The sequence below is a fragment of the Nicotiana tabacum genome, chromosome 21, assembly GCF_000715075.1.
Source record: "Nicotiana tabacum cultivar K326 chromosome 21, ASM71507v2, whole genome shotgun sequence".
In the NCBI taxonomy this organism is placed as follows: Eukaryota; Viridiplantae; Streptophyta; class Magnoliopsida; order Solanales; family Solanaceae; genus Nicotiana; species Nicotiana tabacum.
In genome coordinates this window covers 49,064,216-49,136,304 of record NC_134100.1, presented here as the reverse complement: position 1 = coordinate 49,136,304, position 72,089 = coordinate 49,064,216, and the positions used below count along the sequence as shown (strand labels likewise).

At 42.5% G+C, this 72,089-nt stretch overlaps 2 long non-coding RNA genes across 3 annotated transcripts; both read left to right on the top strand.

Moving 5' to 3' along the window:
• The first annotated feature begins 38,116 nt into the window (after nucleotides 1-38,116).
• LOC107826809 (uncharacterized) lies at nucleotides 38,117-66,320 on the top strand. Of its 2 annotated transcripts, none has more exons than XR_012704279.1 (3): nucleotides 38,117-39,668; nucleotides 41,151-41,232; nucleotides 66,050-66,320. It is a non-coding gene; the product is annotated as an uncharacterized LOC107826809 (long non-coding RNA). The 2 variants fall into 2 exon arrangements; XR_001657360.2 differs by having other exon boundaries at nucleotides 38,117-39,672.
• On the top strand, nucleotides 41,239-54,315 carry LOC107826808 (uncharacterized). The gene is made up of 2 exons (XR_012704280.1): nucleotides 41,239-43,545; nucleotides 43,628-54,315. It is a non-coding gene; the product is annotated as an uncharacterized LOC107826808 (long non-coding RNA).
• Nucleotides 66,321-72,089: the final 5,769 nt, after the last annotated feature.

The following is a 72,089-nucleotide window of genomic DNA, read 5'->3' as shown; positions in this document are numbered from 1 at the left end:
TATAATTGTTTTTGGAATCCGACCTCAAATTGAGGTCTAAATCCCCAAATTCCCGAAATCCCTAGTTTCTACCCTAACCCCTAATTTTACCATGAAAACTCTAGATTTTAGGTTGAAAATTCAAGAAATGTAATGGGTAATTGAAAGAAAATAGTTTAGAATCACTTACCAACACTTTGGGGAAGAAATCACTCTTGAAAAATCGCCTCACACCGTTTGGTTTTTGAGAAAAATAAATTTTTGGTTAAATCCCGTGTTTGGATTCTGTTAAGTGTTGGGCGACAGTGTTCATCGTGTTCGCGAGAGCACTGTCGCGTTCGCGAAGAGTATAGGCTGCCAAGCCTTCGCGTTCGCGAGACAGTGCTTGCGTTCGCGTAGGCTACCCTTTCCTGATCTTCGCGTTCGCGAAACAGTGTTCGCGTTCGCGATGAAGAAAAGGCTGACTCCCCCTCCCCAGTGCCTAACACTACGCGTTCGCAATGAGCTTGTCGCGTTCGCGAAGGGTAACGCCCCCATCGCTTCACGTTCGTAACCAAGCCTTCACGTTCGCGAAGAAGAAATCCCTGCCTCATCAGTTTACTCTTCGTGTTCGCGAGAGGACCTTCGCAAATGCGAAGAAGGACATGCCAGAATCCAGACTCTGCAGAAAAAACCAGATTTCCAAAGTCCAAAACATCCCGTGGCCTATCCGAAACTCACTCGAGCCCTCGGGGCTCCAAACGAAACATGCACACAAGTCTAAAAATATCATACGAATTTGCTCGCGCGATCGAATCGCCAAAATAACACTTAGAACTACGAATTTAGCACCAAATCAAATGAAATTCTCAAGAACACTTTAAAATTTCTATTTTCTCAACTGGACGTCCGAATCACGTCAAATCAACTCTGTTTCTTACCAAATTTCACAGACAGGCCTTAAATATCATAATGAACCTGTACAGGGCTCTGGAACTAAAATACGGACCCGATACTAACAATGCCAATTATCAATCAATTCTTAAAAACAAATAATTTTCAAACTTTTAATTTTCATCAAAAATCCATAACTCAAGCTAGGGAGCTCCGAATTCGATTCCGGGCATACGCCCAGGTCCCATAATTCGATATGGACCTACCGGGACCGTCAAAGCACGGATCCGGGTCCATTTATCAAAAATGTTGACCGAAGTCAACTAAAATCAACTTTTAAGGCAAAAATTCTTATTTTCATCAATTTTCAACATAAAAGCTTTCCGGAAACACGCTCGGACTGCGCACGCAAATCTAGGAGGGTAAAAATGAGATTTTTAAGGCTTAAGAGTGTAGAATCGAGTTCTAAAACATAAGATAACCTTTTGGGTCATCACATTCCCCACCTCTAAAACAACTGTTCGTCCTCGAACGGACATAGAAAAGTACTTGGGCTGGTGAAAAGGTGGGGATATCTACTCCGCATATCGGACTCGGACTCCCATGTAGCTGCCTCAACAGGTTGACCTCTCCACTGCACTCGAACTGAAGGGTAACTCTCTGATCTCAACTGGCAAACTTGCCGATCCAGAATAGCTACTGGCTCCTCCTCATAAGTCAAATCTTTGTCCAATTGAACTGAGCTGAAATCTAACACATGGGACGGATCACCATGATATTTCCGAAGCATGGATACATAAAACACCGGATGAACCGTTGATAAACTAGGTGGTAATGCAAACCTATAGGCTACTTCCCCTACCCTTTCAGGAATTTCAAAGGGTCCTATATACCTAAGGCTTAACTTGCTCTTCTTTCCGAACCTCATTACACCTTTCATAGGTGAAACCCGAAGAATTACTATTTCTCCAACCATGAATGCAATACCACGAACTTTACGGTTAGCATAACGCTTTTGCCTAGACTATGCTGTGCGAAGTCAATCTTGAAGAACCTTGACCTTATCCAAGGCATCTTGTACCTAATCGGTACCTAACAATCGAGCCTCTCCCGGTTCAAACCATCCAACTGGCAAACGATATCGCCTTCCGTATAATGCCTCATATGGAGCCATCTGAATGCTCGACTGGTAGCTATTATTATAATCAACCTCCGCAAGTGGCAAGAATTGATCCCAAGAACCTCCAAAGTCTATAACACAAGCGTGAAGCATATCTTCCAATATTCGAATAGTGCGTTCTGACTGTCCGTCTGTCTGTGGATGGAATGTTGCACTCAACTCAACCCACATGTCTAACTCACACTGTACAGCCCTCCAGAAGTGCAAAGTGAACTGCGTACCTCGATCAGAAATGATAGACATGGGCACACCGTGAAGGCGGACAATCTCACGAATGTAAATCTCAGCTAACCGCTCTGAAGAATAGGTAACTGCCACTGGAATGAAATGTGCTGACTTGGTCAACCTGTCCACAATGACCCAAACTGCGTCAAATTTTCTCTGAGTCCGTAGGAGCCCAACAACAAAGTCCATAGTGATACGCTCCCACTTTCATTAAGGAATTTCTATTTTCTGAAGCAAACTACCAGGTCTCTGATGCTCGTACTTAACTTGCTGACAATTCAGGCACCGAGCTACATATGCAACTATATCCTTCTTCATTTTCCTCTACCAATAATTTTGCCGCAAATCTTGATACATTTTGGCGGCACATGGATGAATAGAATACCTGGAACTGTGGGCCTCTTCCAGAATTAATTCATGAAGCTCATCCACATTAGGCACACATATATGACCCTGCATTCGCAGAACTCCATCCTCCCCCATAGCAACCTGTTTGGCATCACCGTGCCGCACTGTGTCCTTAAGGATAAGTAAATGAGGATCACCATACTGTCGCTCTCTGATGCGCTCATATAAAGAAGACTGAGCGACTGTGCAAGCTAGAACCCGACTGGGTTCTGAAACATCTAACCTCACAAACTGATTAGCCAAAGTTTGAACCTCTGCAGCTAACGTCCTCTCACCAACCGGATTATACACAAGGCTGCCCATACTCACAGCCTTTCTACTAAACGCATCAGCCACCACATTGGACTTTCCGGGGTGATACAAAAATGGTGATATCATAGTCTTTCATCAACTCCAATCATCTTCTCCGCCTCAAATTGAGATCTTTTGTTTGAACAGATACTGTAGGCTACGATGATCAATGAATACCTCACATGGTACGCCGTAAAGATAGTGCCTCCAAATCTTCAGCGCGTGAACAATGGCTGCCAGCTCTAGATCATGAACAGGGTAATTCTTCTCGTGAACCTTCAGCTGCCACGAAGCATATGCAATAACCTTGAACCCCTGCGTCAATACTGCACCCAAACCAATACGAGAAGCGTCACAATATACCGTATAAGATCCTAAATATGTGGGTAACACCAATACCGGTGTCGTAGTCAAAGCTGTCTTGAGCCTCTGGAAGCTCACCCCACACTCGTCTGACCACCTGAACGGGACACCTTTCTGGGTCAGTCTGGTCAATGGGCTTGCTATAGATGAAAACCCTTCCATGAACTGACGATAATAACCTGCTAAACCCAGGAAACTCCGGATCTCTGTAATTGAAGTAGGTCTATGTCAATTCTGAACATCCTCAATCTTCTTAGGATCCATATTTATGCCTTCTGCCAATACAACATGCCCCAAAAAGGCAACTGAGTCTAACCAAAACTCACATTTTGAAAAATTTGGCATATAATTGATTATTCTACAAAGTTTGAAGCACACTCCGAAGATGCTGCCCATGCTCCTCTCGACTGCTGAAGTAAATCAAGATATCATCAATGAATATAACCACAAAAGAACCCAAATAGGGCTTGAACTCCCGATTCATCAAATCCATAAGTGTTGCTGGGGCGTTGGTAAGCCCAAATAATATTACTAGGAATTCGTAATGCCCATACCGAGTCCGAAAAGCTGTCTTAGGGATATCAGATGCCCTAATCTTCAACTGATGGTAATCAGACCTCATAATTATTTACCCGAATTAACGAGTCACATTTAACACCACCTGGGCAGGCACCTATCTCGTAGGTTAAAACTCAATAATTACAACACGAATTTGGCAAGTATGCACAGAGAATTTCATACAAGAATTTTCAATTAGACCTAACAGGCATGACTCCCTATTATTTCTATAGTACGACTTTAATTTCACGAGGGAGAACTTAAACACAAGAATTTTGCTCACAAGGATCTCGTCCTTATATAACATCCACCGCAGCTCGTAGTTCGATTTGAACATATCAATTCATATTAAAGTGTGAGGATCTCGTTCTCAGTTCCGAATCACAAGTAATATGCACATCGTGCCAATTAAAAATTTCCATTTTCTTCTTTTAAAAAAAAAATTCTGTTACACCAAATCACAACGCATAATGAATCCCACACCGATAGGGCCTATAATTTATAATTTATAATTAATTATCCGTAAATTATATCAAAACTTACCGAAATGAGTAACAAAAGGCCACATTTAGCCTCACAGCTCTTATTAGTGACCAACATGTAATGATAGGCGTAGTTATCTTCATAGAATCTCCCAATAGGGGTAAACACATAAGTATATTATAGAATTATGAAGCTTTCTCATATGTGGAGCACAATAGGAGGACTCGTCTTGATACTCAAAACCGAATCAATTTAAGGAAATTATTCCTTTATTTTAAATTGAGGTTGTACCCATAACGACACCATCTGATGTAACAACCTCCGCCATACGATAAAACAAATATAACAACGGCTGGGTCTCCACCTCTAGTACGCCTTCTACCCGCCTGTCCTCCACCTCTAACGGTCTGACCTCCACCTCTAGGTACCTGACCCCTGCCATAAGTACCCTTGCCTCCATACAAGGCACCACCGAAACCACCAAACTGACGAGGCCTCTTATCAGACCTCTACCCTCTCTCCTATGCAAGAACCATCTCGATCCTCATCGCGACATTAGCAGCCGCCTGAAAAGAAACCTCACTTCCGGTCTCCTTGGCCATCTGAAGCCTGATAGGGTGAGTGAGTCCCTCCATAAACCTCCTCAGTCTCTCTCCCTTAGTAGGTAGTAAAAGGAGAGCATGACGGGCCAAATCCACAAAACGGGACTCATACTGAGTAACAATCATACTGCCATCTTCATAGGCTTGCCACAGACACCTGTGGAGAATCATATCTCCCAAGGCCAATTTCTTCTTTTGTTATGCTGACTCAACACTGTTGAGCTGACCCAATTCTTAACATAATCTTCGAATCTTCCTTAGGGTAACCCTTACCCCTATTTATACACAACGATTACAAAAGTAGAACTCCATACAGGCAAATCTTGGCACGAACCACATAGTCCAGAATCTTGTCAACCGCTGTACTTCCTCCGAAGCACTCCAAAATCCGCAACCATGACGTCCATGCTGAGTAGACATTCTATAGATTTAAAGTTGTTTCTCTAACTCCTTTGGTACTGAAGTATAGGATTATTAAGTAGGCAGACATACCGCAAGTCCCAACCTTATCCTCTACAAAATCTCAGGTCTTAAACATGTATAAATTTTGGAAATGTTTTGGGAACCTTTCAGTACCACATATATACATTTCAGGCCAAAATTGATATAACACATGACCCCGCAATCCATCCATTGATAGTGGACTCCCCCACTCGGTGCGAAGTCATAGTCCACCACACCCGATGATCCATAATATTAACCTTTACAGCTCGTATAAATCAACCAGATGCCAAGGTCCGTTACACCCCTCTACATGATTCACTGGGTGGTCTCTCAATACGTCCGCATCTTCAGTGGGAACCACAAATTAAGGCAATGTTTGAGCATCTATGGCTTTCTCGTAGTCCATCTGCGGCATCATGAACCGTTGATGCACAACTGATACCAAGTGCGCAATGTCATACACGAATGGATACAAAGGAATACTAGATATATGTTTCAAGCTAAATCAATGTCGCACGATAAGGAATGAAAGAAGTGATATTGTTCCTAAACTTCATAGCCTCTGAGAGATAAGTACAGACGTCTCTGTACCGATCCTTCAGACTCTACTAAGCTTGCTCGTGACTCGTGAGACCTAGGTAACCTAGTGCTCTGATACCAACTTGTCACGACCTGAAATTTCCCAATGACGGGACCGTGATGGCGCCTAACATTCCACTTGCTAGGCAAGCCAACGTTAGAGAATCATTAAACCAATTCCTTATTCCCATTCAGTAATTAACAATAATTAACTAAGATAAAATATAATAAGTGCAAAATATCATAAAACTGTATTAATTACTACCACCCGGATATGGAGTCACAATTCACGAGCATTCTAGAATTTACTACAAGTAATAGTCTGAAAGAAGTACAACTGTCTGAATGAAAGAAATAGTAGAATAGAAAAGATAGACGGGGACTTCAAGGTCTGTGAACGCCGACAGATCTACCTTGAGTCTCCGGACAGCGGACCAATAGCAAAATCTCGATCAACCCGAGCCGGTATCAAAATCTGCACAGAAAGTACAGAGTGCAGTATCAGTACAACCGACCCCATGTACTGGTAAGTGTCGAGCCTAACCTCGACGAAGTAGTGACGAGGCTAAGGCAAGGCACCTACAAATCACCCTGTACAATTTAACAGTGTATATACACATAACAAAAATGAAGAACTAAAAAGGAAATGCCGGGAGGGGAACATACTGAGGGGAATACAAGATAAAGAATTACAACAGAATGATCACCGGAGTGCTTTTACTCTCAATCTCACAATAAAATAAATAGAAACGGCACGGCATCACTCTTCGTGCATTAACTCTCATATCATGGCACGGCATCACCCTTCGTGTATTAACACTCACAATATGGCATGGCATCACCCTTCGTGCATTAACACTCACAATATGTCATGGCATCACTCTTCGTGCATTAACACTCACAATATGGCACGGCATTACCCTTCGTGCATTAACACTCTCCCTTACCATAATGCAATGCATAAATAACAACAGGGAGATAGAATAACAAGTACAAACCTTACTTCAACATTTGGTTCCATAATATCAATCTCAACTTTGAAATAAAAACTCAATTATCACCAAAAAAATTCGTAAACATGATAAGAACGATAAATTGAACAACACTAGTATAACACGTAGCAATTTGGCATAGGAAAGAGACAATATAAGAAAAACAGAGAAACATGGAAAATAGGTAAATTGACGCTGCATAAGTACTCGTCACCTCACATATACGCCGCGCACATGGATTTCACTTAGCAAGTAATCTAAGGTTCCCAATACCCTCAAGTCAGGGTTAGACATAACACTTACCTCGCTCTGAAGGCCACTTAATTCTCAATCACAGCTTTTCCTTTGGAATTCACCTCCAAACCACTCGTATCTATTCAAACATGACTCAATAATATCAAATATAGTTAAGGAATCAATTATATTGCATAAATTAAATTTCCCAAATTTTCCTCCAAAAAGTCGAAAAATCGACCCCGGGCCCGCTTGGTCAAAACCTGATGTTCGGACCAAAATCTATTTACCCATTCATCCCCGAGCCCGAATATATAATTGGTTTTGGAATCCGACCTCAAATTGAGGTCTAAATTCCGGAAATCCCTAATTTCTACCCTAACCCCTAATTCTACCATGCAAATTCTAGATTTTAGGTTGAAAATTCAAGAAATGTAATGGGTAATTGAAATAAAATAGTTTAGAATCACTTACCATCACTTTGGGGAAAAAATGGCTCTTGAAAAATTGCCTCACACCATTTGGTTTTTGAGAAAAATTAATTTATGGCTAATCCCGTGTTTGGATTCTATTAAGTGTTGGGCGACAGTGTTCATCACGTTCGCGAGAGCACTGTCGCGTTCGGGAAGAGTATAGGCTGCTAACCCTTCGCGTTCGCGAGACAGTGCTCGCATTCGTGTAGGCTACCCTTCTCTGGTCTTCGCATTCATGAGACAGTGTTCGCATTCGCGATGGGCTTGTCGTGTTCGCGAAAGGTAATGCCCCCATCGCTTCGCGTTCGTGAAGAAGAAATCCCTGCCTCATCACGCGAAGAAGGACATGCTAGAACCCAGACTCTGCAAAAAAAACCAGATTTCCAAAGTCCAAAACATCCTGTGGCCTATCCGAAACTCATCCGAGCCCTCGGGGCTCCAAACCAAACATGCACACAAGTCTAAAAAATATCATACGAACTTGCTCGCGTGATTAAATCGCCAAAATAACACCTAGAACTACGAATTTAGCACCAAATCAAATGAAATTCTCAAGAACACTTTAAAATTTCTATTTTCTCAACCGGACGTCTGAATCACGTCAAATCAACTCCGTTTCTCACCAAATTTCACAGACAGGTCTTAAATATCATAATGAACCTGTATCGGGCTCCGGAACCAAAATACGGACCCGATACTAATAATGCCAAATATCAATCAATTCTTAAAAACAAATAATTTTCAAACTTTTAATTTTCATCAAAAAATTTATAACTCAAGCTAGGGACCTCCGAATTCAATTCCAGGCATACGCCCAGGTCCCATAATTCGATACGGACCTACCAGGATCGTCAAAGTACGGATCCGGGCCCGTTTACCAAAAATATTGATCGAAGTCAACTAAAATCCGGGCCCATCAATTTTTAACATAAAAGCTTTCCGGAAACACGCCCGGACTGCGCACGCAAATCCAGGAGGGTAAAAATGAGATTTTGAAGGCTTAAGAGCACATAATCAAGTTCTAAAATATAAGATGACCTTTTGGGTAATCACAACAATAATCCCTAACTGCATGTTGAAAATTTTGCCATATTCTTTCTTTTTTATGTTGTTTTTCCCCCTATACACAGTAGTGACCTAAGTCAAAAATTTAGTTCCCAAATCTTTGCAATACTTTACTCGAAAACTATTTTTTTCCTTTTGCGAAGCAGTAGAGGCATTTCGAGAAGTTCATGTTCAATTTCCCACAGCCAAAAACCCAAAATCGATATGGAGATTGATGAAGAAGGCGCGGAGATGAACATGAAGAAAGAGACAGTCAAAGAAGAAGAGCAATTAAAGAAGAGCATAAAGCGTAAAACATTAATTGTATTGAAGAGTTTTGGTCGCTCTGACACCAAATCGGAGCGAGCATCATACACAAATGGATTCCATCTCAAAAAGCACCAAAAAAATACTGCAATGCACCAAAAACTTTATGAGATTTTCGTTCCTAAAAGAAAAAAGAAAAATTTAGGGATTTGAACACTTACAGAGGAGGGGAAAAAACCTGTCAAGCTTCGATCTGTTATCTTCTCCATTAAGCAGCGAAATCGTTATTGGGCAAGAAGTAGAAACCGATTGAGATTCACATTTTTGGAAAATTTTAGCATAGAGTGATTTTAGAGAGAGGGGGAGGGGTTTCTAGAGAGAGGAGGTTTGGGTGTTCTGATTTCGCTTCTTTTAGTTAATTAGTATATGTGAGGATTTTTTAATTTTATTTTTTATTTTAAATTAAAATTTCTAAGGTATAATAGCGACCCAGTCGCTCCAAATTATCTTTAGCGGCGACAAGTTAAAAGTTGCCACAAATAATATGGAGCTAATTTTTTTTAGCGGGACCGAAAATTTCACCAACATTAGAGGCGACCTCAAAAAAGTCGCTGCTAAATATGTATCTTTTGTAGCGACCTTTAATGTCACTGCTAATGCTATAAATGTTGTAGCAACCTATAGGGTCGCCGCTATATGTTGCCACCAAAAATCCAAATTCTTGTAGTGCAAGAATGAATGATTGTACTTTGAGAAGAATTGTGGCTATGAATGAGAATTCTTGTGTGGGTGGGTGAAGACTGGTAACCTTTGAATAATAGATAGATGGTAGCATAGCTCATGGATCTGTCTCAAATGATGGAAGTCAGTGGAAGTGTGAGATGTATGATTGAGAAGAATACGTCAAGTCAGCGTAAGATGTGTCAAGCTAGATTGACGTATCTTTGAAACGATGGTAGAGTCCAAATGATGGTATGATTATGGGAATGGTCATGAGGACCGAAATGGGAATGTGTATTTGAAAGGTCAAGGTTCAACACAAGTCAACCAGAGTTTAGTGAGACAGAGAGAACCTAACAGTGGATAACAAATAGAATGTACATGCAACAGATAAAGGATACATAATAATGGGAAGTAAAGAATATATAACAAATTTACGTAGAATATGTAGCAAGTAAAGGATATGCAAGGAATAATTCAGCTAAAGCAAGCTGCAAGACCATATGTCTAGTAACCTAGGAGTTCTAAGAGTAGATTTACCTAGATTCGAGCATGAGTTAAGGACAACTGCGATATGGTACGTAGTTAACCTTGTACGTAATTAACCTCGTATGCCAATCTTTGAAGCTAGAGAGTTTTGAAAGAAAGTTCGGAGGGGTGAAAAGACAACCCTCGCATGACTTGTATGTGATTGTGTACGACTAAGAGTTGATAGAAAAGTGACGACAATTTGATAAGGCAGCACCAAAAGCATGTGACAAAGAATCTACAACACAGTCATGTGTAACAGAATTGTATACGGTTGAAACCGGACCAATGAGACAGCCCGATTTCCAATAAAATAAATCGAGTGAGGGACGTGATGATAAGGATCCGGAATCCAGGTAAGGGACTCATCGAGACAGGTTCCAGGGGCACGATGCCCGCCCTCGAGAATATCGGGGTCGTGCCGGTATTGGTCCGAATCTTAAATGACTTCAAAGAGCATTATCGGGGAACCGAACATGATTAACGGGAGGCTGTGATATCTGTGACCGGCCGGGTATCGTGGCATGGAGCTTGGCATATACCGGCGGATATCCGGTGATTAGTTCAACAAAATATTTTTTACCTTTTATAGAATTGTACCTAGAGTAGGACTCCCCTACTATATAAAGGCGGGTTTGATTATTGAGGCATCCCTCGAGTCCAGAATCATCCCCCTCCTTATTTTCAAGTGGTTTGATAATTTATTACATCTCTTATCTGTTTATTCTAGCAACCTTTACCGTTTGTATTGAATAAATTCACATATCCTTAAAACCACTTACAAATTTAATTATTATCCATTTTTTAGGGTAAACATTTTGGCGCCCACCATGGGGCAAAGGATAATAGTGGCAATTTGATACAAATTTCCATAACACACCCTATTTTACACTTATTCTTTGAAGTGTCTTTAATTTCAGGTCAAAGTTTAAAATGTCGAACTCCCAATCTGCCCCTCTAAATATGGATGTTGAGTCCAGTCACCATGGCAAGAACAACAATATGGTACCCAGTAACGAGGTGCCCCCTATCGATCCCAATGAAGTTCCGGCCATGGACCCAATCGATGCCAACTCACATGTGGCCATCAATGCGAATTTGCCTACCGACCCTGAGAACAGCGTCCGTGGGGGAGTCCGATCGGTAGTCCAAAATACATACGATGGTGAAGGAGATGGGATCAACTTGCGAGTGATATTCGAAATGCTGCAGGCTCAACAAGCAGCGATAGCCCAGCTACGGAACCAAAGCCACACCCCTAGTAGAGTTGAGCCCGAGTCGTCCCGGGATATCACTCGTAGAAACGAACCAGTAACGGAGAGACCGAGTGAAACTGAACCCGGGACTAACCCCAAGATCATAAAAATGCTCGAGGAACTGACAAAACGGGTAGAATCAGGAGAAAAGAAAATCGAAGCCAATGACAAAAAGGTGGAAACCTACAATTCCAGGGTCGACAAAATCCCAGGAGCACCACCGATATTGAAGAGCCTGGATTCCAAAAAGTTTGTTCATAAACCTTTTCCTCCGACCGCAGCTCCGAAGCTAATCCCAAAGAAGTTCTACATGCCCGAGATTCCTAAGTACAATAGAACAACTGATCCAAATGAGCATGTGACCTCCTACACGTGCGCCATCAAAGGGAACGATGCGCCATCAAAGGGAACGACTTGGAGGATGATGAGATAAAGTTCGTCCTGCTGAAAAAGTTCGGGGAAGCTTTGTCAAAGGGAGCTATGATATGGTATCACAACTTACCTCTAATTCTATTGACTCATTTTCTATGCTTGCGGACTCCTTCGTGAAAGCATACGCCGGGGCCATCAAGGTCGAGACCAGGAAGTCACACCTTTTCAAAGTGAAACAGAGAGATAATGAGATGCTCATGGAATTTGTGTCCCAGTTTCAAATGGAATGAATGGACCTACCTCCGGTCGCAGATGATTGGGCCATTCAAGCCTTCACCCAAGGACTTAATACTCGAAGCTCATTGGCTTCACAGCAGTTGAAGCAAAATCTGATAGAATATCCAGCTGTTACTTGGGCCGACGTACATAACCGGTATCAATCAAAAATTAGGGTCGAAGATGATCATCTTGGGGCCCCTATAGATCCAAAAGAGACATTGATCGTGAACCAAGATCAAATAGGGACCGGTATCAACCATACAATGGAGACCGAAGAGGTAATGGGTCTGGGCGAAACGCTGTGAGAAGTGAAAGGAGAAGCGATCGAGGTCAAAATAACAGGGGACTCATGAGCAAAAGCGGTTTCGACAGGCCCATTGGGCCTAAGGAAGCGCCGAAGTTATCGGAGTACAACTTCAATGTCGATGCTGCTGCCATCGTATCTGCCATTGGACGAATCAAAAACACCAAGTGGCCTTGACCTTTACAGTCCAATCCAGCCCAAAGGGACCCTAACCTAATGTGTTAATACCATGGCACTAATAGCCACAGAACTGAAGATTGCCGACAACCGAGAGAGGAAGTAGCCCAGTTATTCAACAACGGACATCTCCGAGAGTTCCTGAGCGATCGAGCCAAAAACCATTTCAAAAATAGGGACTCTAATAAGCAAATCGAGCAGGAGGAATCTCAGCACATCATTAACATGATCATCGATGGGGTCGACGTCCCCAGGGGTCGATGGTAAAGCGCACCAAAGTATCCATCACAAGGGAAAAATGGACTCGAGATTACGTACTAGAAGGAACCTTATCTTTCAATGATGAGGATGCTGAAGGCATCATGCAGCCACACAATAATGCACTGGTAATATCTGTACTCATAAGTAAATCTCGAGTTAAGTGTGGGTTAATTGATCCAGGTAGCTCGGCCAACATCATCATATCGAGAGTCGTAGAGCAGCTGGCTCTACAAGACCAAATTGTGCATAGAACGAGTTCTAAATAGATTCAACATGGCATGTGAGACCAGTAAAGGGGAGATAACACTACCGATGAACACCACCGAAACCATTCACGAAGCAGAGTTCTACGTGATCAAAGGAGATATGATATATAATGCTCTATACGGGAGGTCGTGGATTCACAACATGATGGCAGTGCCCTTGATACTGCACCAGGTGTTGAAATTACCAATGCAAGGAGGGATTAAAATAATTTATGGAGAACAATCGGCCGCAAAGGAGATGTTTGCGGTTGACGAGGTGGTCCCGATATCCGCACTTTTGACACCAAAGGATTCAAGTTTGGTCACCAAGTAAGAGACCAAATAGCAATCACTGATGGTAGCCCCGACCGCACCCGAAAGATAGGGGAAAGTTGAGGATGACGACTATGGAGTTCCCAGGTCTTTCATAGCCCCCCACGATTCCGTCACCACCAAATCAACGGTCGAGGAGCTGGAGCAAGTCATATTGATCGAGCACCTGCCCGATCGCAAGGTATACCTGGGCACAGAGTTAAGTCCCGAGCTCAGGAAAAAACTCATTAAGTTCTTTATAGTTAACATAGAGTGTTTCGCTTTGTCCCACCTTGACATGACAGGGATCCCGCCGGAAATAACTACTCACAAGATGAGCTTGGATCCGAAGTTCCACCCGGTCAAACAAAAAATGAGGCCTCAGTCCGAAGTCAAGACTGGATTCATCAAAGACGAGGTATCGAAACTCCTTAAAATAGGATACATTCGGGAGGTTAAGTACCCGAATTGGTAGTCCCTAAAAAGGGAAATAAATTAAGAATGTGTGTAGACTACAAAGACTTGAATAAAGCATGCCCCAAGGACTCTTTCCCTTTGCCCAACATTGATCGCATGATCGATGCACGGCTAGCCACGAGATCCTCAGTTTTCTCGATGCCTATTCCGGGTACAAACAAATTTGGATGGACCCGGGCGACTAGGAAAAAAAGCCCTTCGTCACTAAATTCAGCACCTACTGTTATAACGTAATGCCATTCGGACTAAAAAACACTGGTGTCACTTACCAACGCCTAGTAAATCGGATGTTCGAAGAGCAAATAGGAAAATCAATGGAGATTTACATTGACGATATGTTAGTTAAGTCCCTGCGAGCAGAGGACCATTTAAAACATTTATAGGAAACCTTCAACATATTGAAGAAATATAATATGAAGCTGAACCTTGAGAAATACGCATTCAGAGTCGGGTCCGGGAGATTTCTCGGGTTCATGGTGTCTAACCGGAGAATCGAGATCAATCCCGATAAAATCAAGGCCATAGAGGACATTACTGTGGTGGACAATGTCAAGGCCGTTCAAAGGTTAATCGAGCACATAGCCGCTTTGGGCCGATTCATTTTAAGGTCATTCAATAAGAGCCATCGGTTCTTCTCGTTATTAAGGAAGAAGAATAATTTCTCATGTACCCCGGAGTGTCAACAAGCCTTGGAAGAACACTTTTCTTCATACTCCGAAGGCAGATGAACAGTTGTACCTGTACTTAGCGGTATCCGAGATAGCGGTAAGTGGAGTCCTAGTATGGGAAGAGGAAGGTACACAATTTCCTATCTACTATGTTAGCAGGACTCTAGGCGAGGCCAAAACTAGGTATCCTCACCTGGAAAAATTGGCGCTCGCCTTGCTAAGCGCCTCTAGAAAGTTAAAATCGTATTTTCAATGCCACCCCATATGTGTCGTGACTACTTACCCATTGAGGAACATAATGCATAAGCAATAGATCTCGGGACGATTGGCCAAATGGGATGTGGAAATCAGCGGGTGCGATATCGAATATTGACCCCGAACCGCCATAAAATCTCAAATTTTTGCGGACTTCGTGCCTGATTTCACGCCGGCCCTAATACCCGAGGTCGAGAAGGAATTGTTGTTGAACTCGAGGACTTCCTACGGAATTTGGACTCTCTTTACGAATGGTTCCTTAAATGCAAAGGGGTCCGAACTTGGCATCGTGTTAAAGCCACTGACGGGTAAGGTAGTTAGGCAATCTATTGATACTGTAAAATTGACTAACAACGAGACCGAGTATGAGGCCATGATTGCAGGTCTCAAACTGGCTAAAAGCCTGGGGCCCAAGGTGATTGAAGCTAAGTGTGATTCCCTCCTTGTGGTAAACCAAGTCAATGGAATGTTTGAAGTAAAAAAAGAACGAATGCAAAGGTACCTGGATAAACTACATGTGATGTTACATCGGTTCAAGGAATGGACTTTCCAACATGTACCTCGGGATCAAAACAGCGAAGCCGATGCTCTTGCTAACTTAGGATCGTCTGTTGATGACGATGAATTTAACTTGAGAACGGTCGTACAACTCATGAAATCGGTAGTGGAAGAAGCACACACCGAGATAAACTCGACAAGCTTAACCTAGGACTATAGAAACAAGTATATAGATTACCTAAAGACCGAAAATTGTCCTCGAATCCTAAAGAATCGAGAGCTTTGCGCACAAAGGCGACCAAGTTTAGCTTGTCTGAAGACAACACTCTATTCAGGAGAACGTTCGATGACCCGCTCACCATATATCTGGGACCGGGAGATACCGAATATGTTTTGAGGGAAGTTCACGAAGGCACCTGCGGGAACCATTCGGGTGCTAAATCGTTGGTTCGTAAGATAATCAGAGCCGGGTACTACTGGATCGACATGGAGAAAGATGCAAAGGAGTTCGTGCAAAAATGCGATGGATGCCAGAGGCATGCACCGATGATTCATCAGCTCAGGGAGCTACTACATTCGGTCTTGTCAACCTGGCCATTCATGAAATGGGGAATGGACATCATTGGTCCCCTGCCATGGGCACCCAGTAAGGCTCAATTTATATTATTTATGACTGACTATTTTTCTAAATGGGTGGAAGCCTAGGCATTTGAGAAAGTTAGGGAGAAAGAAATTATTGACTTCATTTCGGACCACATAATATGCCGGTACGGAATGCCGGCCGAGATCATGTGTGACAATGGGAAGCAGTTCATCGGCAGTAAAGTGAGTAAATATTTTTAGGACCATAAGATTAAAAGGATCCTATTGACACCCTATCACCCTAGTGGGAACAGGCAGGCGGAATCTATGAACAAAACAATACTCCAAATCTTAAGAAGAGGTTGACCGACGCCAAAGAAAAATGGAAAGAAATTTTGCCCAAAGTCTTGTGGGCATATCGTATGACCTCAAAATCTAGTACTGGGTCCACCCCGTTCTCATTGGTCTATGGTGCTGAAGCGCTAATACCGGTCGAAGTATGAGAACCAAGTCTCAGGTTCCGATATGCAGCCAAAGAGTCAAACAATGAGGCCATGAGCACGAGCCCGGAACTGTTGGATGAGAGGTACGAGGCCGCCCTTGTCTGATTGGTCGCCCAAAAACAATGGATCGAAAGGTATTACAACCGAAGAGACAACCTCCGACATTTCAATATTGGGGACTTGGTGTTAAAAAGAGTGACGCTAAACATCTGTAATCCGAACGAAGGTAAGCTGGGACCGAATTGGGAAGGTCTGTATCTAGTTATCGAGATCACCAGCAAAGGATCATACAAACTTGAAGCAAGGAATGGAGAGCGACTACTGAAAAACTGGAACGTGACCTACTTAAAATGGTACTACTGCTAAGGTACGACCCCATTCATTCTTTTCTTTACATATATTACGAATTGAACTAACACTTGCAGGCAAGGGCCAAAGAATGATGCAGTTATTAGGCCTGAAAACATGCGTTGCACTCTTTTTTTCTTGAACCAGTTTTGTCGCAAATGGGTTTTCCGGCAAGGTTTTTAACGAGGTAACAGTAGATCGTGCTAACTTAGAATTGAAGACCATCTGTGAACCAAAATTGAGGGTCACATCAACAATATCCGAGCCCTCTCTACCATCGGCCTCAAAAACTGGGGGCCATCACCCTCGGATAATGATTTTAGCAAGGAAAGAAACTTTGTGCTCAAACAGTCTGGGCTCGGTGGATAGGATTTATTGTAAGGGCCAAACGGTCAAACGAACAGTGTCCACATAGACCACTTATGCTATAACACGAAGCTTGTACATATTTTCAATCTTGTATGTTGCGCACAGAAAAGAAAGAAAGTTTCTACCTTGCAGATACATATTTTGTCTCCTAAAAACTACTACATTTTGTTCCTTAAGGACATCGAGCCTAAGGGCCACCTTTATCCGGATCCAAGAGATCACCCCCACTCGGGGACTGTCGTCCAAGGTAAAATTGGATGGCTCGAGCTGTCGAAGTCCAGGGGCACAAAAACCTATTAGGCAGTGCCCGAACTTTAAAGGCTACATCCACCCCCACTCGGGCACTATCGTCCTGGGCAAGCCCGGACGGCTCGGGTATCGAAGCCCGGGGTAATAAGCCTATTAGGCAATACCCGAACTTAAAAGGCTATGGCCATCCTAGAAACGACTTGGAGAAGTCCGAAACCTGTAACAAAAACATAAGGCCTTGAAAACATCCAAACGGGTTCAAAGGCTACCCTCGACAATATTATAATCTAAAAACTTCTAAGTAAGCACTTTGGGGAAAGCTTCCGGTCATACCAAACCCCCACGAGTTTTAAGAAATATTACATCAAGAACAAGCCTTGTTCGAACCTCCAAACAAGACCTTATTACTACGTGTTAAGGCATTTGAAATCTTTGCAATCATAAAAAAAAGCCAAAAGAAACAAACTTGAAAATTGCCAAAAGGAAAAAAGAAAAGCCTTGTATATATATAAAGATCTTTACAAAGGCCAAACGGCCTCAACAAAATATACAAAAATACAAAAACAAAGAAAATCTACAAGGCACCTAAGCCTGATCTTCACTAGAGCCCGCCTCGTCACCGGGACCAACGGGGTCTTCTCCGCCCTTGGATTCGCCAAAACCCTCGGAGCCTTCCTCTTCCTCGGGATCTGCCAACTTCTTGGCCTTGGCCTCGAGCCTCTTAGCGTTTTCGATCTCGGCCGAAAGGTCAAAACCCCGGGCATGAACGTCCTCGATAGCCTCTCTTAGGGACAACCACTTCACGTATTTGATGATAATGTTCAGGCAGTCCCGGGCTGCCTCAGCGTCAGCTTTATACTGGTCACCATCTCCTCGATAGCCTCTCTTAAGCTCCTTGCCAAGAGTATCCCGTTCAGCAACGGCTGAACCCAGTTGAGACTGGAGGTCTTTGATTTTTTGGGACCGAGCCTCATATTTCTCCCTTGCCGCTCAAAGTTGGACCTCCGCCAAGGCTAGCTGCTCCCGGGCAGTCTCCTTTACCAAAGTCAATCGGTCTATTTTGCTCTTCCACTCTTTGGCTATGGCCTTGACCTCGTCCATCTCGACTCAAAGCTGGTCGATCCGATCAAGCTTCTGCTGGACCTGCGGGTTTTGACCGTTAGTCGCCAAGCATAACTCACCATCACTAACTTTGAAGATCTTTACCTGTTCCACCAGGTCGGCATGTTCTTCCTGAGCCGCGTCCAACTCAGCCAGGAGATTCTTGACTTCTCCTTCATGTTGCTCGTTGAGAAGCTTATACATGCACCTCTTCTTAGTAAGCTCTTTGACCTCAGCCTCGAGTTGGCTAAGCTCATCCCGGTACCGGAGAAAGGTTTCATGGTGGAGCACCGAGGCCTGCAAATTATGAAAATGAAAAGGCATTAGAGTCATAAAAAACTGAATTCAAAGACAAAAGAGTGTGATAACACCTTACCCGGTTCAACACCTGTTGTGCTTCGTTGAACAAGCATGGCGCATCCACCTCGTTCATTTTTACCTGGTCTTCTTCGGTTGCCAGGCACCGGAGGTAGCTAGCTACCCTGATAGGGGCGGAAAGAACGCGGGCATCCTCTGGGACGGTGATAACAACTGATCGCTTCTGGCCAGGATCCGTTCTCAAAGCAGGGAACCGATTGATCAACCTCGGCTCGAGTTCGGCCCACCGACCTTTGAGGATGCCTAGATCATCCTCCCCTAATTGCCGACCTACCACTACCACCACTTGAAGAACCACCAAAGTTGCCCGCGGACTCGGCCTTGCTACTACCCGCACGCTCCATTCTATTTTTCAGTTTACGGTTCTCTGTAGCTTGATCAAATGCCACCATCTTTCCATAGTTCATATCAGAATTCAAGGCAGCTGTAGTGGCCTCATTAATAACCAAGGGGCTACAGCCCTGCATAAATCGGCGCACTCTAGCCTCCATAGTGGGCAACATGTGAATAGCATACTTGGACAGGAGCGCAAACTCATATGGTACTCCCACACACTCATGCTACCCTGCTTCAGGCTCTCAAACTCAGCGGCACGGGCCGCCTTAGTCTCGACAGGCAAGAAATGATCCATAAAGGCATCTGTGAACTCACTCCACCTCGCCGGAGGGCTCCCCTCCTCACGAGACTCCTCCCATATCTCAAACCAAGAATAGGCCACCCCTTTCAGGCGGTAGGAGGCTAACTCCACTCCCTCTGTCTCAGTAGCACGCATAACTCGGAGAATCTTGTGCATCTTATCAATAAAGTCCTAAGTGTCCTTCTCAGTATCAGTACATGTGAATACTGGAGGATCCAACTGGAGAAACTTGTTCACCATGGAACTAGCGGAATCCTCTGGCTGACTAGAAGAAGTGGGTGCAACATTTGATCTCTGGGCCTGGGAGGCCACTATCTAAGTCAACATCTTTATGGCTCCCCTAAGATCCCTATCAGAAGCACCGAGACCGGAAGTTGGAACTGGAGGTGGAACTGGAATATTAGTTAGAGGGACCGTTGCACCCTCAGTAGGTGTAGGAACTGGTGCAGTCTGAGCAGGAATAGTAGATTCAAGCGGTGAAGTAATTGGGGGAATATCCTCACCCCTCCCCCCCAGGTGCTCACCCGCATCATCAAATATAGAATCAACTGCCACTCCTAGGGTGACATTGGCTCCCTGGCTAGTTCTTTCCTTCTTCCTAGGCGCCATGCATAGAAAGCTAGAGCAAAGCACGAATTAAAGGAAGAACAATCTTACAATCAGCTTTATCGCACGATCGAGAACATCAAAGACGGGTATTATTCCTAAATGCCCAAGTAGCCTCCTAATTATAGATGTCGTCAACAACACACCGATAAGAAGGACTCTACTAGACATGGCTCCAAGACATCCTAGGACACTTTAAAACCTTACGCTCTGATACCAAGTTTGTCACGCCCAGACCTCGGGGGGGCGCAACCGGCACTCAACCGAGATAACACGGCCGAGCAAGCCGACTAGATTTACTTCTACCCAATTCACCGATAAATAAAGAGAAGATAAACTTCATTAATTAACACCAAGAGGGTTCATGAACAACAATAATTCCATCACCATTAGTTACATCATTTATAAAGTCTCAAAATACATACACTTTCATAGTTTGGAGTGGAACATGTAAAACACATACGACATTACTATCTTGACTTTCCCAATACCAATACACAACCCACACCATGTCTATGGAGCCTCTAATAGATACAAAAGAGTACAATGATAGTGTCGGCAACAAGGCTCCGGCTATACCTCAAAATATAATACACACAGAACAAAATATGCATGACCCCGAAATGAAGTAGGGCTCACCAAGTCAACTGGGAAGAGAGTGTACCGCTATCACTGGCCAATGCCTTCCACTGCGGAACCACCTGCATCCATTAAAGATGCAGCGTCCCCGGAAAAAGGGACGTTAGTACATCTCGAATAGTACTAGTATGAAAACCAAACACCAACGCAAGGACTTGGAAATACAACATGAATATGATGAATCATGGTAACAATAAAAGGCTTAGATAGCCATTAAAGCTATAGCAAGTTTATTAAGAGCTTTCAATAACATTTATAATTTTTTTAAAGTCGGGGATCCTATGCAACTACCTTTACACAAAATAGCCCTGCCGCCTCAACCCCAATGTATGCGGGTGGAGGTGCAATCACAATACCAGAAACTCTACACAAAGCGGTCCTACCGCTTCACCCCAATGTATGCGGGTGGAGGTGTATTCACAATACCACAAACTCTACACAAATTGGCCCTGCCGCCTCACCCCAATGTATACGGGTGGAGGTGTATTCATAATACCACAACTCTACACAAAGCGGACCTACCGCCTCACCCCAATATATGCGGGTGGAGGTGTATTCACAATACCACAACTATACACAAAGCGGCCCTGCCGCCTCACCCCAATGTATGCAGGTGGAGGTGTATTCACAATGCCACACTTCGGATTCCCAAAAATGATAATAGTTTGTACAAAAGAGTTCCCTTTCAAATCTACCATTTGGCACCATTGGTCTTAGCAAGTGTAAGTTTATAAGGTTTCATCATAAGAGAAATAAGTGTTTAATCACATTGATTTCATACAAGATCTTCTTTCCAAAAGAGGTATAACATAATTAAGTAAAAAATAGAGAATCATTAACACACGAGGGTGGGTTCTAACACGTTATGCCAATCGGGAATTAATTTTACTAGTTTGAATACCCCATGTCAATAGCGTTCCATGTTGTAACTTCACACGATGGAGTTTTGTAAGAACACGGGAATTCCAATACTAGAAAAAAAAAGTTTAGCCTTCATACCTCTAAAGAGCTTTTCGTAGTGCCAAAATAATGTCCCAACACTCCTAACGATGCCAATCTATCAATGAGGAGAGAATTATAAGCAGGATTAGAGGAATTCGCATGGCAAGGGCTATTACAAGTATGACCCGACCTTTCCCTCAACTAATTCAACAACAAAACCACCCAAGATTGTTCAACAACTTTCCCGCAGTGTCTATTAGCTCATGCATGTGATAAAACGTACCCTCGTCACCCACAATCAACCCAAACCCGAAATTGAAGAATTGGGGGAAGAAATTCTTACCTTTTTGAAGCCCTAGCAAGTTCCTTTTGATGGAATTCCAAGGTTTGATCAAAGCAGAGTAGTAAAATCCTTAGTCCTCCCTTTCCTCTCTCTAGAATAGCTTTCTCCTCTCTCTAAAATATCGGGTAATCCCCTAAAAATGAACCCTTAGGCTAGATAAATGAAATGGGGGTCGGGTTATAATATTGGAAAAATGGAGCCCCAATGCAGATCTATGATCACATATGCAACCGCATAACACTTCTACGATTCGCAACATGGACCGCATAATGGCCCTCCAGAACTAGGCGTTTCTGCTTCACTATGAGATAGGTCTGCGGTCCGCAGGCCAATTATGCGGTCGCATAATGGACCACAAAACCTACTTCAAACATTTTTCATGCTGGATCTGCGATGGGATCTGCGACCCGCAAAATGGTTCTGCGACCGCATAATGGGCCGCATAATGTTCCTCAAAATTGGCAAATTTATCTGCTTCAATCCACGGTCGATCTGCGGTCCGCAAACTAGTTCTGTGGATGCATAGTGGACCGCAGAACTGCCATATTCTGCAAACTCTTTCCTTCAACTCCTCGACGCACTGAGCAACCCCAAAAGTCCGTACCGCGTCGAGCTTGCTCGCAGCGAAGAATTTCTACAATCTTCAAACACATTAGCTTACCTCGGCACCACAAAAACTGGGTTTTAGGTAAAATTTTATGGGGCCTTACATCCTCCCCTGCTTAGGATCATTCGTCCTCGAATGAGGATCAAAATTCATCATTAGCACCCAATGTGACTCAGCTGCTATAACACACACCAGCAGTTCCAAAATTTTGACTAACTCCCTAAATTTTCAAAAAATTCGCTAGAGTCTCTCCTGTAATTGGGGCCTATCCACCTGCCAGAGAATCCAAAAACCAGTCCTAACAACATAACCACAACACAATGATATAAAATAACAGGAAAACAACACCGGCCACAATGCCATTAAACATTACATTACCAAGGAGGAGCAACCACAACATAAGTCGTACAGGGGAAACATAATTTATAGAAAGTTAGCTTTCAACATCATGGACACAATTACATAGCTACTCAAATAAATTAGGATACTTCTTCTTCATCTCTTCCTCGGCCCCCCAGGTGGCCTCTTCGACTTAGGTTTTGCCACGACACTTTCACGGAGGCCATCTCTTTATTCCTCAACTTTTGAACTTGCCTATCAAGAATTGCAACTGGAATTTCTTCATTAACCTCAATTATATCAACCGGAATAATGAGCGACGGATCTCCAACCACCTTCTTCAACATGGGTACGTGGAACACCGAGTGCACTAAAGACATCTCTGGAGGTAGTTCAAGCTTGTATGCCACCCGACCAATCCTCTGAATGATTCTGTATGGTCCGACATACCTCGGACTCAACTTCCCTTTCTTACAAAACCGCATTATGCCATTCATGGGGGAAACCTTCAAGAATACCCTATCATCCTCTTTGAACTCCAAATCATTGCGACGCATATCCGAATAGGACTTTTGATGACCTTGAGAAGTTTTTAACCGATCCTTAATGATCTTAACCTTCTCCATAGCCTGATGCATGAGGTCTGGTCCTATAAATTCCTCTTCCCCAATCTCAAACCACCCAATGGGAGACCTACATCTCCTACTATATAAAGCCTCGAATGGTGCCATCTGAATACTAGCATGATAACTGTTGTTGTAGGCAAATTCTACGAGTGGCAAATGATCATCCCAGGTACCCTTGAAGTCAAGAACACAAGCATGCACTATATCCTCAAGCGTGTGAATAGTCTGCTCTGCCTGCCCGTCAGTCTGTGGGTGAAAGGCTATACTAAGATTCACCTGAATACCCAAACCTTGCTGAAATTTCTTCCAAAAGTTAGTTGTGAACTATGCCCCTCGATCCGAGATAATAGAAACTGGAGTGCCATGCAACCTGACTATTTTCTTGAAATACAACTGAGCATACTGTTTGCTGTGTCAGTAGCCTTAACAGGTAAGAAGTGAGCTGATTTTGTGAGTCGATCCACAATCACCCAAATCGAGTCATACTTACGAGGTGTGCGAGGTAGTCCCACCAAAAAGTACATATTGATCATTTTCCACTTCCACATTGGAATTTCTATGTTCTTGTTATACCCCATATTTTCGTACGTGAAAGTAGGCCATAAGTAAATTGATGAAAGCTCGGAAAATGAGATGTTACATCCCGCATTTGCGTACGTTAAAGTTTCGTCGTAAGTTAATCGACGTAAGTTCGGGGATGAGGTTATTTTGAGATTATAAGCATTATGCTATTTCCAACAAGTGATGAGTAAATTCGTGAAGGAGAGAGGGTAAGCAAATCGAAGAAAATGAGTTTTGTCAAAGTTTGGCAATTTGGGATAAAATACGGTCCAAGCTATAATACCCCGTATTTATGGACTAGTACCTTACAAGGTACCATATGAACATGATAGTAAGGTGTATAAGGTGTGTCAAAAGTGAGTAGTATTTTAAGTAATTTGAGATAATTCTTAATTATGTGGGTAATTTATTAATTGTTGGTTTAGTGGAGAATTACCAAGTTAATTAAGAAAATTGGTAATTAATTAAGACATTTTGGATAAAATTCTTGAAGCCCAATGTGGCAGCCCACTATGCCTATATAATGACTCTTGAATTATGTGGTAAGGTGGCCTAATTAGAGGCCTTTAGGCAAGGATGAGTCATTCAAGTGGGGCCCACTCAATAAGATAAAAATTCAATCTTCCTAATTCATTAAAGGGAGATGGATTAAGAGATTCAACAAAGAGTTTATATGAAATCTTCAACAAGGTAACAGGTGGAGCTCCTAACTTTGAGAGATCTTCTAATCTGATTTAAAGTATGATGCTAAGCTTAATAAGATATTTGTTTGGTGATGTTAAGATTACGGATGGAGTTCAAGGAATTTGATTGAAACTTCATGATACGATAAAGCGTGAGATTGGCGATTCTAAGGGATTACGGTGCAATCTTTCTCAAGAATATCATACGGATTTTTCTCTACTTCGATCCGCCGTTATGTGATTTGTCGCAATTGACGTGTGTTATAGGGATTGTCAAGAGATTCAGCTCAGGTATGTTAAGACTAAGCCCTTCCTTCATTTTGGAATGATCTCGTAACTAAATGTGTTTGATAACGAGGCATAAAGAGAAGTTCATACTCCCGAATTTATATACATTATCCTAGTCTCATAAGTTATAGTATTCTCCCTTATCAGGACTTTATATTCAATTGAGTATTATCTTCTTCCAGTCAAGAGAATAGAGGGTCTATATACATACAGTACTACAGTATTTTCACCACCATCGAGCTATAATCGATGGGCAGGACCCTATTGGGCAACCTTTGATCATATGGTAAGTTATATACCGAGCCTACTGTGGCCGAGCGCCTATGAGCGAGCCCAGAATGGCCGAGATACAGAGCCTAGTATGGCCGAGCGCCTATGAGCGAGCCTACTACGGCATAGCAGTTATATATACCGAGCCCTATAAGGCCGGACAGCTATTTTACTTACGATATTGAGAGAGTTGAGTCAGTATCAGTAGGTAAGCATATCTTTAGATTATCTTTGAGTCCTAGTTACTTTTAGTTATTATATTATCAGTTCAGTTTCAGCTTTCAGTTATTTTGTTGCCTTATATACTCGGTACATTATTTGGTACTGATGTCCCTTTTGCCGGGGACGCTGCATTTCATACGTGCAAGTTCAGACAGACAGACGAGTAGACCTCCTCAGTAGGTGCTGCCCGAGTTCAGCTTTATCAGTAAGCTTCGCATCCTTCGGAGTTGCTGGGTCTAGAGTTTTACGTACATCTTGTGTATATATGTATATATATGTTATGGATAGGTTGGGGACCTGTTCCGATCACAGTACATCCAGCAGTAGAGGCTTGTAGATATATCCTGTCAGTTAGTGCAGTATGTTAGGCTTGTAAGCCTTGTATGTATATTTTATTGGTTTGCCAGCTGTAGTAGTTATGACGGCCTTGTCGGCCCAACTTTAAATTGATGTTTAGTCAGCGTTCGCAAATTGTCTTGCAATGTGGCCCATGGCCAAAGTATGACATTATATGTTTAGAGTCCCTTAGTCGCAAGTTGGTATGCAAGGATAGGTGAGGCACCGGGTGCCGGTCTCTCCCCCCAGGTTCGAGGTGTGACAGTTCTGTGCCAACCCACCGGGCCGTTGGTGTTTGACCTTTACTTGTTGACAATGTGGGCATCTTGCCACAAAGTCCGCTACACTCCTCTTCATATTATTCCACCAGTAGACATCCTTAAGATCATGATACATCTTTGTAGATCCCGGGTGCACGGAATACCTAGAAGTGTGAGCCTCGATCATGATTCTTTCCCGGAGACCATCCACATTTGGAACACATAGTCGCCCTTGGTACCTTAGTGTACCATTATCCATGCCAAGAGAAAAGGCCATGGTCTTATGTTTATGAATCCCCTCCTTCAATTGTACCAACAATGGGTCGTTGTACTACTATTCCTTGACTTCCATAACAAGCGATGATTTAGCCCTATTTTGAACAATCACTCCTCCTTCACTAGAACCCGCAAGGCGAACTCCCAAACTAGCCAACCAATGAACCTCCTTGGCCAACAGCCTTTGATATGCCTCCAAGTGAGCCAAACTACCCATAGATTTCCGGCTAAGAGCATCCGCTACAACATTAGCCTTCCCCGGATGATACAGAATATCGATGTCATAATCCTTGAGTAACTCAAGTCATCTTCTCTGCCTCAGATTCAATTCCTTCTATTTGAAATGTATTGGAGGCTCTTATGGTCCGTGAATATATCCACATGGACCCCATACAGATAATGATGCCAAATCTTCAATGCAAATACCACTGCCGCAAGCTCTAAGTTATGTGTTGGATAGTTCTTTTCATGATTCTTGATTTGCCTAGAAGCATAAACTATCACCTTGCCATGTTGCATTAATAGAAACCCACGTCCTATTCTTGAAGCATCATAATATACCACAAACCTATATGTACCCTCTGGTAGGGTCAACACCGGTGTCGTAGTTAATCTTGATTTCAACTCTTGGAAGCTCCTTTTACAAGCATCTGACCATTGGAACTTAACCGTCTTCTGCGTCAATTTAGTCAACGGAGAGGCAAAAGTGGAGAACTCCTCCACAAATTTCCTGTAATACCAGGCTAAGCCCAAGAAACCGTGAATCTCTGTTGGAGTTGTAGGTCTAGGCCAATTCTTCACAGCTGCAATCTTCTGGGATCAACCTTAATTCCTTCTCTGGAGATGACATGACCCAAGAATGTAATAGATTCAAGCCAAAATGCACATTTCGAAAACTTCGCATACAACTTGTGTTGATATAGAGTCTGTAGAACTGCCTTGAGATGATCGACATGGTCCTTTCGACTTCATGAATATACCAGAATATCGTCAATGAACACCATCACAAAGGAGTCAAGAAAAGGCTTGAAGACTCGATTCATAAGGTCCATGAAAGGTGCCAGGGCATTTGTTAGCCCAAAAATTCATAGTGCCCATACCGGGTCCTGGAAGCAATTCTCGGAATATCCTGCTCCATGATCTTCAATTAGTCATACCCGGATCTTAAATCAATCTTGGAGAAATACTTAGCACCCTGCAATTGGTCAAACAAACCATCTATCCTTAGTAGTGGGTACTTATTCTTGATCGTGACCTTGTTGAGCTGACGATAGTCAATACACAGCCTTAATGACCCATCTTTCTTTCTTACAAAGAGGACTGGTGTGCCCCAAGGCGACACACTCGACCAGATGAAACCCTTCTCTAACAAATCCTTCAATTGTTCTTTTAGCTCCTTCAATTCTGCTAGTGCCATTCTGTAGGGTGTAATAGATATAGGCTGCGTGCCCGACATCACATCAATCCCGAAATCAATCTCCCTATCTGGTGAGATCCTAGGGAGCTCATCCGGAATGACCTCCGGAAATTCATTCACATAAGGCACAGACTCAAGTGTAGGTGCCTCAGCATTGGTGTCCGTAACCCGAACCAACTAGTAGATACACCCCTTGTTAATCATCTTCGTGGCCTTAAGGTAAGAAATAAACCTACCCTTAGGCACCACATCATCCCCCTTCCATTCAATCACTGACTCATTTGGAAATTCAAAACTAACGATCCTGGTTTGACAATCAAGCTTAGCGAAACATGAATAAAGCCAGTCCATCCCCATTATTACATCAAAATCAACCATCCCCAATTCAATGAGATCGGCCAGGGTGTCCCGGCCACGCACTGTGACAACACAATCCCTATAAACCCTCACAGCCACAATAGACTCGCTAACCGGAGTAGATACAGAGAACGGCTAATGAAGTTGTTCCGGTTCTATCCTAAATTCCATAGCAACATAAGGAGTGACATAGGACAATGTGGAACCGAGATCAATAAGAGCATATACATCATGGGATTGGATAGTCAATATACCTGTGACAATATCTGGAGAAGCCTTTGAATCCCGACACCTCCGCATAGCATAAAATATGTTGGGTCCTCCTGAACTCTGTGCACCACCCCTAGCTGCACCACGCCCTGCGGGTGCTGGGATGCCTCGAGCTGGACGAGGTGTTGTGGATGTAGTAGCTGCAGAACTAGCTGGCTGCGCCGCACCTTTGCCCATGATCGGGCAGGATGAGCAGCAATCCCTCTGAATGTGACCCTTCATACTGCACCTGTAGCATATAGGTAGGTCCATGAAGTAGACCCCAAATTGCATCCTTCCACACTTAGAGCATGGGGTCTCCGCTGCTGCTGGAATCTCTCTCCAGGCCGACCCTGCTGGTGGGGTCCCATATTGCCCTGACTGGGCCCAAATGGTTGTGCACTTATCAAAGACTGAGCGAATGACTGAGACGGCCTTGATGACCATCCCCTAAATGCCGACCTACCACCACCACCACTAGAAGAACCACCAAAGTTGCTCGCGGACCAGGCCTTGCTGCTACCCGCCCGCTCCATTCTATTTTTCAGTTTACGGTTATTTGAATCCTGTGAACGGTCTATGAAACGCATAGGTGTATTGTGTAAGTAAACATTGTGAACGGTCTACGAAACACACATGTGTATTATTTAAGGCCCCGTTAAAAATTTCCTAATGATTTAAGATTTTAAAGTGCGCCAGCGGTATTTGAGGATAATGTATTCGAGTATTAAAGGAGACCTATGGGATAGGACCACATTACTTTGAAATGAAAATATATGTTTAAGGTGTGTTGGAACATACTAAGGAGTTTTGTGAATGGCAAGAGTTTATGTGGAACAAGTTGGATACATTAAGTGGAAAGGATGTCTCAATTCGCACAATATCCTACTTCAAACACATTATGCTACCAAACTATAACGACTTATGAGGTGATCTACCTATCAAATTAAAGCCCTTTGCGTCTAGTTTTCAACGCATCAAACTGTTCATCATTTGGATATTTCTATAGAAAGTTATGGCCATTTTAACGGACCTATTCCATATGCGCGACCAGATGCGCGGCCGCGCATATTAGAGGGTATTCTGCCTCAGGTGCGCGACCAGGTGCGCAATCGCATACGTAAGAGCCCATTAAATACCCCCAAGGCCGGATAGAGAGAGGGGTTAAGTCATTTCTTGCGCTAAAATCTGATATTTTTAGAGTGAGAGTGTGCCTTAGAGTGGGAAAGTGTTCCTCAACAATTGTTCTTCAATTCTTGCTCAAAGCTTGCAAGATTAACAAGAAAAACCCACAAGGTCTTCATCCTAAAGGTAAGATTCTACACCTCAACCCTCAATCTCGAATTTTATCTAGAATTTGGTAATTAGTAAGATAAATTTTGGGCATGAGAGTTGTTCATCTTGCATGCATGTGTTATCAAAGAGTGTAAGAAGATTGTTGAGCTAAGAATGGTAGATAATGGGTTTGGGATGATGGAATCCACCATAGGAGGACCTTGAAACCTTAATGCACACCTAGTGTTTGATAAAATTCTCAAATGAACTAGAACCATGATCATCCTCCTAATTTTGGTTCAATTTGTTATATTTCTAAAATAGATTGAAGTTTCTAGAAGTCCGGAACATTTTAGAGTTTAAGGAAGCTCAATTGAGTTATGTTGGCTAAACTACTCTCTTAAAATTAAATTCCATGATGTTCCCGTAAGTTTCAAGTATGGTTGTTTCAAGTTCCTTATTCTATGTTCCGAGTTGTTCCCAATAAATTCAATTGTCCCGAATAAGCAAAGTGTCGAGAATTATGTATTCAAAATGTGTTCCGAATGTTCCTATCACATTATGTTATCCTTTGGGAATATGTTCAAGAATGATATGTATATTAAAATGCTATATCTTTGAGTCCTGTTTCAAATGAAGGTTATGATGTCAAATTATGTGTGGAAATCTCAATATGCTTAAGACTCTTAATTGCTCATATGTGTACCTAAAGTCTTGATTGGAAATGTCTTATTGTTGATAATCTATAAAGATGGTTGGAAGTAAAATAAGTGAATTGGGGATAAAAAGTGTGGACAGCGTGCCAAGGGTGAAAGTTATACTTGTGACCAATGGTGCCAATGAAATGAGGTGATGTGAGAAAGATTATGAAATGAGCTTTCATTCAACTGTTCCAAAATTGACTTCGAAAATAGAATTGCCTAAGAGCTTATGAACTCAAGTGATGCCCGTATGTGACTGTTTTAACTAATGTTATGCCTTGTAAGTAGTTTTGATGTGTTTTGCATTCTACATATTCTTGAGTGGAAATTGTGTATCGCCCTTTTTGTGGAAAAGTGTTTCAAGAATAAATGATGTGTTACTCATTTATGATTTTAACTTGTACTTCGATTGCCAACCATTTTACTCCATTTCTTGGAAAGAAATCCATTGTGTTTAAAGACTTCATTACTAATGAACTTAAAGTTGTGATTTTTGAAATATTATATATGTTGATATTTATGATGACGATACATGAGAGGGATGATATGAAAGTGTGGAATATCAAATACGGCCACCGTGCCTTGAATGATGAATCATATGTATGGCCAAGAGAGCCAATGAAGTAATGATGTTGAAAGTGGTTGAAATTTCCAATGAGGCTATATACGGTATGAAAGGTTATAAGGTAAATGCATTTGTATTGTTGTTTTCTTTGTAAGCAAATCAAAAATATTTTTGGGAGTATCGATAGTCACCGAGGAAGGGTAGGTTGAAATAACCTAACCCCGAAACTACACGTGCCAGTGTAGAAGTGGATTGTGATCATTCCCCTTATTTGGGATGAGATTGATGTGATAAAATTATTCCCCTTATTTAGGATGAGATTGATGTGATAACATTATTCCCCTTAATTGGGATGAGATGATTGATAGAAAAGGATCATGTCGATCCACACGGCATTGTGGTGAGATGGCCTAGCCGATCGAGTCATTATCGGACGCCATGCCGCACACACAGTGGTGATTGTGCTGGAAATTGTGATTGTGGTTTATGTCTCTAATGAGATAGCCTAGCCGATCGGGTCATGATCGGACTCCGTGGTCAAAGTACGGTGGTATTGCTATTGAGAGTGACTATGGTTGATGTCTCTAATGAGATGGCCTAGCCGATCGAGTCGTGATTGGACTCCGTGCTAAAAGTATGGTGGTATTGGTATTGTGAATATTGGTACTGTGAACGGTGGTATTGGTAGTGTGAATATTGGTATTGTGAACAGTGGTATATCGCTGCTAAAGATTTCCCAACCAAAAATAATATTATCTTCGTATTTTGGAAATTAATATGTTTTAACTTGAAAATTGGATATCATTAATTGTGACTTGTTGTTTCCATGGTTTTCCCTTTAATGTTGGCATTCTATTTTGAAAGAGGACAGTTAGCTTTACATACTAGTACTATTCTATATGTACTAACGTCCATTTTGCCGGGGGCGGTGCATCTTCAATGGATGCAGGTGGTTCATCAACGGGCAGCTTTGGTCCTCATTAGCAGTCACTCTCTATTCAGAGGGTTTTGGTGAGCCCTACTCAATTACGGGCTTTATGTCATCTTATGTTGTATTTTGTACTATGAGGTATAGTCGGGGCCTTGTCGACGACATTTCCATTCTTCAGTTCTGTTGTACTTAGAGGCTCCGTAGATAGGTTCTTGGTGGTAGTCGATGTTGGGAATTGAACTAGAAATGTTCGTATTTGGCAGACATATTTTTCATTATAAAATTGTAATATTTTGTAAATTATGAATGAAGCTGCTAATGGAAATGAAATGGGAGTTGTTAATGAAATCTTATTAATGTTTGATTAATGGAGTACATCTCCTCTTTATTCATGGTTGAATTTGGGTAGAATGAAATCTAACAGGCTTGCTCAGCCGGGTTTACTCGGTTGAGCGCCGGTCACGCTCCCTGAGTTTAGGGCATGACACTACACAAACCGGCGCACTCTAGTCTCCATAGTGGACAACATGTGAATAGCATACTTGGACAGGCGCGCGAACTCCATATGGTACTCCCACACACTCATGCTACCCTGCTTCATGCTCTCAATCTCAGCAGCACGTGCTGCCTTAGTCTCGGCAGGCAAGAAGTGATCCATAAAGGCATCGGTGAACTCACGCCACCTCGCTGGAAGGCTCCCCTCCTCACGGGACTCCTCCCACATCTCAAACCAAGAATAGGCCACCCCTTTCAGGCAGTAGGAGGCCAACTCCACTCCCTCCATCTCAGTAGCATGCATAACTTGGAGAGTCTTGTACTTCTCATCAATGAAGTCCTGGGGGTCCTTCTCAGGATCATTACCTGTGAACACTGGAGGATCTAACTGGAGAAACCTGTTCACCATGGAACTAGCGGAATCCCCTGGCTGACCAGAAGAAGTGGATGCAACATTTGATCTCTGGGCCAGGGAGGCCACTATCTGAGCCAACATCTTTATGGCTCCCCTAAGATCTCCATCAGAAGCACTGGGATCAGATGCTGGAGCTGGAGATGGAACTGGAATATCAGTTGGAGGGACCGTTGCACCCTCAGTAGGTGTAGGAACTGGTGCAGTCTGATCAAGAATAGTGATGCAGGCGGTGTAGTAATTGGGGGAATATCCTCCCCCCCGGGTGCTCACCCGCATCATCAAATATAGAATCAATGCCACTCCTGGGGTGACATTGGCTCCTTGGCTAGATCTTGCCTTCTTCCTAGGCGGCATGTACTGAAAGTTAGAGCAAAGCACGTGTTAAAGGAGGAACAATCTTACAATCAGCTTTATCGCATGATCGAGAACATCAAAGAAGTGTATTATTACTAAATGCCCAAGTAGCCTCCTAATTATAGATGTGGTCGACAACACACCGATAAGAAGGACTCTACTAGACACGGCTCCAAGACATCCTAGGACACTTTAAAACCTTACGCTCTATACTAATTTTGTCACACCCCGACATCGGGGAGTGCGACCGACGCTCGACCGAGATAAGCCGACCGAGCAAGCCTACTAGATTGCCTTCTACCCAACTCATCCATAAATAAAGATAATATAAACTTCATTAATTAACACCAAGAGGGTTCATGAACAACACTAATTCCATCACCATTAGTTACTTCATTTATAAAGTCTCAAAATACATTCACTTTCATAGTTTGGAGTGGAACATGTAATACACATACGAAATTACTATCTTGACTTTCCCAATACCAATACACAACCCACACCATGTCTACGGAGCCTTTAATAGATACAAAAGAGTACAATGATAATGCCGGCAACAAGGCTCCGGCTATACCTCAAAACATAATATACACAAAACAAAAGATGCACGGCCCCGAAATGAAGTGGGGCTCACCAAGTCAACTAGGAAGAGAGTGTACTGCTATCACTGGTCAATGCTTTCTGCTGTGGAACCACCTGCATCCATTAAAGATGCAGCACCCCTGGAAAAATGGATGTTAGTACATTTCGAATAGTACTAGTATGAAAACCAAACACCTATGCAAGGACATGGAAATACAACATGAATATAATGAATCATGGTAACAATAAAAGGCTTAGATAGCCGTTAAAGCCATAGCAAGTTTATTAAGAGCTTTCAATAACATTTATAATTTTTTTTAAGTCGGGGATCCTCTGCAACTACCTTTACACAAAACATCCCTGCCGCCTCACCCCAATATATACGGGTGGAGGTGCAATCACAATACCAGAAACTCTACACAAAACGACCCTTCCGCCTTACCCCAATGTATGCGGGTGGAGGTATATTCACAACACTACAAACTCTACACAAAGAGGCCCTACCACCTCACCCCAATGTATGTGGGTGGTGGTGTATTGACAATACCACAAACTCTACACAAAGAAGCCCTGCCGCCTCACCCCAATGTGTGTGGGTGGAGGTGTATTCACAATACCACAACTCTACACAAAGCGTCCCCGCCGCCTCACCCCAATGTATGCGGGTTGGGTGTGTATTCACAATACCAAAACTCTACATAAAGCGGCACTGCCGTCTCACCCCAATGTATGCAGGTGGAGGTGTATTCACAATACCACAACTCTACACAAAACGTCCCCGCCGCCTCACCCCAATGTATGTGAGTGGAGGTGTATTCACAATGCCACACTTCGGATTCCCAAAATGATAATAGTTTGTATAAAAGAATTCCATTTCAAATCAACCATTTGGCACCTTTGGCCTTAGCAAATGTAAGTTTATAAGGTTTCATCATAAGAGAAATAAGTGTTTAATCACATTGATTTCATACAAGATCTTCTTCCCAAAAGGGGTATAACATAATTAAGTCAAAAATAGAGAATTAATAACATATGAGGGTTCTAACATGTTATGCCAATCGGGAATCAATTTTACTAGTTTGAATACCCCACATCAATAGCGTTCCATGTTCTAACTTCACACGATGGAGTTTTTTAAGAACACGGGAATTCCAATACCAGAAAAAAAAAGTTTAGCCTTCATACCTCGAAAGAGCTTTTCGTAGTACCACAATAGTGTCCCAACACTCCTAACGATGCCAATCTATCAAGGATGAGAGAAATATAAGCACGATTAGAGGAATTCGTATGGCAAGGGCTGTTACAAGTATGACCCAACCTTTCCCTCAACTAATTCAATAACAAAACCACCCAAGATTGTTCAACAATTTCCCCACAGTCTATATTAGCTCATGCATGTGATAAAACCTACCCTCATCACCCACAATCAACCCAAACCCGAAATTGAAGAATTGGGAAAAGAAATTCTTACCTTTTTGAAGCCCTAGCAAGTTCCTTTTGATGGAATTCCAAGGTTTGATCAAAGTAGAGTAGTGAAATCCTTAGTCCTCCATTTCCTCTCTCTAGAATAGCTCTCTTCTCTCTCTAAGATTTCAGGTAATCCCCTAAAAATGAACCCTTAGGCTAGATAAATGAAATGGGGGTCGGGTTATAAGATTGGAAAAATTGAGCCCCGACGCAGATCTGCAGTCGCATGTGCAACCGCATAACACTTCTGCGGTCCGCAAAATGGACCGCATAATGGCCCTCCAAAATTGGGCATTTCTGCTTCGCTCTGCGACAGGTCTGCGGTCCGCAGACCAACTGTGCGGTCACATAATAGGCCACAAAATCTCCTCCCAAAATTTCTCATGCTCGATCTGCGATGGGATCTGCGGCCAGCAAAATGGTTCTACGGCCGCATAATGGTCCTCAAAAGTAGAAAATCTATCTGCTTCGATCCGCGGCCGATCTGCAGTCTGCAAACTGGTTCTGCGGTCACCCTCGACACCATTAAACATCGGGTTTTAGGTAAAATTTTGTGGGTCCTTACAGGCCAGCCCAAATGACATTGCTAGGAACTTGTAGTGACCATACCGAGTCCTGAAAGCAATCTTCAAAATATTCGGATCCCGAATCTTCAGCTGATGATACCCTGACCTCAAATCAATCTTCGACAACACTCTGGCATCCTGAAGCTGGTCAAATAAGTCATCAATGCATGGTAATAGATACTTATTCTTGATTGTGACATTGTTCAACTGCCTATAATCAATACACATCCGTATAGTCCCATCCTTATTCTTAACAAACAGAACTGGAGCACCCCAAGGTGACACACTAGGCTGGCTGAAACCCTTATCAAGCAACTTCTAAAGCTTCTCTTTCAATTCCTTCAACTCCATATGTGCCATACGATATGGTGGAATAGAAATGGGCTGAGTACCCGGCACCAAGTCAATACCAAAATCAATATCCCTATCGGGCGGCATGCCCGAGAGATTTGTTGGAAATACATTTGGGAAATCTCTCACTACCAGAACTGACTCAACGGTAGGAGCATCAGCGCTGACATCTCTCACAAAGGCTAGATATGCATCACACCCTTTATCAACAATTCAATGATCCTTTATAAAGGATACAACCCTGCTAGGAATATAATCCAATGTACCTCTCCACTCCAACCGCGCCAAACCTGGCATAGCCAGTGTTACAGTCAAAGTCTACCATATTGAGTAATAATAGATCAATTCTGGTCTCAAAACTATGAATAACAACTGAACATGATCGATAAACACGGTCCACAACAATAGAATCTCCCATGGGCGTGGACACACATATATTGGAGAAATCAAAGAATCACGCGGTATATCCAAATACAGAGCAAAGTAAGATGACACATATGAGTAAGTGGAGCCCGGATCAAATAAAATTGAGGCATATCTGAAACAGATCGGAACAATACCTGTGATGACTGCATCTGAAGTGGTAGCCTCCGTCCTACTCGAAAAAAAAAGAACTGAGCTTGGACTCCCCCTCTAGGGTGACCTCTGCCTGCCCGACCTCCACCCCTAGCTAGCGGTGCAGGTGGGGCGGCAACTGAAGCAGCAACCATGGCCTGTGGACCCTGTGGAATCCTTGGAGCCTATGTAGTCGGTGGAGGTGCACCCCTCCTGAGTCTGGAGCAGTCCCTCACCATATGCCTAGTATCACCACACTCAAAACAAGCTCTCGGTGGGCATGACTGCTGAAACTTACTCTGGCCTGATCGGCTGGACTGACCACTGAATGCACCTTGTTTGGGAGGTGCGCTAGAAAGTGGATGAGCATGGTGGGCAACCTGAGGCCTAGAAATAGCCATAGCACTGCTAGTAGCTATAAGTGTTGAATGAACTAGCCGACTCACATACCCCCTACCGTGACGGGATGTAGTTGCAGTGTGGCCACCACTAAATCCTCCAGTACCTCGAGGCTTCTTGTCCGCCCTGTCCTCTCTCTCTCTCAGCCCTGCATACCGTCCAACCTCCACACGATCTCCACTACGTGCTGATACAGAGTGTTGACACTCAATGTTTACCCTCTGTATTTAAAAATTAAATTCTGCAGGCTTCCTTGTCAAAAAAAGATAAAATGTAGTATTTTGTACATTTTTAACTATGATGCAATTTATTGATAATCATTCCCATTTTTACAAAATACAGGAATTTTTATCTTTTTTATTGTAATTAATTAAATACTACCATTTTTGTGCATTTTTATAAAATTTAAATAATATATTGATAATTGTCCTATTTTTCAAATATTAGGATATTCTATCAATTTATTGTCTTTTCAAAAAATAAATAATAATTACTACAACACAATTGTAGTAGTTATATTTTTAAATAAATACTATAAGATTTTCTAATTTATAGCGCAGTCTATTTAATTACATGGAAGCCAGTAGAGTTTACTCCAAATACGGATCAAGCCCAATCAAATCATACGTCTTGTCCACATCTAATGTGATATGATAGTTGATGTGACTAGACACATGACATGATGCCTAGTGTGACATATCATGTGATGTGACATGATGCCTAGTGTGACATGTCAATGGATGTGACATGACTCTCTTTTATCCAATGGATAAACCTTCTACCCAACGGGTAAAGACCATTGGTTTGTCTTCTCCCGTAAGTCAAATAAATTGCACTGATACACATGTGCATACACAGATAAATAAAGGGTACATAGTACATTGCCCATGGGTTTCAAACTTAGTGGTTTTATTTTGGACCACATATTTATTTTTACATTATCTTTATTTTTTACTTAAAAATAATGACCACATATTTTCCTTACATGCACTTATTCTACACTATGCATGAGAGGGGAACCATATCAGATTTTTAAGGCAAAAAACCCTAGCTATCTCTCACTTCTGATCTCTCTAAACTTAGAGAGATCACCCGCATTCTCTAAAATTGGAGACTCTTATTTCTCTCTATCTCACGCCTGTCAACCCCCCCTCCCTTTCTCGCCGGCCAACCGTCGGATTTGACTACCGGTGGGTCTGGTCGGCCACCACTGCTACCACCTCACCTCCCTGCTCACATCTCTCTCACTTCTCTCTCTGTTGCGACGAACTCACTGAAAATCGGTGAACTTGCACATGGCATTTCAGATCTAACAAGATCTGGCTATAATTGATGTTAAATCTGGCGACCTCTATGAAACTAACACCGCTTGACCGAAGAACATTTTTTGATAATCTTTTGAATGTTGAGGCGTCGTTCCGATACTTTTGCCGTTGAAGCGGCGTCATTGACTCTAGAACTCTCTAGATCTGGCCATTTGTCCATTTTATGCTAGTTGCCTGAATTTTAGTTACCAGAACCTTGTTTTCAGTGACCCTCACATTTTTCGGCGAGCTTCACCAGCGGACGACGCCATTGTTTCTTTTGGTACTATTCGGGTGTTTGTTTTCCCTATTGTTATGGTCGATGGCTCCTGTCTCGGTATTATTGGACTTCGTCCCTATGATGTTGGTTTTTATGTTGGTTGGACTCTTGATTTTTTTCGGCAATCTCTTTGGTCGCTATTTTGTGTTATTGTTTATGTTCATGGATGTTAATGTTTTAATTCTTTTGGTTGACTTATCTTTATGGTGATGGATGTTGTCGGCTTTAACTCCACTGTGGCTCCCTCTACTAGCCGAAAATTCGTTGATGATTTTAAGACTATTTGCCTCTTTAATAATAGTATCTTTGTTTAGGCTCAGTTATTTCTTGTCCACGTTGTCGATGCTGTTGTGCGGATGCTTTAACAGTATTCATGTCGTGGATTTTGTTGTGATATGCTCGATGGGAATACTTTTTAGAGGTACGATGCCCCGAATGACTCTCAGATTTGGCCTGAAATAACGAGCCGATGGTGATAAACATCGAAAAGGAAAAAGATGAGAATTTGACGAACCAATAGCCCTTCGAAAATACGACACAATTAGCTATCTAGTCGCAACCAAGGCGGTTATCGTTATCATGTCTAGTCGGATATTACATATATCTGAGCCTCCTATATTATTTTTCTAAACTATTTTCCAATAAATAAACAATTTTCCAAAAGCATTTTCAAACTATTTTCAAAAACAATCTTTCAAAAATATTTTCAAATAAAATCATTTCAAAATAAATTAGTTTATTATTTACTTTATATTTTACTAATAATTTCCCTTCTTTTGTCTTGCGAGGTACTATCACACGAGGTTGCTTTCGGAAGATGATACCCGAAGACGAAAAGACAAATCCCCGTCAAGCCTCCCATTTCGTAACTTCCCTTCTTAGATGTACAAAACGCAAGTACAGTGAAACCGTAGATAGATATCATATTTGCTAGTTTACTTGATGTTTACATATTTGCCAACACTTCGGTTGTGTTGCATCTAGTTAATAATCCGGTCAACTTAAGATATTATGTGCTAGATAATTTTGCGAAACTTGTACGCAGATTTAGTATGTCAGATATATTTATAACTCATTTGATTAATTAGGATTAGTGTACACCTAGTTAATTAATTGAGTTAATAAAATGAAAGGCGTGTCATTTCCTTGTCAAAATAGGCGACTTTACCTCTTTACAACTGCATTAACATGATCTTTCTTTTAACCAATCTCTTTGTAAATTATTTTTGACTATCTTACTTCAAATAGACATAACTTGTAAAAGCATAAATGAGTCTACCATATGTAGGATTAATTCAACTATTGCATACACATGGGTCTAACTTGATGACAATGTTCTTTATGGGCTTTTATGATATTTTGTACAGGGTTGGTAATACTCTTAGCCTCTTTATATATTTGTTATCTACATATGCATTTTATATTTACTTATCTGTTCATTCAATTCTTTTGAACCAAGCTCTAGTTGCTTTCTTGTATGGTCTTAATTTTCTTTTGTTATAAAAATCAATATTCCTTTATACTCATACACTCTTGACAAAACGTTTTACGTTTTATTCTTTATATATTTAGTCAAGTATTTTAGTCAAGTATTTTAGTCAATTACAAAACACTTACTCATTTTTGAAGATAATTTTCTCCATTATTTATTTATTTTTTACAGATTTTCTTGTATATTTAATACAACTCATTGTAGTAATTATTTGACTTTAATCATAAAATAACTTCTTCAAGTTTATTCAAACTCTTTTAGAACGTTTCACTTGTTGATATACATTACTTATATTTGATTTAATTACTCCATTGTTATATGTAAGATTTATGTGGATAATTTCCTTTTTATACTCCCCTATTCATGACAACTTTCCCTACTTTAGTCGATCATTTCTTTAAGCTAATTGCTAATTGTTTTATTTAAAATAATTCTTTACCATTTTATTATATGCGTTCAATTAAGATCAATCTTGTACAGTCAAATCACTCGACGTTAATTGTAAATTGGGATCTCCTTTATACCTTATTTAGAACCCAATTCTTTCTATCGAACTCCGAAAACGATTTTTTTTTGTTCATTAATTTACTTTGCATATCTTACTGTATATATTTTACCACAAATGAAATGATCATACTTTGAATATTTATCCACCTCATGACATTGCATTGGCTACTCTTTGATAGGAATTCTTTTTGAAATAACTAATCATTCTTTTCAACCTTCCCTCCCTTATTTGATCGAGTCAACCAGAACTATATTTTTGTGGATATTGAGGGATGCCTAACAACTTTCCCTCGAGATAACTTGAACCCTTACCTATAATCTCAACAGTTTCGCAGAGTACTATAAGTTGTAATTTATTTCGTCTTGTGTAAAATAGGGTGCAACAACATGGCGACTCTACTGGGGATACTTCAGTTTCTAATCACAGCGGACTTGATCAATTACTTGAGGGATTACAGGTTCTCTGATACTCCAACTTCTATTCTTTCTGTCACATGCTTCAACTCATATATTCACTGCTTCAAGTTTTATACTCTTTGTTTCAAGCTGTATATTCATTGCTTTAAGTTGCATATTCTTTGTTTCAAGTTGTATATTCTTCATCGCATGCTTAAAGTAGTCTATTCTTTGTCATCCGCTTCAAGCAGTATATTTTGTTATGCGCTTCAAGCGGTATATTATTGTTATGCGCTTCAAGCAGTATATTCTTGTTGTGCATTTCAAGCGGTATATTCTTTGTCATATGCTTTAAGTGGTATATTCTCTGTCATCTGTATCAGGCGGCGTATTCTCTGTCATGCTCATGTTGTATATGCTCCCCACATATCTAAGTTGTATATTCTTGTTTATCCTAAAAAATGGAGAAAAATTAAATTTATTAGTGGTTTTAAGGATACGTGGATTTATTCAATACAAACGGTAAAGAATGCTAGAATAAACAGATAAGAGATGTAATAAATTATCATACCTCTTGAAAATAAAGGGGGGTGATTCTGGACTCGAGGGCAACCTCAATGAATAATCAGACCCCCCTTTATATAGTAAGGGAGTCCTACTCTAGGTACAATTCTATAAAAGGCAAAAAATCTTCCGTTTAACTAATCATCGAATTTCCGCCGGTACGTGCCAAGATCCACGTCGCGATACCCAGCTGGTCAGGGATATCACGACCTCCCGTTAATCATGTTCGGTTGCCCAATAATGCTCTCTGAATTCTTTTAAGATTTGGACCGATACCAGGGTCACGGCCCCGATATTCTTGAGGGCGGGCATCGTGCTCCCAGAACCTGTGTCAATGAGTCCCTTACCTCGATTTCGGCTCCTTGTCATCACGTCCCTTACTCAATTTATTTTATCAAAAATCGGGCTGTTTTATGAGTCCGATTTCACCCGTATACAGATAGTCCCCTCGTTTCTCGGAGAGTAAGTTTTACGGAAACGACGAGGAATGACATGAGTTCTTCGATCTCTTCTCCAACACGCTGCGACACGAAATGATAAAGAAACCGCAATGTCCCATCAGAAGCGTCATAATGACCCCCAACGCGTATCAGTCGTCAGCAGGCCACTCCTGGATGTGAAACAGCGCGAATCCCCTATAAATACCTCTTCTTTCATTCATCTTTTACTTTTGACCAAGCTTCTACCTTCGATCCTTCAAGATATCATTGCCTTCCTTCATTCTTCAATATTCTTACCTTCGTTCTTCAAATTGCAACCTTTCTTTTACCCCTCACTTAAGCCAGTGTTCTTGATTTTCTTAGCAAGTTCTCACCCTTCATCTTCTCATTCTCCTTCATACCTTCAAACCTTTTTATCAAGATAAAAAAAATGGCAAAGATTTCCAAGACCGTTCCCCAGAAAGATTCTCCTTCTTCTACGCAGCCGACCACTGAGGTCAAGGAGACCCCGCTCCTGATGTGGTCATCCTCGAGAGGTCCGCTCCGAGCGTGGCCACTGATGAATCGGTAGCTGAGCCCCTCTTGAAAATGTTTGGGGGGGGGGGGTGTTCGGTTAATGATGAATTTAAGGTCGAAAAGCCCTCTTCGATTCAAGGCCGATGCGAGGTGGTGTCACTGTACATCTGCTCCATTACTAAGGCCGTTCTTCCTGCAGTTCAAAAAGACTGTGACTGGGTGGATAAGGATGTAGTGATTCTCGGGCCCGATGACGATATCACTACCCATGTTGAAGGATATATGAGTATTTACACTTATCTCTTTTACATTGGGCCCGGTGTACCCGGTCATCTTGGACTTTTGTAGGAGGTACGACGTATGCATCTGCCAAATCCACCCATCGCTGTGGAGGATTGTGATCCTCCTCTGATTCTTTGTGAACAAAATCGATTCATGTACTGTTCACCATCGATCATCTACTCTGCTTGTACAGTCCCCGAATCTTACGGGAGGGAATGATAAAGCTTGTACGCTGGGCCAGCAAAGCCCCATTTTCAAGTATCGACGAGGACCAGAATTGGGGTTGGCAAGGATGCTTTATCCAGGTGAGGACCTCCGACCTGATACCTGCCCAGTGGAGGCCACTCCCCGAGAAGTACAACGTATCACGTAACTATAACTCTTATAAAACATTGATTTTATGTTTTATCTTCACTTTTCTAATTGGTGTTTGTTGTGGAGCAACCCTCGCTCGAGTCCTAAATGCCATTACTCGGCTCAAGGAGTGGATCAGAGGCATTTGTTCGCAGATTCCTTATGCCGAATGCTCATGGCACGAGCTCTCGAAGAGCCGCTGGGAGGCCCATTCTCACGGTAAGATTCTACTCTCCGAGTAAGTAGCACTAGACTTTCTTTTTCAATACTATGTCCTCATTGCTTCTCTTCTTTTTTGCAGGCTTGCCTAAGACCATCGAGCTTAGGCCCTTGGTAAGAGGTGAGTACCTGCCCGATGATCGTTCTGCTTCGGGGCAGCCCAGAGCCATAGCAGGAGAGAAGAAAAGGAGGAGGGCCCCGAGTTCCCCTAGCTCAAAGAAGAAGAAACCAAGGAGAAGGTTGGCTCGTAAGCCAAAGGAAAGGTCCAGCTCCCGAGTGCCTGATTCAAACTCACTCTTCTGGTTCAGGGACGAGCCCGAGGAGGACTATCTTTTGTGGCCCGCGAGCCGTCCGTTCCCGAGGAACAGATGGCAACCAAGGGGGAAACAATGGAGGCTAATCCCCCTCAAGTTCATGAGGCTGGTACATAGGCGAGGGTCGAGACCTCTCGAATCGTGGGCTTCGCCCAGTGTTATAGAAATTTTAGGATCGCTCTCATTCACAGAACCCATGTTCGATGAAGCCCGAGTGATGAAGGAGCAATCCAATGAAGTGGCTCATGGAGCGGACGATCCCCTTTGATGCTTCTTTGATGGTATAGACTCAACCGCCCTAGAAGACTTCTTCGGGTTGATGAATGCACAGTCTTTCGCTCAGTCTTTGATGAGTGCACAGCCATCTGGGCCCAGTCAGGGCAACAGGGGACCCCACCAACATGGTCGACCTGGAGGGAGATTCCAGCACTAGCGGAGGCCCCCATGCCCTAAATGTGGAAGGATGAATTTTGGGGTCTGCCTCATGGACCTACATATATGCTACGGGTGCGATATGAGGGGTCACATTCAGAGGGACCGTTGCTCGTCCCGCCGGATCATGGGAAAAGGTGCGGCGCAACCAGCTAGTTCTGCAGCTACTACATCCACAACACATCCTTCAGCTCGAGGCACCCCAGCACCCGCAGGGCATGGTGCAGCTAGAGGTGATGCACAGAGTTCGGGAGGACCCAACAAATTTTATGCTATGCGGAGGCGTCGAGATTCAGAGGCTTCTCCAGATGTTGTCACAGATATATTGATTGTCCAATCCCATGATGTATATGCTCTTATTGATCTCGGTTCCACGTTGTCCTATGTCACTCCTTATGTCGCTATGAAATATAGGAGATGTCTTTGGGTGCTGCTAAAGAAAGTGTCTAAACACATTCAGGGACCATGGTTGGTCACCGAGGACTTCAGCTTCATGAGCCGTTCTCTGTATCTACTCCGGTTAGCGAGTCTATTGTGGCTGCGAGGGTTTATAGGGATTATGTTGTCACACTGCATGTTTGGGACACCCTGGCCGATCTCATTGAATTGGGGATGGTTGATTTTGATGTAATAATGGGGATAGACTGGCTTTATTCATATTTTGCTAAGCTTGATTGTCGAACCAGGACTGTTAGGTTTGAATTTCCAAATGAGTCGGTGATTGAATGGAAGGGGGATGATGTGGTATCGAAGGGTAGGTTTATTTCTTACCTTAAGGCCACGAAGATGATTAAAAAGGGGTGTATCTACCATTTGGTTCGGGTTACGGACATCGATGTTGAGGTACCTACACTTGAGTCCGTGCCTGTTATGGGTGAATTTCCGTAGGTCTTTCCGTATGAGCTCCCTGGGATCCCACCAAACAGGGAGATTAATTTTGGGATTGATGTGATGTCGGGCACGCAGCCTATATCTATTCCACCCTACAGAATGTCACTAGCATAATTGAATGAGCTAAAAGAACAATTGAAGGATTTGTTAGAGAAGGGTTTCATCCGGTCGAGTTTGTCGCCTTAGAGTGCACCGGTCCTCTTTGTAAGAATGAAAGATAGGTCATTAAGGATGTGTATTGACTTTCGGCAGCTCAACAAGGTCACGATCAAGAATAAGTACCTACTGCCAAGGATAGATGATTTGTTTGACCAATTGCAGGGTGCTAAGTATTTCTTCAAGATTGATTTAAGATCCGGGTATCACCAACTGAAGATCAGGGAGCAGGATATTCCGAGAACAGCTTCCAGGACCCGGTATGGGCACTTTGAATTTCTGGTAATGTCTTTTGGGCTACCAAATTCCCCGACAACTTTCATGGACCTTATGAATCGAGTCTTAAAGCCTTTTCTTGACTCCTTTGTGATAGTGTCCATTGACAATATTCTGGTATATTCATGAAGTCGAGAGGACCATGTCGATCATCTCAGGGCAGTTCTACAGACTATATATCTACACAAGTTGTATACGAAATTTTTTGAAATGTGAATTTTGGCTTGAATCTGTTACATTCTTGGGTCATGTCGTCTCCAGAGAAGGATATAAGGTTGATCCTAAAAAGATTGCAGTTGTGAAGAATTGTCCTAGACCTACAACTCCAATAGAGATTCGCAGTTTCTTGGGCTTAGCCGGTTATTATAGGAAATTTATGGAGGGGTTCTCCACTCTTGCCTCTCTGTTGACTAAATTGACGTAGAAGGCGATTATGTTCCAATAGCCAGATGCTTGTGAAAAGAGCTTCCAAGAGTTGAAATCAAGATTAACTACGACACCGGTGTTGACCCTACCAGAGGGTACGTATGGGTTTGTGGTATATTGTGATGCTTCAAGAATCGGACTTGGGTGTGTATTAATGCAACATGGCAAGGTGATAGCTTATGCTTCTAGGCAACTCAAGAATCATGAAAACAACTATCCAACACATGACTTAGAGCTTGCGGCGGTGGTATTTTCATTTAAGATTTGGCGTCATTATCTATGCGGGGTCCATGTGGATATATTCACGGACCATAAGAGCCTCCAATACATTTTCAAATAGAATGAATTGAATCTAAGTCATAGAAAATGGCTTGAGTTACTCAAGGATTACGACATCGATATTTTGTATCATCCGGGGAAGGCTAATGTTGTAGTGGATGATCTTAGTGGGAAATCTATGGGCAGTTTGGCTCAATTGGAGGCATATCAAAGGCCGTTGGAGAAGGAGGTTCATCGGTTGTCTAGTTTTTGAGTTCGTCATGCAGATTCTAGTGAAGTAGGAGTGATTGTGCAAAATAGGGTTGAATCATCACTTGTTGTGGAAGTCAAGGAAAAGCAGTACAGTGACCCATTGTTGGTACAGTTGAAGGAGAGGATTCATAAACATAAGACCATGGCCTTTTCTCTTGGCATGGATGATGGTACACTAAGGTACCAAGGGCAACTATGTGTTCCAAATGTGGATGATCTCCGGGAAAGAATCATGATCGAGGCTCACACTTCTAGGTATTCGGTGCACTCGGGCTCTACAAAGATGTATCATGATCTTAAAGAAGTCTACTAGTGGAATGATATGAAGAGGATTGTAGCGGACTTTGTGGTGAGATGCCCAAATTGTCAACAAGTAAAGGCCGAACACCAACGGCCTGGTGGGTTGGCACAGAACATAGAAATTCCAATGTGGAAGTGGGAAATGATCGATATGGACTTTGTGGTGGGACTACCTCGCGCGCCTCGTAAGTATGACTCGATTTGGGTGATTATGGATTGACTCATGAAATCAGCTCACTTCTTACCTATTAAGGCTACCGACACAGCAAACAGTATGCTCAGATGTATATCGAGAAAATAGTCAGGTTGCATGGCACTCCAGTTTCTATTATCTCGGATCAAGGGGCATAGTTCACAACTAACTTTTGGAAGAAATTTCCGCAAGGTTTGGGTACTCAGGTGAATTTTAGTAGAGCCTTTCACCCACAGACTGGCGGGCAGGCAGAGCGGACTATTCAGATGCTTGAGGATATATTGCGCGCTTGTGTTCTTGACTTCAAGGGTACCTGGGATGATCATTTGCCACTCGTAGAATTTGCCTACAACAACAGTTATCATGCTAGTATTCAGATGGCACCGTTCGAGGCTTTATATGGTAGGAGATGTAGGTCTCCCATTGGGTGGGGATAATTTTGGTATGGTTGGACTCCTAACGGAATAGGTGTTTGGAATTTGTGAGTTTGGTCGGGTTCTAAGGTTGTCACGACCCCAATTTCCCCACCTTAGGATCTCGTGATGGAACCTAGTCTCTAAGACTAGGTAAGCCTAACATTCATTGATAGCTTAGCAAGATTTAACAACTAAGATAATAAGATAATTCGTTAAAACTCATAATAACTCAAAACGGAACATCTATAACATAATTCCCAAAACCGATGGAACTGAGTCATAAGCCTTACGAAATAATCTAAGAATCTCTAATACAACATTGTCTCAATAGAAGATAAATAGTAGTAAAAGTAATGACTGAAGGTGACTCCGAGGCCTGCAAACGCCAAGCAGGTATACCTTGAAGTCTCCGAAATGTATGGTCAAATCACTAATGCCTAGCCCGAGCTGAGTACACCACAATGGTACTCAGTATGTATCAAACCTAACCTCGATATATTAGTGATGAGTTCAGGTCAAGACACCTACTTGGATAAGAGAAACTGAACAAGGTATAGTATAGGCAAATAATGGAAGACGAGGAAATAAATGACTATAAAGCAGTTCAATAAAGTAAGCTAACAATGGAATTTAAAACAATAAAGGCAACAAGGAGTGAACACATGGTAAGAACATCAAGAATCAATACGGACGAGTACAAGTAGGGAAAATAAAGAGATAACAAAACTGTTCAACCAACACGCCTCTTTAACATAGAATGTACAATAAGAATCACAACTGAGGTACCGCCTCATATCCACTTTTCACAATTCAAAATCACAACATTTCCTTATACCGCCGCGTGAGCCTTACATTAAGATATTTTGAAAAGATTTTTTCCGAAATAGCTACACGCACTTTAGCCCTTTTATGTCGCCGGGTGACTTCAAGTAATTTCCTTACTAGCAACTTGCACATAAATTCCCTCCTTATGTCGCGCACGCACATTAACCCCTATCCTTATACCGCCGCATGCGCATCAATATCACAACACAATAACAACTCACACCACAAGTGCCCATATGCCACAACTTGCCAAAATCAACAATACCAAAGTTACCACAACGTATAGCCCAGGGCTCAATCACAATGTGAACAAGAATCTCCATAATAACAAAGTGAGTGAGAATTTCTCAACAAGGAAAGACATCTCAATAATCAACAACTTCAAACAAGAATAACCCGGCACTAAAGGAGGTGACATAACAATAAGAGAGATAGCAAAGGCAACTAAGGCATATAAGAGCATGTTTGACAATAAGAGATAGAGTAGGTGATACAACATCAAGTAAAGCATGTAAGAAAAATTTAACAATGGAAGATCTAACATGATATTTCAACTTCTAATTAGATACATCAAAGAGTCTAAGAGTCTAAACCGGTCAAAATACCCCATATAAGCCTGTGTACATACTTGTCACCTCGTGCACACGTCTTTCACATAACCCAAATAACGTAAATCAACCCAAGTCCTAAGGAGTAGTTCGCCCACAAAAAGTTAGGCAAGATACTTACCTCAAACAAGCTAAATCAACCCACTAGTAAGCCTTTTTCGTGCAAATTCAACTTCGGATGGCTCGAATCTAGCCAAAATAACTTAATACCATAAATACAAACTATAGAAAATGATTTCGGATAACAAAGTTGCAATCTTTAAAGAAAATCATAAGGTCAACTCAAAAGGTCAACCCCGGGCTTGCACCTCGGAACCTGACCAAACTTACAAAATCTGAATACCCATTCTGATACGAGTCCAACCATACAAAAATTACCCAATTCCGACCTCAAATCGACCTTCAAATCCTCAATTTATAGTTTAAGACAGTTTTCACAAAATCCCCAATTTCTCCAACTCAAATCACTAATTAAATGATAAAAACAATGATGGAATCATGAATAATAAGCAAATCCGAGCACAAAAAAAACACTTACCCCGATCCAATCCTTGAAAATCCACTCCAAATTCGCCCAAAACCGAGCTCTCTAACTCAAAATATGAAAAATGGAATAAACCCTCGATTCACTCTTATTTCTGCCCAGGCTTTCTGCACCTGCGGCAATTCTGTCGCATTTGCGACTCCGTATCTGCAGAAAATCCATCACAGATGCGGCTTCCACTAAAGGTCAGAAACTCCGCATGCGCGCCCGCTCTTGTGCAACAGTCACCGCAGATATAAGTGCGCAGATGTGCAACCGCAGAAGCAGGAAAAGCTCTTCCAAACATACTATCAAGTCCCAAAATACTACACGAACCTACTCGAGGCCTTAAATCACATCAAACAATATCAAATCCACGAATCACACCCCAATTTAAGCCTATTGAATTAATTAACATTCAACTTTTAAAACTAATGTCGAATCATATCAAACCAACTCTAAATGAGCTCAAATTTTGAATGCAAGTCCCTAATGACACAACAGATATATACCAACTCCTGAAATCACAATCCGGACCTGATATCAATAAAGTCAATCCCTCGGTCAAACCTATCAACCTTCAACTTTCTATCTTTTGCCAAAAAGCACCAATTCAACCTACGCAACTCCAAATCAACTTCTGGACATACACCGAAATCCAAAATCACCATACAAAGCTATCAGAACCATCAAAATTCCATTCTGGAGTCGTCTACACAAAAGTCAAACTCCGATCAACTCTTCCAACTTAAGCTTCAAACCTTGGGACTAAGTGTCCCAATTCACTCCGAAACTCACCCGAAACCAAACCAACCACTCCGGAAAGTCACATAGCCACAATTGAACTAGAGGAGGCAATAAATAGTGGAACGGGGCTAAAATACTCAAAATGACCGATCGGGTTGTTACATTATCCCCCTCTTAAAACAAACGTCCATCCTCGAACGAGTATAGAGACATACCTGAAGTGTTAGAAGGTGAGGATAACGGATACAGATATCATGCTTGGTCTCCCAAGTCACCTCCTCAACTGGTTGACCCCTCCATTGAACCTTCACTGAAGCAATGTTCTTTGACCTCAACTTTCGGACCTGTCTGTCCAAGATGGCCACTAGCTCCTCAAAATAAGTCAAATCCTTGTCCAATTGGACTGAGCTGAAATCTAACACATGGGATGGCTTTCCGGAGCATGGAAACATGGAACACCAGGTGAACTGCCGATAAGCTGGGTGGAAATGCAAGCTTGTAGGCCATCTCCCCCACTCCCTCAAGGATCTCAAAATGACCAATATACCTAGGGCTCAACTTGCCCTTCTTCCAGAATCTCATCACACCCTTCATGGGTGAAACCCACAGCAAAACTCTCTCCTACCAAAAATGCTACACCACAAACCTTCTGGTCGGCATAACTCTTTTATCTAGACTGTGCTTTACGAAGCTTGTCCTGAATCAACTTGACCTTCTCCAAGGCATCCCGAACAAGATCAGTACCCAACAACCTAGCCTCCTCCGGCTCAAACCAACCAACTTGAGAACGACACTGCCTCCCATATAAGGCCTCATAAGGAGCCGTCTGAATACTGGATTGTTAGTCGTTGTTGTAGGAAAACTATACAAGCGGAAAGAATTGATCCCATGAACCCCCAAAATCAATAACACAGGCACGTAGCATATCCTCTAAGATCTGAATGGTGCGCTCATACTGCCCGTCCATTTGGGGCTAAATGTTGTACTCAACTCGATCCGTATGACTAACCCACGCTGCATAGCTCTCCAAAAATGCAATGTGAAATGCGTGCCTTGATCATAGATAATGGACACCGGCACACCATGAAGACGAAAAATCTTACAAATATAGATCTGAGCCAGCTGCTCTGAAGAATAGGTAGTCACCAACAGAATAAAATGTGTCGTTTGGTCAACCTATCCACAATAACTCACACTGTGTCAAATTTCTTCAAGGTCAAGCCCAACAACGAAATCCATGGTAATACTCTCCCACATTCACTAGGGAATCTCAAGTCTCTGAAGAAATCCACTCGGCCTCTGATGCTCGTACATCACCTGCTGACAATTCAAGCACCAACCCACATACTTCACATTATCTTTATTCATTCTTCTCTAACAATAATGCTGCCTCAAATCTTGATAGATCTTAGCGGCACTCGGATGAATAGAGTACCGCGAACTGTGGGCCTCCTCAAGAATCAACTCACGCAACCCATCCATATTGGGCACACATAACCGACCCTGCATCCTCAACACCCCATTATCTCTGATAAAAACCTCCTTGGCATTGCCATGTTGTACCGTGTCCTTAAGGACAAGCAAATGGGGGTCATCATAGTAATTATCTCTGATGCGCTCAAATAAAGAAGACCGAGAAACCACGCAAGCAAGAACCCTACTAGGCTCCAAAATATCTAATCTCACAAACTGATTGGCCAACGCCTGAATATCCAATGCTAGCGACCTCTCACCAACTGAAATATATGCAAGGCTACCCATACTCTCAGCCTTTCTACTCAAGGCATCAGCTACTATATTGGCCTTCCTAGGATGGTATAGAATAGTGATATCATAGTCTTTCAACAGCTTTAACCACCTCCGTTGCCTCAAGTTCAGGCCCTTTTGCTTAAACAAGTACTGTAGACTCCGATGATCTGTGAATACCTCGCAAGACACGCCGCCTCCAAATATTCAATGCGTGAACTAAAGCTGCCAACTCTAGATCATAAACGGGGTAGATCTTCTCATGGGACTTCAACTGGTGCGAAGCATAAGCAATCGCCCTATACTCCTGCATTAAGACTCACCCAATACCAATCCGCGATGCATCACAATAAACCATATATGAACCCGATGCTGAGGGCAAAACTAGAACTAGAGCTATGTTCAAGGAAGTCTTGAACTTCTGAAAGATCTCCTCACACTTGTCAAACCACTGGAATTGAGCACCCTTCTGGGTCAATCTAGTCAAAGGTGCAGCAATAGACGATAGACCCTCTACAAAACAGCGATAATATCCAGCCAAACTAAGGAATCTCCGAATCTCAGTAGCTGAAGACGGTCTAGGCCAACTCTGAACTGCCTCAATATTCTTCGGATCTACCTTGATCCCCTCGCTCGACACCACATGACCCAAAAATGCCACCGAATCAAGCCAGAATTCACACTTTGAGAACTTTGCATACAACTTCTTCTCCCTCACAGTCTGGAGCACGATCCTCAAATGTTGCTCATGATCTTCCCGGTCGCGGGAATACACCTAGATGACGTCAATGAATACAATAACAAAAGAGTCAAGATATGACTGGAATACACTATTCATCATGTGCATAAATACTGCTAGGGCATTGGTCATGTCACCCCCCGACCTCGGGGAGCGCGACTGGCACTCAACCGAGATAACCCGGCCGAGCAAGCGTACTAGATTGCCTTCTACCCAAATCACCCATAAATAAAGAGAAGATAAACTTCATTAGTTAACACCAAGAGGGTTCATGAACAACACTAATTCCATCACCATTAGTTACTTCATTTATAAAGTCTCAAAATACATACACTTTCATAGTTTGGAGTGGAACATGTAATACAGATACGACATTACTATCTTGACTTTCCCAATACCAATACACAACCCACACCATGTCTACAGATCTTCTAATAAATACAAAAGAGAACAATGATAGTGCCGGAAACAAGGCTCCGACTATAACTCAAAACATAATACATACAGAACAAAAGATGCACGACCCCGAAATGAAGTGGTGCTCACCAAGTCAACTGGGAAGAGAGTGTACCGCTATCACTGGTCAATGCCTTCCGTTGTGGAACCACCTGCATCCATTAAAGATGCAGCGCCATCGAAAAAATGGACGTTAATACATATCGAATAGTACTAGTATGAAAACCAAACACCTATGCAAGGACTTGAAAATACAACATGAATATGATGAATCATGGTAACAATAAAAGGCTTAGATAGCCGTTAAATATATAGCAAGTTTATTAAGAGCTTTCAATAACATTTATAATTTTTTTTAAGTCGGGGATCCTCTGCAACTACCTTTACACAAAGCGGCACAGCCGCCTCACCCCAATGTATGCGGGTGGAGGTGCAATCACAATACCATAAACTCTACACAAAGAAGCCATGTCTCCTCACCCCAATGTATGCGGGTGGAGGTGTATTCACAATACCACAAACTCTACACAAAGAAGCCTTGCCGCCTCACCCCAATGTATGCGGGTGGAGGTGTATTCATAATACCACAACTCTACACAAAGCGGCCCTGCCGCCTAACCCCAATGTATGCGGGTGGAGGTGTATTCACAATACCACAACTCGACACAAAGTGGCCCCACCGCCTCACCCCAATGTATACGGGTGGAGGTTTATTCATAATGCCATACTTCGGATTCCCAAAACGATAATAGTTTGTACAACAGAGTTCCCTTTCAAATCAACCATTTGTCACCTTTGGCCTTAGCATGTGTGAGTTCATAAGGTTTCATCATATGAGAAATAAGTGTTTAATCACATTGATTTCATACAAGATCTTCTTCCCTAAAGGGGTATAACATAATTAAGTCAAAATAGAGAATCATTAACACACGAGGGTTCTAACACGTTATGCCAATCGGGAATCAATTTTACTAGTTTGAATACCCCACATCAATAGCGTTCCATGTTTGAACTTCACACGAAGGAGTTTTGTAAGAACACGGGAATTCCAATACCAAAAAAAAAGAGTTTAGCCTTCATACCTCGAAAGAGCTTTTCATAGTGCCACAATAATGTCCCAACACTCCTAATGATGCCAATCTATCAAGGAGGAGAGAATTATAAGCACGATTAGAGGAATTCACATGGCAAGGGCTGTTACAACTATGACCCGACCTTTCCCTCAGCTAATTCAATAACAAAACCACCCAAGATTGTTCAAAAACTTCCCCGCAGTCTCTATTAGCTCATATATGTGATAAAACCTACCCTCATTACCCACAATCAACCCAAACCTGAATTTGAAGAATTGGGGGAAGAAATTCTTACTTTTTGAAGCCCTAGCAAGTTCCTTTTGATGGAATTCCAAGGTTTGATCAATGTAGAGTAGTGAAATCTATAGTCCTCTCTTTCCTCTCTCTAGAATAGCTCTCTCCTCTCTCTAAAATGTTAGTTAATCCCCTAAAAATGAACCCTTAGGCTAGATAAATGAAATGGGGGTCAGTTTATAAAATTGGAAAAATGGAGCCCCAACGCAGATCTTCGATTGCATATGCGACCGCATAACACTTCTGCGGTCCGCAAAATGGACTGCATAATGGCCCTCTAGAACTGGGTGTTTCTGCTACACTCTGTGATAGGTCTGCAGTCCGTAGACCAATTATGGGGTCTCATAATGGACCACAGAACCTCCTTTCGAAATTTCTCATGCTGGATCTGCGATTGGATCTGCGGCGCGCAAAACGATTCTGCGGCCGCATAATGGGTCGTATAATGGTCCTCAAAATTGGTAAATCTATCTGCTTCTATCAGTGGCCAATCTGCAGTCCGCAAACTTGTTCTGCGGTCGTATAGTGGACTGCATAATTGCCATGTTCTGCAAACTTTTTCCTTTAACTCCTCGACGCACTGAGCAACCCCAAAAGTCAATTCTTCATTAACCTCAATTGTATCAACCAGAACAATGAGCGACAGATCTCCAACCACCTTCTTCAACATGGATACATGGAACACAGGGTGCACTAAAGACATCTCTGGAGGTAGTTCAATGTTGTACGCCACCCGACCAATCCTCTAAATGATTCTGTATGGTCCAACATATCTCAGACTCAACTTCCCTTTCTTACCAAACCGCATTATGCCCTTCATGGGGGAAACCTTCAACAATACCCAATCATCCTCTTTGAACTCCAAATACCTGCGACGCACATCCGAATAGGACTTTTGATGACTTTGAGCAGTTTCTAATCGATCCTTAATGATCTTAACCTTCTCCATAGCCTGATGCACGAGGTCTGGTCCTATCAATACCGCTTCCTCAATCTCGTGCAATACCACTCTTTCTCACCAAGCACATGTACAAAAATACCAAGAAAGGTAGAAAGCATATAGCTAACATCAAACTCTCGAGTCCGCCATTTCTTCATACTCCAAAAGCAGACGAGCAACTCTACTTCTACTTAGCAGTCCCGGAAATCGCGGTAAGTGGAGTCCTAGATCGAGATGAGCAAGGTACGCAATTTCCTATTTACTATGTTAGTCGAACTCTAGGTGAGGCCGAGACCCGGTACCCACACTTAGAAAATTTGGCGCTTTCCATAATAAGAGCCTCTAGGAAATTAAAACCACATTTTCAATGTCACCCAATTTGTGTAGTGACCACTTATCCTCTTCACAATATTTTGCATAAGCCCGAACTCTCGGGCCGATGGCCAAATGGGCCATCGAAATCTATGGGTACGATATCGAGTATCAACCCCGAACGGCCATCAAGTCTCAAATCTTAGTAGACTTCATGGCCGACTTTACGCCAGCCCTCGTACCTGAGGTCGAAAAAGAACTATTATTAAAATCGGGTACAACATCAGGGGTGTGGACCCTATTCACAGACCGCGCTTCAAATGTGAAGGGGTCTGGGCTAGGCATCGTTTTGAAATTGCCCACGGGTAATACAATTAGACAGTCTATCAAAACTTCCAAGTTAACTAACAATGAAGCCGAGTATGAGTCCATGATTGCAGGTCTCGAGCTAGCTAAGAGTTTGGGAGAAGAGGTTATCGAAGCCAAATGTGACTCCTTACATGTGTTAAACCAAGTCAACGGAACCTTTGAGGTTCGGGATGATCGAATGCAGAGATACCTGGATAAATTACAGGTGACATTACATCAGTTTCAAGAATGGACCCTACAACATGTACCTCGAGAGCAAAACAACAAAGCCAATGCCCTTGCAAATTTGGGGTCATCGATTGAAGATGACGAAATTAGCACGGGGACTATCGTGCAACTTTCGAGGTCAGTGATCGAAGAAGGCCACGCCAAAATAAACTCCACAAGTCTGACCTGGGATTAGAGGAATAAAAATATCGAGTACCAAAAGAACGGAAAGCTTCCGTCGGATCCTAAGGAATCAAGGACTCTACGTATGAAGGCCACACGATTCACATTGGCCGAAGATGGAACACTATATAGAAGGATGTTCGACGGACCATTGGCAATACGTTTGGGTCCCGAAGACACCGACTACGTCCTACGGGAAATTAACGCGGGAACTTGCGGAAATCATTCTGGTGCCGAATCATTGGTTCACAAAATCATCATAGCAGAATATTACTGGGCCAATATGGAAAAAGATACGAAGGAATTCGTTTGAAAGTGCGACAAGTGTCAAAGATATGCGCCAATGATCCACCAACCCGAGGAGCAACTCCATTCGGTCCTATCCCCATGGCCATTCATGAAATAGGGAATGGATATCGTTGGCCCTCTACCATTGGCCCCAGGTAAAGCTAAATTCATTTTATTTATGACTGAGTATTTCTCTAAATAGGTTGAAGCATAGGCCTTTGACAAAGTCAGGGAAAAAGAGGTTATCGACTTCATTTGGGACAACATTATATGTCGATTCGGGATACCTACCGAGATCGTATGCGACAATGGAAAACAATTCATCGGCAGTAAAGTAACAAAGTTTCTTGAAGACCACAAAATCAAAAGGATCTTGTCAATGCCATATCACCCCAGCGGGAACGGACATGCAGAGTCAACGAACAAAACCATCATTCAAAATCTAAAGAAAAGGTTGAATGATGCAAAGGGAAAATGGAGAGAAATGTTGCCCGAGGTCCTTTGGGTGTATCGAACAACGTCAAAATCCAGAATGGGGTAAACACCGTTCTTTTTAGTATATGGCGCCGAAGCTCTAATCTCGGTCGAAGTCGGGGAACCTAGCGTCAGGTTTCGATATGCAACGGAAAAGTCGAATCACGAGGCTATGAATACAAGTCTTGAATTGCTAGATGAAAAACTGGAAAGCGCCCTCGTTCGAATGGCCGCACAAAAGCAACGGATCGAAAGGTACTACAACCGAAGAGCTAATTTTCGACATTTTATAACAGGGGACTTAGTATTGAGAAAAGTCACCCTCAATACCCAAATTGGGAGGGACCGTATCAGATCCTCGATATCGTCAGAAAGGGATCTTACAAACTCGGCACGATGAACGACGAACAGTTGTCAAATAATTGGAACGTGTCACTCCTCAAACGATATTACTGCTAAGGTACAACCTTCTCCATTTTTATTTATATTTTATACTAACCGTTTGCAGGTGTGTAATCGAAAACATCAAGGGATCCTTCAAACGCAGTCCTTGGGTCTGAAAGCACCCGTTGCACTCTTTTTCCCTTAGACCGGTTTTAATCCCAAATGGGTTTTTTCGGCGAAGTTTTTAACGAGGCAACCATTGTTCGTGCTAACTTAGAGCAATTCAACAGTATCTGAGGCTCCTTTACAATCAACCTCGAATACTAGGGGGCATCACCCTCGGATAGTTACAAGGAAAATACTTCGTGTCGACAGGGTCTCGATAGCTAAATTTTGTAGAGGACCAAACGGTAAGATGAACCATGTCTGTGTAGATTACTCGAGCCCTAATGGCAAAACATGTACGCATGTATAATTTATTGGAAGAAGTATTTTCCCTTTCCAGATGCCCCATGTTTTAAAATTTATAATTTGCAATCTCATACTTATGATCTATGGTGGAAACTGGCTTAAGGGCCGATCACAACTGAAGTTCAAACAATTTGTCCGATACTCGGGGACTGCCGTCCAAAAAACCAACACGATCGAATTACTAAACCTCGAGATCGTAAGACCTTAAAAAGGCAATCCTCGAATTTATGGGCCACGTCCACCCCACTCGGGGACTGATACTTCGAACAAGTTTGAAGTATAATAGGGGAGCAAGCCCAAAAGGCGAATCCCAAGTTAAAGGCTATGGCCAAATCAACACGGTTCAGAGACGTCCGATTTTTGTTATTAAATAGGCCTTTGAATATTTTCATAAATCGGTTAAAAAAGGCTACCCTTGGCTAAATTTCTAAGGGTCTCGATAATATCGACCATCGAAAACCCTAATGGATACAAAGGCGTTCGAACTCTCGAATAAATTCTTTATTTTATGTTAAGGCACTGCGAAATAAAGGGTCTCGATAATATCGACCATTGAAATTCCTAATGGGTACGGAACCGTTCGAACTCTCAAACAAATCCTTTATTTTGTGTTAAGGTACAACAGAATTTATATGATTAAACGATAAACTTATCAAGCCGAAAAGGGGGAGAGAGCCACTTTTTTTCTATGGCCGTGTTGGCCTAGTTTAAGAGCCTAAAAGGCCAGTTTATTTTTGAGTTTGAAGAAATCATCCTCACTCAATTAAAACCTAAGGGTCACCCTATTCCGAGTTCGAGCAAGTACTCACTCGATTATAAAAACTACACTAGTCTGGTTTCGATCAAAATGCCTAAGCCTCAAACTTATGAACAAAACTTTCACAAGGCATAAAAGAAATAAAGACAAGTCAGAAAGGAAAGAGATAATTATATATATATGAATATTTACAAGGTCCGATCGGGATCCTATACAAAAAAGATCAAAAGTGAAAAATCTTAAGGTTCCTGATCTCCTCCGGGGGCAGCTTCTTCTACATCGAGGTCCTCCCCATTCTCGGACCCGCTCTTGCTACCATCATCATCATCGTCATCGGAAGTGGCCAGCAATCCAGCTTCGGCTTCATGCTCTCTACCTTTGCTATCTCATTGGTAAGATCGAAATCCCGAGCGTGAATTTCCTCGAGGGTTTCCTCCGAGATTGGCATTTGGTGAGTTCAGCAATCCAATATGCTCGAGTTTGTGCGGACTCGGATGCCTCTCTCGCCTGGACTTGAGCGACTTCAGTATCCGCCCGATAGACGACCACGATCGCATCCGCCTTGGCTTTTGCTTTTTCGGCTTCAGATTTGGCCTTGGCAAGTTTAGAAGCCAACCGAGCCTCGAGCTCCTCTATTTTCCTGGCTTGAGTCAAGCTCCTATCTTTCATGCCTTGAAGTTGACTTTCGACCTATGATAATTGGGCTCGATTAGTCTCTTTTTCTGCAGCAAAGTGGTCCATACCTTTCTTCCACCCCAAGGACTCTGCCTTTATTGTGTCGACCTCCTCACAGAACTGCTCGATCCTCTCGATTTTCTGTTGCATCTGTGAGATTCAAAATATTAGCCACCGTTCCCGAGTCGAGCCCATGAGCTTTTAAGCTTTTCATTACCTGCTCGATCAGATCTATCTGATCTTGGTGAGCCTTGGCCAACTCGGCTTGAAGATCTCTGATCTCTTCCTCTTTCTGACCACTAAGAAGTTTGAGGGCATTTCTCTCATCCGAAAGCCCTCGGAAGTCAGCTTCACATCGGCTCAGCTCCGCTCGAGACTTGGAAAATGCCTCCTGATGTAGAGCTAAAGCCTATATAAAAAGAGAAAAAGTTAGGCAGAAAATGGAAGAATATGACATCAACAAAGGGAATCAAGACTTACCCGATTCAGGGCTCGTTGAGCCTCGAAGAAATGACCCGATGCGTCACTCGGGCCGGCAGCATCCTCGATACTTGTAAATAAATCACGGAAGGGGTCCTCTCCCTCATGAGCTCCATCCACCTCGAGGGTCCCCAAATATCGGGCTTCCCGAATCGCCCTTTCTGAAAAAACAAGGAGAGTGGGTGAGTCTCCGATTACTATTACCCCAAGGGAGTCACTTGGGGCGTTCTCCTCAGTTCGAAGAGCTTCAGGGTCGGTCCCTTCAGATATACCCATTGTTTTTCATTTCAGTGGGAGACATCCTCGATCTCCAATGTCTCAGGGACTTTTCCCGAGTCCTTCTCGGATATCCCCTTAGTTCGAGGCGGAGCCTCATCAATCACTATAGATCCAGTTGTCTTTGGGGCATCGATGGTTTTCTTTACTCGAGCCACCAGTATGGAGTTGTCGTCATTTTCTTCTTCTTCGTCTTCATCCCTCAGACGCCGAATAGATTCTTTCGTCAGAGGGATGGTGTTCTTCCTCGGCTTACGAGCCGTCTTTGTCTTAAGTTCTGGATCTTCGGAAGCCGAGGCCCTTTTTCTCTTGTTGTCTTTTGCTAGTTTCGGAACCGGGGCCGAGGTCTCTTCCTCGCCAGATGGCGGCCTCATGACCGCATCTTTGTCCAGGCCTACACACAGGAAAATTGGTTAAGTTTAAGAAAGACATTTTGATCGAATCATCAAGAACATAGGAAAGGGGCTTACCATGAGTTTTGGCCTCCCATCGGTCCTTTGATAAATCGTGCGTTGAGCTCTCAGCGTACGAAGAGGTCGAGGCCAGGTCCCGAACTCAGCTCTTGAGGTTAGGAATTGCACCGGGCATCCAAGAAACCACTACATCACGGAAAAGGATATCGATGAGAAGAAGCAAAGGGCCAAAACAATAAATAAGAATTAACAGTGGAATTATACTTACGCTTCATATTCCATTTCTCTGGAAATGGCATCTTCTCGGCCGGGATTACGTTGGAAGTCCTCATTCGAACAAACCGGCCCATCCGGCCTCGGTCCTTGTCCTCATCTATGCTCGAGAATAGCACTTTGGTGGCCCGGCATTGGAGTTTTATCAACCCGCCTCGATAGAGGCGGGGGCTGTATAACCTGATGAGGTGGTCGAGGGTGAAAGGCATCCCCTTGACTTTGCTCACAAAGAATCAGAGCAGAATAACAATTCTCCAAAAAGAAGGGTGGATTTGGCCTAGAGTTATGTGGTACTGACGACAAAAATCGATGACGACGGGGTCGAGGGGGCCCAGCATGAAAGGGTAGGTATAAACACTTAAAAACCCTTCCACATGGGTGGTAATGTCTTCTTCCGGGGTCGGTATCACCACTTCTTTGCCTTTCCAGTTGCAGTTTTTCCTTAACTGCTTAAGGTACCCTTCAGTTATCGAGCATATGTACTTCGTCATTGGCTCGCATCGACCAGGAATCGATGAGGCTTTATCAGTTTTGAAGTCAGAAGTAATAACACACCCCCCGGGAACACACTCTTTATGTCGTGGCTCCACCGTTGTTTTGTTGCCGGCCGGCCACGATGAAGAAGCATTTTCCTTTTGAGGAACAGTCTTTGATGTTTTTGCCATTTTTGTATGGATTTGAAGTTAAAAATAGATGAAGATGATAATTTGGTGTTTTGAGAAGATGGTAGCAGTGAAAATCGTAGATGTGCATATGAAGAGGTTAGAAGATATAAAAAGCTTTGAAGATTAAGAATCTAAAAGTAAATGTTCGAAATAGTGGAGAGAGGGGCTATTTATAAATTTCACAACGACGGTTCAATATTGGCGGTGGCCGACCACTGACTGACGTTTATTTAATGCCTAGGAAACTATATAGACGGGACGTTTCAGTCACTTCTGTCGCTTATGTCATAAGGATGACGTCCCGATAGGTCGGGGTAGAAAATCGAAGGCTCAATTCATTTCTTGTCATTACACTCCAAAATAACGAGGGGACTATCTGTTCACGCTTAAAACCGAGCCCACCCAATTTTACTGTTTGACCGAGACCGGGAGTTTGCATCGAAGGACGACTCCAAAGTAGATCGGATCGAGGCAAGAATACAAGGTACCAAGATCGGGATTCGAGGCACCTTCCAAGATCGAGCCTACAACAATCAAGACCGAACGAGATAAGCGAGATATCCGTGACTGGTCGAAGATCATGGCAAAAATCTCGGAACAGATCAAATCAAAAATGGTTGTTTAGTTAATCATGGGATTTACTTCTGTAATTAGAATTGTACCATATATAGAATTCCTCTACTATATAAAGGGGAGTTCTAACCATTTGTAGGCACAACTGATAACAAAGCAATATAATTTTCTTCCTCGCTCACACTCTTGTTCTTCAGCTTATTGCATTTTTATTGTCCTTGCATCAATCAGTTCGAGGATACTCTAACGCAAGGGTTGAGTTCTACTAAAATACTGGTTTGATTTACTTTATTGTATAATTCTATCTTTAATCTTCATATTTATCAATCGGTATTAAGTGAAATCACGTGTCCTTAAATCCACATTATAAGTTTAATTGTTATCCAATTTCGAGGGTAAACAGATCTTTATCATTGTTAGTTGGCCAATTTGATGAAGTTAACAACATAATTGAATATGCAAAGTAAGTGTTCACCAGAAGAGAACATGTAAGCATCAAATGTGCGAAGGAGTTTTTATTAATTTAAAGTGTTGTTTCAAAGGGAACACCAAGTAAAAATCATGGTACAACTTTTGGCAAAATGAGATATTTCAATTGAATGAAAGTAAAATCCCTTAAAATATAATTTAAGGAGGCATGGATAAATAAATCCACAAAATCGTTTACAAGAAGAAAGGCGCAAATTCTTCCCTTGTTGATACTTCAAGCCTTGTCATTATATTGACACTCTGACAAGTCTTGAAGTAGGGGCATTTGTAGACATGTAAAATTTATTTTATTCAAATTAAATAAATAATTTAGTTTATATTTAACATATACTAGTCCAAATAAATTATAGGCTAATATAATTAGATTAATTATTTAAATCCAATAAATATTGACTTGGATAGCCCATTTGATTGGGCTACAAGTGATGAGCCCATTTAATTGGGCTACAAGAGATGAGCCCACTTAATTAGGCCCAAGATGTCAGCTTCCTAAAGGCCCAATTTGATGCCATGTGTCAAATGAATGTGACACGCCAAGTCAAATAGAAAAGCCAATAGGATCTTGCCACGTGTCAAAATGATAAGGCATGCCAAATTAAATTATAAGGCCAATGAAACCGTGCCACAGATGCAAGTGTAATGACCCGGCCAGTTGTTTTGAGTATTTTAGCCTTGATCCCCTATTTATTGCCTCCTCTATGTTGTATTATGGTTATGTGACTTTTCGGGGGTGTTTGATTTAGGTTTGGGGGAGTTACGGAGTGAAATGGGACACATAGTCCCTAAGTCAGTGCTTAAGTTGAAAGAGTTGACCGTAGTTTTACTTTTGTGTAGATGACTCCAGAATGGAGTTTTAATGGTTCCAATAGCTGCATATGGTGATTTTGGACTTAGGAACATGTCGAAATATTGATTTGGAGGTCCGTAGGTCATTTCGTCTTGAATTGGCAAAAATTAGAAAATTCAAGGTTTGGAAGGTTAAGAAGTTTGACCGAGAGTTGATTTCATTGATATCAAGGTCAAATTCTGATTCCAAAAGTTGTAATAGGTATGTCATGTCATTTATGACTTGTGTGCAAAATTTGAGGTCGATCGGAGTTATTTTGGTATGAACCGACATTAGTTTTGGAATTCAGATGTTCATAGTCTCAATAGGCGTGAATTGGGTTGCGATTCATTGAATTGATGTTGTTTGATGTGATTTTTTGCCTCGAATAGCTCCATTATGTGTACTAGAACTTGTTGGTATATTCGATGGGGGTCCCGGGAGCCCCGGGTGTGATTCAGATTGAATCCGGAACAAATATTGACTTGTGTGATTACTAAAGCATGGTTGTGTCTGGTGCATTCATACCTGCGCACTTTGGGCCGAAGGTATGACACCGTAGAAGCGGCTCTCGTAGCGCAGAAGCGAGATTTGGCTTGTCAGCTGTGACCACATGTTGTGTCGTTAATTCGCATAAGCGGACCCGCTGCTTCGGGGAATGCATCGCCGAAGCGGAATGGGCTAGCCAGCCCTAGGGTCGCAAAATTGGACCCTCCGCAGGTGCGCTTAGGGGTCCGTAGGTGCAAGTCTTCAGAGATTAAGGTGGAACCGCACCTACGATGGATTTTCCGTAGGTGCAGCGTCGCAGGTGCGACCTCATGCCCGGAGACGTGAGGATCACTGGGCAGAAAAGGGGCCTTCGATGGTTTGATCTCATTTTCCATTTTTGGACTTAGAGAGCTCGGTTTGTGGTGATATTTTGAGAGCTTTTCCAGGAAATCATCGGGGTAAGAGATTCTAACTTGGTTTAGGCTATATTACACGAATTCATTGTTATTTTTGTCATTTAATTAGTGATTTGAGTTGGAAATTTGGGAAAACATTGTGAAAACTTCTTAGACTAAATTTTGGGAATATGAAAAGCGATTTGAAGTCGGATTTAAGTAATTCTTATGTGGTTGGACTCGTTATCGAATGGGTATTCGGATTTTGTAATTTTGGCCAGGTTCCGAGACGCGGGTCCAGGGTTGACTTTTTGACTTGACTCTTTGTTTCTCTTTAATGATCGTAACTTTATTGATCGGAATAGTTTCCTATAGTTTATATTTATGGTATGAAGTTGTTTTGGCTAGATTCGAGTCGTTCGGAGTTGGATAATCGAGGGAAAGACTTACTAGTGGATGTAGTAGCATATGTTGTGGTAAGTGTCTTACCTAACTTTGTGTGGGTGGATTACCCCTTAGGATTGGTGTTGTTTTGTGTTAATTGTGATATGTGAAAGCCGTGTACGCAAGGTGACGAGTGTGTACACGGGCTAAATGTGGTAATTTATCGGTTCTAGCTATGTAGATTCTCTTCATGCCTTTAATTAAGTTACCATAATATGTTATATTCATCATCTTTAGTCTATCTTCACATACTTTACTTGTCTTACCTCTTACTTGTTAATTGCCTTTACATGCCTAGTTGAAATTATTGTTTCCTCTATTCCTTATTCATTATTTAATCATTGAGTTCCTTACTTGAAGTTGTTAATTCTTGGAATTTCTTGTTGTTGAAATTGGTATTGGGCTATAAAGGCCGTGATTCACATTGAGGCAAAGTTGTTAAGTTGTGAAATAATATTCTTGTTGAGTTATTCATTTCCGATTGTTATTGTTGAGACTTTTGTGCATATTGTGGTTGAGCCCTGGGCTCTTTAATGTGGAAACACCATTGTTGTTGACTTCTTTGGCAAGTTGTGATATTGGGCACTTGAGGTGCGATTTGTCATACATTGTGATATTGATACGCATGCGGCGGTATAACGTTTGGGGTTGAAACGCATGCGGTGAGATAAGGTGGGCTTGATACGCGTGTTGCTAGTAGGGGAAGTACTTGAAGCCACGCGGTATGATAAGGTGGGCTAATACGCGGGAAGCTATTTCGGGAAAATGATTTTCAAAACTAAATGCAAGTCTCCCACGGTGATATATGGATAGATTGTGAATTGTTTTGTAAAATGTGACTACGAGGTGGTACCTCAATAGTGATTTTTGTTGATACTTTTCTATTACTTCACTTGTGTTTTGGTTGCTTTGTTTACTTGGCATATCATTCTTTGTTTTCTTCCGTGATGCATTATTTGCCTTAGTTCAGTGTAACTAATCTTGGTATATTTCTTTATTGCTTCATTTCCATTGTTATCATTATTACACTATTATATATACCTGTTCAGTTTCTTATTTATTCCAGTGGGGCCTTGATCTGACCTCGTCACTACTCTACCGAGGTTAGGCTTGGCACTTATTAGGTACCATTGTTGTGTACTCATTCTATGCTTCTACACATCATTTTTTTGCAGATACAGGTACTTCCTACTAGCCCAGGCACAAGTCAGACAAGCTCAGCTTCGGAGAGTCCGCAGGCCTCAGAGTCACCCTCTATCTAGTTTACTTCATTTTCTTTCCCTTTCATAGACACTGTTGTATAGGGATGATCAGTATTTATTCGTAGAGCTTGTGACTTGTTATCACCAGATTTTGGGAAGTTTTGTTATGCTGAGTTGAGAAGTTTCTTTTATGATAGTTGTTGAGAATTTGAGAGAGTTTTATCAATATTTCTGTCATATTCTACATGTATGTTAGGCTTACCTAGTCTTGGAGACTAGGTGCCATCATGAAATCCAACTGAGGGAAATTGGGGTCGTGACAAGTTGGTATCAGAGCCCTAGGTTCATAGGTGTTATGAGTCACAAGCAGGTTTAGTAGAGTCTCGCGGATCGGTACAGGGACGTATGTACTTATCTTCGTGAGGCAATAGAACTGTTAGGGAAATCTTCACATCTTTGATTCCTTATCGTGCGAATTTGTTGACTTTGAAATTCTAAATCTCTATCTTTCTATGCTCTCACAGATGGTGAGGACACGCATAGCTAGATCTGATGATCAGACACCCGCACCCCCTGCTAGAGCTGCGAGAGGCCGGGGCAAGGGAAGAGGCCGAGGACGGGCACGTGGTGCAGCCAGAGCACCTGCTCGAGCAGCTATAGAGGAGCCACCAGTAGCTCCAGTTGGGGGGCAGGCACCAGAGACGCTTGTTACTGCCCCTGCACTTCAGGAGACCCTCACCCAATTTTTGAGCATGTTCGGCACTCTAGCTTAGGCGAGGTTGATTCCACTTATTCCTGCCACATCTCAGGCCGGGGGAGGAGCACAAACTACCGCCGCCTGTACCCCAGAGCAGCAGGTCCAGGTTGTCCAGGTCCTAGAGGTCATACCAGTATAGCCGGTTGTCCCAGTTCAGCCCGAGGTTAGGGCAGCAGCATCTGAGGGGAAGCAGATCATGCTCGAGAGGTACCAAAAGTACCACCCCCTACTTTCAGCGGCTTATCTTTAGAGGATGCACATGGTTTTCTTGAGGAGTGCCACCATATCCTTCGTACTATGGGTATTGTGGAGACGAGTGGGGTGGCTTTCACTATGTTCAAGCTTAAGGAAGCGGCTTATCAGTGGAGGCGAGCATATGAGTTGGGTAGCCCGGCCGAGGCAGCTTCACTCACCCGGGCTCAGCTTTCAGAGATGTTCATAAGAGAGTTTATTCCCCAGAATCTTCGGGATGCATGGCGCGCAGAGTTTGAGCAGTTACTACAGGGTGCTATGACCGTATAAAAGTATGTTTTCAGGTTCAGTGAACTGTCCAGACATGCATCAGCCTTAGTCTCCATAGTCAGAGAGTGAGTCCATCGATTTAACAATGGGCTCAACCACTGTATTAGATTCAGCATGGCTCGAGAGTTGGAGATTGATACCTTATAGTAGAAGGTGGTGGAGAATTGAAGGGTATGTGGGGTCGGGAGAGAGAGGAGAGGAAGGCCAAGAGTCCTCAAGATTCTGGCACATATAGTGGTGCCCATGCTCCAGTTGCAGCGCGTCATGGTAGAGGCTTTGTGAGCCGTCTTGTTCACTCAGCACTCCCAGCTTCCAGCGGTATTACGGCTACTCCTAGGTCTCAGGTTGACCATTATGCACTGCCACTATTTAGTGCACCTCCTGCACGGGGTGCTTTAAGCAGTCAGTCCAGCCGACCAGGGCTGAGCTAGTTTCAACAGCCACGCCCTCTAAGAGCTTATTTTGAGTGTGGGGATACTCTTCATATGGTAAGGGACTTCCCTAGAATCAGGAGGGGTACACCTCCACAGACTACTCAGGCTCCAAGTATTCCATAGGGTCCCCAGACTTCTCAGGCCATGGTTATCACACCAGATGTTATGCTCTACCAACTAGGATGGAGGCGGTTGCATCGAACTCAGTCATAACATGTATTGTTCCGGTTTATCATAGAGATGCATCAGTATTATTTGACCCAAGCTCCACTTATTCCTATGTATCATCTTTATCTGCTCCATATTTGGGTATATCCCGTGATTCCTTGGGTTCTCCTGTCTATGTGTCCGTGCTAGTGGGAGATTACATTATTGTTGACCGTATGTATCGGTCGTGTTTAGTTGTCCTTGGTGATTTTGAGACCAGAGTTGATTTATTGTTGCTCAGTATGGTAGATTTTGATGTTATTTCAGGCATGGACTGGTTGTTTCCCTATCATGCTATTCTTGATTATCACGCCAAGACAGTGACGTTGGATATGCCAGGTTTACCGCAGTTGGAGTGGAGGGTACTTTGGATTATGTTCCTAGCAGGGTGGTATCTTTCCTTAAGGCATAGAAGATGCTTGGGAAGGGGTGTGATGCATATCTAGCCTTTGTGAGGGATGTCAGTGTTGACACTCATACCGTGGAGTCAGTTCCGATAGTGAGGGACTATCCAGATGTATTTCCGGCAGATCTTCTGGGCATGTCGCCCGATAGGGATATCGATTCTTGTATTGACTTATTTCCAGGCAGTCAGTCCATTTCTATTCCACCATATCGTATGGCCCCAACGGAGTTGAAGGAGTTAAAGGAGCAGTTGCAAGAGTTGCTTGATATGGGCTTCATTCGATAGAAATTCATTGATCCCGGTATTCGGTTCATCCGAGGTTAACCAAGATGTACCATGATCTTTGACAGCTATACTGGTGGAACGACATGAAGAGGGACATTGCTGAATATGTCACTCAGTGTCCGAATTACCAACGAGTTAAGGTTGAACACCAAAAACTAGGAGGATTGCTACAAAATATGGAAATTTTGACCTGGAAAAGGAACGCGATCATCATGGATTTCATTATCGGATTACCGCGATCACGTCGAAGGTTTTATTCCACATGGGTTATCGTGGATCGACTCACCAAGTCAACCCACTTTCTACCAGTTAAGACTACCTTCTCAGCGGAAGATTATGCTAAGCTATACATTAAGGAGGTAGTCTGACTCCACGGGGTTCCGATTTCCATCGTATCAGATAGAGGTTCCCAGTTCACAACTAACTTTTGGAGGTTATTTCAGAAAGGATTGGGTACAAAGGTCAACCTTACCCTTAGATGGCCAGACTGATCGCACTATTTAAATACTCGAGGAATACCATGCGAGTATTCAAATGGCACCATATGAATCCCTATATGGACAAAAGTGTAGATCTCCTATCGACTGGTTTCAAAGTGGGGGAAACAAAGTTATTGGGGCTAGGATTGGTGTAACAGGTTGTGGAAAAGGTAAAACTAATTAGAAGCTGATTATTGGCTGCCCAAAGTAGGAAGAAATCCTACTCGGATAACCGGCAGTGATATTTGAAGTTCGTCGTAGGGGACTGGGTGTTCTTCAAAAGTGTCACCAATGAAGGGCGTAATGAGATTTGGTAAAAGAGGCAAATTCAGCCCTTGGTATATCAGACCATATTGAATCATACAGAAGGTCGGTCAAGTGCCTTATAAGCTTGAGTTTTCCCCGGAACTGGAAGCAGTGCATCCGATATTCCACGTGTCTATGCCTCGAAAGTGCTTGAGTGATCCATCTTGTGTTACCCCTATTAAGTATATCCAAGTTACATAAGATCTATCTTCCAAAGAAATTCTGGTGGCCATCTTAGATCGTCAAGTCCGTAATCTACAAACTAAAGAGGTAGCTTCAATTAAAGTACTTTGGAGGAGCAATAGTAAAGAAGAAATGACCTGGGAAGTGGAGGAAGACATGAAGTCTAGGTACCCCCATCTATTCCACACCACGGAAGGAAAAAAGGAAATCACCATGAGGGGCTGCGATTTAACATTCGAGGATGAATGTTTCGAATGGGGGAATGATGTTACACCCAACAGCTAAGTAGAGTTTGGTAAGTGTGGCTTCTAGCGCGGCCAATCAGGTGATGACGTGTTTGAAGCCAGAAGTTGGTTATATACATTTCAGTGGGCTTGGGCTAAATGTCTCTCCCGGTGTCATGACCCAAAACTTGACCGATCGTGATGACGCCTATCATAGTACTAGACAAGCAGACATCTTACACATACCAACATTTTTAAAACTCAAATATGCTGAAGTAAATTTAGATAATTAAGAATTTCACAAATACGGGATATGAACCTCAAAAATCAATACAAGAATCCTCCCAAAAGATCTAGGTGTCACGGAGTGCATGAACATCTATATATATAACAACATAGTATGCTACACTGTCTTAAAAGTAAGACAAAATACATAAAACTGAAAGATAGGGAAAGGAGGATTAAGGTCTGTGGACGCCAAGCAGCTACCTCGATGATCTCCGAACAGGTAGACTCCACGATCAACAATCGTCATGCCCAGAAATGCCAGAATCTGCACACGAGGTGCAGGGTGTAGTGTGAGTACAACCAACTCAATGAGTATCCCAAATAAATAGGGCAAGGTAAGAGAAGCTTAATTTGTTGAAGTCGCTAGTTAAATCAGTACAATTCTATCCTTCTTGATTAACATAATATTAGATTTAATGCTAGCTCATAAGGCTTCCTGATACGAATATCGGTGTGTGCATGTGTACTGTCCTCGACTACCCCGCTCAACAGTATTATGGCATATAGGAGAAAGAAAACAAGTAAATCAGATAAATGATCAAGAAAATACAAGTTTCACACACTGCACGGACAACTCACGTGCTGCACGGACAACTCACGTGCTAACAATAGGGTATGCACGGAAAACTCGCGTGCGACACGGACAACTCACGTGTCAATAATATCAATATATGGATCCGCACGGACAACTCACATACTACATGGATAACTCACGTGCCAATAATATCAATATGTGGATCCGTATGGACAACTCACGTGCCAATAACATAATCCGCCCGGCATAGCCGCAGGCCCCAGTACAAAATATCATACAGAAGCAATAAAGCAAGTGTGCAGGTATATAATGAATGAAATGAGATTTTCCTATCCCTGAACTGGTGTAAATAACATGCTAAAGTGTAGGCATGTGCAAAGTGTGCTATCATAGCTAAATCTAGAAATTTCATCAATGAAGAGCATTTATCAAGTTTGTTTGGGGATTATGCCTCTAAGTAGACTCATCATGGCTTAATTAGATCACATAAACTGTTACCACATGTTAGAAGCTTAACAGTCATTTCTGGGCATATAGATGCCCGAGCACAATCCAAACATGAATACACAACCCCGGTGCCCGCACATGGGATCATCCTCGCACATTTGTGCACCCAAAAGCACGTGGCTATCACAACAATTCAGTGAACTGGTGCCTTAACCTAGTTTAAATATGATACTTACCTCAAGCAACTCGAATCACTCCGCTAGCAAGCCCTTGCCTTGCGAATCGGCATCTGAACGCCTCGAATGTAGCCATAAACAATTCGATACAATCAACACTAGCTAAAGAAATTGATTCCATAAGTAAATACCAACTTCGTAATAAAAAGTCAAAAAGTCACTCTAAAGCCGGCCCCCAGGCCCACGTCTCGAAATCCGATAAAGGTCACTGAATTCGGAAGCCCATACAACCATGAGTCCAACCATACCAAATTTACCAAAATCTAACACCAAATCGACCCCCAAATTCCCAATTTAAACTCTCCAAATTCCTAGCCTCAAACCCCCAAATTACACCTTAAAAGCACACAATCTGCGTGGGAAAATCAATGGTGAAGCATAATTATTGAGCAAATTAAACCACACGTGACTTACCTCAAGAATCCCTTCAAAATCCCTCTCAAAATCGTCTAATCTCGAGCTTGGAAATGTTCAAAAATGAAGAAAATCTCGGAACCCTCATTTTTAATACACTGCCCAGCCTTTTCCGCACTTGCGGAGCCTGGGCTTGCACCTGCGCTTCGGATTTTGTGGAGAAAAACTCGCTTCTGCAAAACTCACTTAACAGCCGACCAAGCGCACCTGCAGTCCCAGCTTCGCACTTGAGGGACCGCATCTGCAAACCATTCCCCACTTCTGCGACTCCCATACTACCCGTCCATATC